Consider the following 65,000-nt stretch of genomic DNA (forward strand, 5'->3'; position numbering starts at 1 on the left):
AAAATTATTTTTTCCTCTAAGGTTATATTTCTCCTCTTTAGTTGAGTAGAATTGTTGTACATTCTTTGGTAGCAGGTTATAGTTTGCTTTGTACATCATTTTAGCAGTTTGCAATTTTACCAAATCACCGAACTTTAATATTTTTGACTCAATAAATAAAGGGTTTGTATGTTCTCTATATCCAACATTATGTATTATTCTAACTGATCTTTTTTGTAACACGGTTAGCGAATGTAGCGCACATTTGTAGTTATTTCCCCATATTTCTACACAATAACTCAGATATGGTAACACTAGCGAGCAGTAGAGAATATCAAGTGATTTTTGACCCAGGACGTATTTTGCTTTATTCATTATTGAAATGTTTTTTGCCACCTTATGTTGTAGGTTTTGTATATGAGATTTCCAGTTCATTTGATCATCTATTAATACGCCCAAAAATCTTGTTTCTTTTACCCTTTCAATGTCTACTCCATCTATTTGTATTTGTATTATTACACGTGAATTTTATACATTCACGTGTATACAATATTATTGTGGTTTTAATGTGCAGTGGTGGAGCGCTATGGAGCGTTATAACGAGAAGTGTTGATTTTTATTGAAACTTGTATTAGTAGATTGCACAGTACAGTACATATTCCGTACAATTGACCACTAAATGGTAACACCCGAATACGTTTTTCCAACTTGTTTAAGTCGGGGTCCACGTTAATCAATTCACGGTAGTGTCTAATGTTTACCATCAGCTCATCAAGAGCTGATAACTGATAAAACACAAACAGTATGTATATTATATGAATCGGTCATAATCAAATAATATACCATTAAATTGCATATTTAAATACAATTATAGGTAACTTAATTCTTCTTACAAAAAAAAAAAGAAAAAAAAAGGAAGGCCAAATGTTTGGACACACCTTCTCATTTTAATGCGTTCTTTATTTTCATGACTATTTACCTTGTAGATTGTCACTGAAGGCATCAAAACTATGACACCTGTAAAGTGAAAACACTTTCAGGTGTCTACCTCTTGAAGCTCATTGAGAGAATGCCACAATTGTGCAAAACAGTAAACAGAGCAAAGGGTGGCTATTTTGAAGAAACTAGAATATGTTTTCAGTTATTTCACCTTTTTTTTATTAAGTACATAACTCCACATGTGTTCATTCATAGCTCTGATGCCTTCAGTGACAATCTACAATGTAAATAGTCATGAAAATAACAAAAACACATTGGATCAGAAGGTGTGTCCAAACTTTTGGCCTGTACTGTGAATATATATATATATATATATATATATATATATATATATATATATATATATATATATATATATATATATATATATATATATATATATATATATATATATATATATATATATATATACATACACACACACTAAGTCGTTATATACACTATATTTTTGCATCACATCTTATTTATTTATGTATTATTTAAGGGTTTTTCCACCGAATTGTTATTTACTTGTTATTTACTTGTTGAGACTAATATATATATATATATATATATATATATATATATATATATATATATATATATATATATATATGTACATATATATATATATATATATATATATATATATATATATATATATATATATATATATATATATATATATATATATATATATATATATATACATATATATATATATATATATATATATATATATATATATATATATATATATATATATATACATATATATATATATATATATATATATATATATATATATATATATATATATATATATATATGTATATATATAGTTGATTGGCAATACTCTAAATTTGCCCTAGTGTGTGAATGTGAGTGTGAATGTTGTCTGTTTATTTGTCTTGGCCCTACCATTAGTTAGTGGCGACTTGTCCAGGGTGTACCCCGGCCTCCGCCCGAATGCAGCTGAGATAGCTCCAGCATTCCCCCGTGACCCCGAACTGGACAAGCGGTAGAAGATGGATGGATATATATAAATATATATATTGTGGAGCATCACAATACCTCCGAACAGGTGAGACTGGGCAGAGGGCCAGCCATCACAGTGAAAGCATGCACGAGGAGGTCAAACTACGCCACTCTTTAGGTGTGGTCATTGAAGGCAAGTACATCCCTAATTTTATCCTCAATCAGGCTGAGGTGTGGCCACCTGCCCCAAGGCAGCTGTGGCAGGTTGGCAATCACTGTGTTTGAGTTAAATAGCACCTCGGTGTTTGACAGAGGTGTGGACTCGAGTCACATGACTTGGACTCGAGTCAGACTCGAGTCATGAATTTGATGACTTTAGACTCGACTTGACAAAATGTAAAGAGACTTGCAACTCGACTTAGACTTTAACATCAATGACTTGTGACTTCACTTGGACTTGAGCCTTTTGACTTGACATGACTTGCTACTTTCCCCAAAACCCAAAGCTTAAAAAGTTATTTGGGAGCGCTCCGTATCTTTCATTTTGTACGTGTCTGTCCATCAGCGTGTGTGCTGCCTGTCAGCTGGTGTGCTCTCAGTATAACAGCCAATCAAATTAGTTATACGTTGTTTTCATCACACAGCATTCATCCAATCAAATTGCAGGACAACCACCGAACAAGAGTTGTCAAACAATGCGGCAGAGAGAAACAATTATGCCAAAGTTGGTTTCGTTCGGGTACAAAAACTACGACTTGGTCAACAAAAAACGAATTGCGTATGCAAATCACGCAGTTTGAATATTACAGATGGGGACGCAACAACTTCCAACTTCGTTCGACATTTGAAGTTGCCCAAAGAAGGGTAAGTTTTGAATGTAAGCTAACGTTTATTGGCTAAGTAACATGACTTTTATTTGCTGTGTAGTTAAATCAGTGAGGCTGTAAACTCACTGCAAACGTTATAACCATAGACATGTTTTAAGGGTGCGCAGCATCGAGCGCTACTGCCTACTGGCGCAGACGAGACGCGGGGCCGCCATCTTGGAGTGGTGATCCGCTCCACTCAGTGCAATTCATTTGGCAGGAGCAATGAACTGTCAGAGCATTTAATTCATTTTACCTCACTGAATACCACTGATTTTCACGCGGTTTTTTGTCATACGTGTAGCTATGATAACGGACACATGTTTTGGCAAGTTTTATTATTCATAGTTTGCTTAACAGTAATATAATATTCTTATACGCTATAAGTGACCAGACGTCCGAGATCAAAACTGGGAATATAAACCCAGAGAAGGGGGAAAAAACGGTAAGCTATTTTTAAATTGAAGAAACAATATGATTATGTTATATATACATGCGTATATCCTACATAAACAATGTATGAATACATTAGATATCTATATATCTTAGGGACCTATAGACTGTATCTCTGTTGCTGCAGCAGCAGAGAGTTTATTCTGTCGTGACACTTTGTATTGATATTTTGTATTACATTCTTCCCTTAAATGATAATGTTTACAGTGATTGTTATGTATGTATTTTTTATGTATGTCGCTTTGGATAAAAGCGTCTGCCAAATACTTAAACATATACAAACACCTGAAAGTCTTTATATCAGCTAAAACCACCAATTTGTTTCACTACATTCAGAATAAAACCAAATGCTGTTTTACCCAACAATGTTAGTATTTGAATATTGTTACTTGAAGACTTATTCCTGGTTACAATTATACTGTTAAGAAAGTATTGTCTTATATTTTGCCTAAAATGAGAATGCATCATAATCAGTGGCGGGTGGTGAATTTGGTTTTAGGCGGGGCTGAAAGTTTGTAAACCAAACCCCTGTAGGGGTGTCATCCTCCCCCAGAAGATTTATTTGTGATTTTCACATACAAATATTGAATATCTTTGCTCCTTCTCAACTCTGTGGTAATATTATTTTCATAAAATACAACCAATAGTATGTTAATGTTTGTTTTTGCAAATGTGTTTATTCTGTAAAGGAATGAGTTAAATGTTTAAAATTGTTTAAACTATTAAAATTACTGTTAATAGTGCTATTATGAATTGCAATGTCAGCACTATTTTTTTTCTTGCAATTTCAAATGCACTTGTTTTAATAAATAAATACAGCGTTTTAAAAGCATACACAATCTGTGTAAAAATATTAGTCTGTGGTTAAAAGGACTTGAAAGGACTCGAAACTCAAAATGCAGGACTTGGGACTCGACTTGAGACTTTCCAGTCTTGACTTTGGACTTGACTCGGGACTTGCCTGTCTTGACTCGGGACTTGACTCGAGACTTGAGGGCAAAGACTTGAGACTTACTTGTGACTTGCAAAGCAATGACTTGGTCCCACCTCTGGTGTTTGACTCATGGTGTGGCTGGCTCCCTGCTGGGAAAGGTCTGCTTCCATCGGGCGGAAATTTAGGAGACATGATCCAGACTTGGAAAAAGTGACAATTTGTTTGTTTCAATGGAAACCCCAATCGGAAAGAACTTTAAGTTATCCTTTATTCAGAAAAACTGACTGAATAAAACAACGCTGCGGCGTTTGAACTTTAAACAGAACTGTCTCTGGGAGGTTGATTTGTGACCGCACATCACAAATATATATATATATATATATATATATATACACACACATATATATATATATATGTATATATATATATATATATATATATATATATACACTGTATGTATATATATACACTGTATGTATATATATACACTGTATGTATATATATACATACATACATGTGTATATACACTACCGTTCAAAAGTTTGGGGTCACCCAAACAATTTTGTGGAATATCCTTCATTTCTAAGAACAAGAATAGACTGTCGAGTTTCAGATGAAAGTTCTCTTTTTCTGGCCATTTTGAGCATTTAATTGACCCCACAAATGTGATGCTCCAGAAACTCAATCTGCTCTAAGGAAGGTCAGTTTTGTAGCTTCTGTAACGAGCTAAACTGTTTTCAGGTGTGTGAACATGATTGCACAAGGGTTTTCTAATCATCAATTAGCCTTCTGAGCCAATGAGCAAACACATTGTACCATTAGAACACTGGAGTGATAGTTGCTGGAAATGGGCCTCTATACACCTATGTAGATATTGCACCAAAAACCAGACATTTGCAGCTAGAATAGTCATTTAGCACATTAGCAATGTATAGAGTGTATTTCTTTAAAGTTAAGACTAGTTTAAAGTTATCTTCATTGAAAAATAAGGACATTTTAATGTGACCCCAAACTTTTGAACGGTAGTATATATATATATATATATATATATATATATATATATATATATATATATATATATATATATATATATATTATTTTTATTTTTTTTGTTGTTGTTTTTTTTTCCCCCCATTTCACATTTTATTCTGAGAAAGTAGAGCAGGTAATTTTCTTTTATTTGGATTCTTTTTCAGTCTCCTTCCTCCTACTTTCTCCTCCATGACAATTTATTTCCACTACTGCACAATCAAAAGAGGCAAGGCATGAACACTTTTGATTTTTTTACTCATTCCATTTGCACATAGGACAAAAAAGACACGAAAGGCACGTCCACAATGATGTTGATGTTCTTTGTTTTGTTTGTGCGCTTCCTGCGTCTTTTCATGTGCTTCTCACGTCTTGTCAAGTACTTTGACAGAGCTTGGTGCTATTATCTGTGCAACAAGAGGATTTGTTTTATGACAAAGAAAGCATTGTATACAGCACAAACATCATCAGCCAGATCCGCAAGATGTCTGTTAGTCTTTGTAAATAGAATTGTCACATTGAATAGGTTGGCTGGTGTGCTTCACATTATTGTGGGTTTTCGCGTTGTCTAAACTGTGACATCAGGCACCACAAATCCTTCTGACATGTAAACTGGAACCCCGAAAGTTAAAACACATTTATTCAACTTCTTTTTACCCTTGTGTGACAGAAACGATTGTCATAATGTGATTTAAACCATTTCCTTTTCAGTTAAATGTTGTATAATCGTCACAGTTTGACCCTGGGACTGATTATTTCCATTTCTAATGACTTTGTATAGGTAAAATGTTTTCATCTAAACGATTACATTCTTTAATCAGGTTAACCAGACTTTTGAATTTGGATTAATCACAATTAAATGCGCTTCTGAATTTGGATTTAACACAATTAGCCAGATTCCTGAATTTGGATTAGTCACAATTAACTGCACTTCTGAGTTAGGTTTAATCACGATTAATCACATTTGTGATATTGGTAAATCACGATTAACCACACTTGTGATTTGTGGATTAATCACGATTAACCACACTTGTGAATGGTGGATTAATCACGATTAACCACACTTGTGAATTTGGATTAATTATGATTATGCACACTTTTGAATTTGGATCAATCTCAATTAACCACCCTTTTGAATTTGGATTAGTCACAAATAATCGCACTTCTGAATTTGGATTTATCACAATTAGCCAGATTCCTGAATTTGGAATAGTCACAATTAACTGCACTTCTGAGTTAGGTTTAATCACGATTAATCACATTTGTGATATTGGTAAATCAGGATTAACCACACTTGTGATTTGTGGATTAATCAGGATTAACCACACTTGTGATTTGTGGATTAATCACGATTAACCACACTTGTGAATTGTGGATTAATCACGATTATACGCACTTGTGAATTTGGATTAATCACGATTATACGCACTTCTGAATTTGAATTAGTCACAAACAACCGCAATTCTGAATTTGTATTAATCACAATTAACTGCACTTCTGAATTTGAATTTATCACAATTAGCCAGATTCCCCAATGTGGATTAGTCACTAATAACCACACTTCTGAGTTTGGTTTAATCACAATTAACCGCACTTTAGAATTTTGTTTAATCACGATTAATCCCATTCGGGATATTGTATTAATCAGGATTAACCACACTTGTTATTTGTGGATTAATCATGATTAACCACACTTGTGAATTTGGATTAATCACGATTATACACACTTTTGAATTTGGATCAATCTCAATTAACCACCCTTCTGAATTTGGATTAGTCACAAATAACTGCACTTCTGAATTTGGATTCATCACAATTAGCCAGATTCCTGAATTTGGATTAATCACAATTAACTGCACTTCTGAGTTAGGTTTAATCACGATTAATTGCATTCGTGATATTGGTAAATCACGATTAACCACACTTGTGATTTGTGGATTAATCACGATTAACCACACTTGTGAATTGTGGATTAATCACGATTAACCACACTTGTGAATTTGGATTAATCACGATTATCAAACTTCTGAATTTGGATTAGTCACAAATAACCGCAATTCTGAATTTGTATTACCGTAATCACAATTAACTGCACTTCTGAATTTGAATTCATCCCAATTAGCCAGATTCCCCAATGTGGATTAGTCACTATTAACCGCACTTCTGAGTTTGGTTTAATCACAATTAACCGCACTTTAGAATTTTGTTTAATCACGATTAATCCCATTCAGGATATTGGATTAATCACAATTAATCACACTTGTGATTTGTGGATTAATCACAATTAACCACACTTGTGAATTGTGGATTAATCACGATTAACCACACTTGTGAATTTGGATTAATCACGATTATACACACTTTTGAATTTGGATCAATCTCAATTAACCACCCTTCTGAATTTGGATTAGTCACAAAGAACACAATTCTGAATTTGGGTTAATCACAATTAACTGCACTTCTGAATTGGGATTTATCACAATTAGCCAGATTCCTGAATGTGGATTAGTCACTATCCGCACTTTTGAATTTGGTTTAATCACAATTAACCGCACTTCTGAATTTGGTTTAATCACAATTAACCACACTTTAGAATGTTGTTTAATCACGATTAATCCCATTCGGGATATTGGATTAATCACGATTAACCACACTTGTGATTTTTGGATTAAACACAATTAACCACACTTCTGAATTTGGATTAATCACAATTAACCACACTTCTGAATTTGGATTAATCACGATCAAACACACTTTTGAAATTGGATACATCTCAATTAACCACACGTCTGAATTTGGATTAGTCACAATTAACCACACTTCTGAATTTGCATTATTCCCAAATAACCAAATTATTTTGGATTAATCATTATTATCCACATTTGTGATTTTGCATTAATTACGATTAACCACACTTGTGATTTTAGATTAATCACGATTAAACACACTTAGTACAAAGAAGAACCATGATAAACATTCTAAATTTATTTCATCCATCCATTCATTTTCAAAATAATCTTACTCATCTCACTATATAAAATGTAACTTTCTTCACTGAGTATTATTTATTTACTTATTTATTTTTATTGTCATTACTTATGGAATATATTGTGACTAAATTGAGAACAGGAAGTGAACAAAAGTTTTAGCAACTGTTATGTAAAAGAAAAGGGGTAGGATTAAGTGAACTCTGCTTCTTCCTACTCCTTTTCGAACATGTTGAAAAGAGAAACTGGAAATTGTGACGTATCAACTCAACTCAGCACACTTGTGATTTTAGATTAATCACGATTAAACACACATGTCTTTTTGAATTAATTACCATTGACCACACCTATTATTTTTGGATTAATTACGATTGACCCCACCTATTATTTTTGGATTAATTACGATTGACCCCACCTATTATTTTTGGATTAATTACGATTAACCACATTTATGATTTTGGATTAATCACGATGAATCACAGGCTATTATTACTCACTTGCATAATTTTAATAATACCTGGGATTTATATAGCGCTTTTCTAAGTACCCAAAGTCGCTTTACATGTAGAACCCATCATTCATTCACACCTGGTGGTGGTAAGCTACTTTCGTAGCCACAGATGCCCTGGGGTAGACTGACGATTTTAACTTTTTTTTAAAAAAAAACTATGATTTGGACACAAATGTAATTTTATTATCAGAATGTCAAAGGAACATTTTAAATGGTTTACTTGAATGTACATCCACACTTTTATCTAAAGTACCATTGGGGCTATTTTGGAGTAAAACATTTGTGTTGGGGAATTTTTAAAATTTATTTAATTGAAACAAATTAGACTTTGGCGCTTCCAGTATTTTGTGCCAGGCAAGTAAAAAGCAGAGTGATAATGGATGAAGGCAGACGAAAAGAATGAGATGAGTCACATGAGTCACACACCAGGTATACAGTACACACGCTTGGCTGTGCTTCCTCAGTATTCCCAGAGGGTGGCGCTGTCCAGGGAGTCGGCGATAGCCTTGAGCCCCCCGGCGTGGTCTCCTTTTAGATACTTCCCGCCCGACACACGCACCGCCATCTTGTTGAGGTCGCAGAACTCAAAGAGAAAGTGTGTGGGAGAGCCCTCGCTGCACGACACCGCCGAGTCATCGCCGACACGCCAGTACTTCCCCTGCCAATCTGCGAAAAACACGTTTGGCGTACTTAGCAGTCGTCCTTCAATAACATCCATTTCCTTCCCGCAAAAACAAAATTAGCAATACTAGCAAATACTATGAAACGTACACAAAATACATCAAATGACGATAAAAAGATAAAGCCAGCCAAAGTATAATAAGGCAAGCAAGATAAACTATGCTATACTAAGCTAAAATATAATAAGATAAACTAAGCAATTATGATATAGAGAACGGTAAGATACGAAAAACTAAACCAAGATAAACTAGGTTACAATAAACTCGGCTAAACTAAGCTACGATAGACTGTATGCTAAGATAAAGTCATTTAGATATGGCTAAACTATGTTAGACTAGCTAAAATACAATGAACTAAGATCAAATATTCTAGGCTAAACTACAATAAGATAAGATGGGGTAAAATAAAGGCTATACGTTAAGGTAAAAATGACTGAAATAAGCTAAGATCAAATAATACAAAGTCGGCTCAAATATGATAAACTAAGCTAAGCCAGGCTATACTAAGCTAAGTAACAATAAATGAAGCTAACCCGAAATACAATAAACTAAGACACGCAAAACTAGGCTAAACTGAAATAAGGTAAGCTAAGATATAATAATATAGGGTACAGTACAATACGAGAAACTAAGCCGGGCCAAGATAGACTAAACTAAGATAAGACAGGCTAAAATAAACTAGGTTAAACCAAGAAATGATGGACCTTGAGTAAGATATGTCAAGATAAAGTAGTAGAGTAGGCTAAACTATGTTAAGCTAAGTTAAAATACAAAAAACTAAACTAGACTACAAAATAAGGAGATATAAACTAAGATAGCTTTAACTTTAACTTAATAAAATAATATAGAGTAGGGTCGATAACAATAAACTAAGCTAAGCCAAGATAGGCTAAATTAGGCTAAGGCAATCCAAAATAAACTAGGCTAAACTAAACTACGATAGAATGAAGTATGCTAAGATAGAGCAAGGTAGACTCGGGTAAACTACGTTAAACTAAAATGCTAGGCTAAAATAAAATAAACTAAACAAAAGCTATCTGGGCTAAACTACAGTAAGATAAGATAGGGTGAGATAAAGACTATGCTAAGGTAAAACTAAAATAAGCTACAATAAGATAAAGTCATTTAGATATGGCTAAACTGTGTTAAATTAAATAAGACTAACTAAAATACAATGAACTAAGATAAAATATTCTAGGCTAAACTACAATAGGATAAGATAGGGTACCAGTAAAATAAAGGCTATACGTTAAGGTAAAAATTGCTGAAATAAGCTAAGAGCAAATAATATAAAGTCGGCTCAAATATGATAAACTAAGCTAAGCCAGGCTATACTAAGCTAAGTAACAATAAATTAAGCTAACCCGAAATAGAATAAACTAAGAGAAGCAAAACTAATCTAAGCTGAAAGAAGGTAAGCTAAGATATAATATAGGGTACAGTACAATACGAGAAACTAAGCTAGGCCAAGATAGACTAAACTAAGAAACCAAAAAATGATGGACCTTGAATAAGGTATGCCAAGATAAAGTAAGAGAGTAGGCTAAACTATGTTAAGCTTAGTTAAAATACAAAAAACTAAGCTAGACTACAAAATAAGGAGATATAAACTAAGATAAAATAATATAGAATACGGTCAATTACAATAAACTAAGCTAAGCCAAGATAGGCTAAATTAGGCTAAGGCAGTCTAAAATAAACTAGGCTAAACTAAACTAGGATAGAATGAAGTATGCTAAAAATAATAGACCACTGTGAGCTTTGCATGTTTTGAAAATGCCAAGAATGCAGCATTTTCGGGAGAAAAGACACAAACAAGGTAAGATGGCATGACTGAGATCAGCCTCGGCATTCCTGGCATGTTTCCAAACCGGAGGAGGACAAACATATTCACATTCTACCTTTGATGGCGTACGCTCCGTTGAGGAACTCCAGCTGGAAAACGTCGTAGGATGCTCGGTTGGAGTCCAGCGTGGCCACGCCGGCCTTACGGGCGCCGATGAAGCCGTGCTCACCGCGGAGGACGATGATTGGGCGGTTGATCAGTTTCATCAGGAAGTGCTCCGCCTCGCCTGAGTGACACCAACTCGTTAGTGTCTTTTGAGCCGACGTACGTTAAAAAATGTTGATTTATATCATAATAGATCCTGGATTGTTCAGCAAGATGAGTGTGTCAGAATAATTGGAGCTAAGTTATCACAAAACTTTGTGTTTCAATTAGTTCCCGGCGAGTGGACAAAAGCTGTCTTTGATCCTACCAAGAAGGCTTGTAAAACTCCACTGTGTGGGATGGGAAGCGACATGAAGGTGTTCTGTTTCTTTGATGTATTGTAATCCACAGAATTGAACAGTTTTACGACCTTTTCTTTGAACTGTTTTGTAATCAAAGGCGATGGCTGTTTACGACCCCCGTCCCTTTGGAAACAGCTGTTGCCATGTAATCAGGGAACGTCCAAATAAAAGAGGAGGCGTACAATCTTTCGTCAGAGCGTGGTGACACTGTGCAAGGGTACAGGTGTACGCGTTTCTCCTCATTGAGCCAAATTCAATTCTGTCTCTGTTTAATTCCTTGCTTCTTGTCTTGTTTAATAGATGTCGTCAGTGTTTGAACCCGACAGAGTGATTTTCAAAGTTAAGCTAACATAAAATACATACAAACTGAAAATCTTATCAGGTCATTATATTAACTTCCACTGTTGTTTGTACAAATATTAGCTAACATGTTATGTTTAACGGCTATAATTATCCAGTTTAGCGGATGATTTAGCATGTTTTTGGTCAAACAAAGATGGATGTGAGATTGTTGCCTATTTGTGCTCACGCAATGCATTGTGGATGTGATCAAGTGACTGGATTAGCTCGTAGCTAACTTGGCAAATTGCGAGAAATACTTCTGTTAGAATAATTGTATCTAAGTTATCACAAAAATGTTGTGTTGAAATGAGTTCCCGGCGAGAAGCAAAAGCTGTCTTTGAACCTACCAAGAAGAAGGCTTGCAAAACTCCACTGTGTAGGATGGAAAGCAACATGAAGGTGTTCTGTTTCTTTCATGTATTGAAATCAACAGAAAGATACTGTCGTGACCCAAGAACTACAAAAAACAGAGGAAGCAGGGCCTGACTCCCCTCCAGGCACCGCTTTTTTGAACTCTTTTACGAACCTCTCTTTGAACTCTTTTACGACCTCTTTTTATTAACTCTTTTACGACCTCTTTTTTGAACCGACCTTTTCTTTTGAACTGTTTTGTAATCAAAGGCGATGGCTGTTTACGACCCCCGTACCTTTGGAAACAGCTGTTGCCATGTAATCAGGGAACGTCCAAATAAAAGAGGAGGCGTACAATCTTTCGTCAGAGCGTGGTGACACTGTACAAGGGTACAGGTGTACGCGTTTCTCCTCATTGAGCCAAATTCAATTCTGTCTCTGTTTAATTCCTTGCTTCTTGTCTTGTTTAATAGATGTCGTCAGTGTTTGAACCTGACAGAGTGATTTTCAAAGTTAAGCTAACATAAAATACATACAAACTGAAAATCTTATCAGGTCATTATATTAACTTCCACTGTTGTTTGTACAAATATTAGCTAACATGTTATGTTTAACGGCTATAAATATCCAGTTTAGCGGATGATTTAGCATGTTTTTGGTCAAACAAAGATGGATGTGAGATTGTTGCCAATTTGTGCTCACGCAATGCATTGTGGATGTGATCAAGTGACTGGATTAGCTCGTAGCTAACTTGGCAAATTGCGAGAAATACTTCTGTTAGAATAATTGTATCTAAGTTATCACAAAAATGTTGTGTTGAAATGAGTTCCCGGCGAGGAGCAAAAGCTGTCTTTGAACCTACCAAGAAGAAGGCTTGCAAAACTCCACTGTGTAGGATGGAAAGCAACATGAAGGTGTTCTGTTTCTTTCATGTATTAAAATCAACAGAAAGATACTGTCGTGACCCAAGAACTACAAAAAACAGAGGAAGCAGGGCCTGACTCCCCTCCAGGCACCGCTTTTTTGAACTCTTTTACGAACCTCTCTTTGAACTCTTTTACGACCTCTTTTTTTTAACTCTTTTACGACCTCTTTTTTGAACCGACCTTTTCTTTTGAACTGTTTTGTAATCAAAGGCGATGGCTGTTTACGACCCCCGTCCCTTTGGAAACAGCTGTTGCCATGTAATCAGGGAACGTCCAAATAAAAGAGGAGGCGTACAATCTTTCGTCAGAGCGTGGTGACACTGTACAAGGGTACAGGTGTACGCGTTTCTCCTCATTGAGCCAAATTCAATTCTGTCTCTGTTTAATTCCTTGCTTCTTGTCTTGTTTAATAGATGTCATCAGTGTTTGAACCTGACAGAGTAATTTTCAAAGTTAAGCTAATATAAAAAACGTACAAACAAAGTGAAAATCTTATCAGGTCAATATATTAACTTCCACTGTTGTTTGTACAAATGTTAGCTAACATGTTGTGTTTAAAGGCTATAAATATCCAGTTTAGCGGATGATTTGGCATGTTTTTGGTCAAACAAAGATGGCTGTCAGATTGTCGCCATCTTGTTGTCACGCAATGCATTGTGGATGTGATCATGTGACTGGATTAGCTCGTAGATAACTTGGCAAATTGCGAGAAATACTTCACTGTGTGCTGCAGAAATTCTTCGGAAGTTGATAAAAACAAAATTTTTGTCCATTTTATCTCCTATAATATTTGTAAAAACCTTGGGCGATGCCTTCAAGGACATGAGCAAACCTTGGTTGTCGACAGTTGCAGCTAGCTGTCCGTTCCTCTTGGCGGTCACGTACTTCCCGTTAGCCGCGCGCACACAAACGCGACCGTCACGCCACTCCAGGTCAAAGTAAGAGTTGGCGGACCTTTCGGACACACATACAAACACTTAGCAACTTAGCATCGGGCTAGCTCTAAGGTTAGTTTGAGATGTGCTGTGTTTGTGTGTACTTAGTGGAGGCGGTGCACTGCAGTCCACCGCTGGGTGTCAGGGTCCAGTATTTGCCAGCGGCGGTCCTGAAGGCGCACTTCCTGTCTTCGGGGCTCATCTCCAGTTGGAAGACCTCCTGGTCACCTTCCTCGTCCTGATTGGCTGACAGGTCCATGCCTGGAGAAGTGGAACAGTCGGGCTGTCAGGTTTGTGTCTTTATTTACTGTAAATTGTTAATTTCATTCTCTTTGTCGGTACTTAAAAATCTTACAAAGACATATGTGTTAGCGCTATTTTGGAGACACTTTTAGCCTAAATATAATCATCTATGTCAGTGTTTTTCAACCTTTTTTGAGCCAAGGCACATTTTTTGTGTTGAAAAAATGCGGAGGCACACCACCAGCAGAAATAATTAAAACACAAAACTCAGTTGACAGTAAAAAGTCGTTGTCGCAATTGTTGGATATGACTTTAAACCATAACCAAGCATGCATCAATATAGCTCTTGTCTCAAAGTAGGTGTACTGTCACCACCTGTCACATCACGCCGTGACTTATTTTTGAGTTTTTTGATTGTCATGTCATGTTCGGACGCCGTTTTTGCTCCACAGTAAGTCTTTGCTGTCGTCCAGCATTCTGTTTTTGTTTACTTTGTAGCCAGTTCAGTTTTAGTTTTGTTCTGCATAGCCTTCCCTAAGCTTCAATGCCTTTTCTTAGGAGCACTCACCTTTTCTTTATTTTTTTGGTTTAAGCATTAGACATCTACAAAGCAATTAGCAACCTGCTGCAACCTACTGATATTTCCCGCATCTACTTTGTTTTAGCAATATTTCCCGCATCTACTTTGTTTTAGCAATCAAGAATATTTCAGTTGTTTTTATCCTTCTTTGTGGGGACATTGTTGATTGTCATGTCATGTTTGGACGCCGTCTTTGCTCCACAGTAAGTCTTTGCTGTCGTCCAGCATTCTGTTTTTGTTTACTTTGTAGCCAGTTCAGTTTTAGTTTCATTCTGCATAGCCTTCCCTAAGCTTCAATGCCTTTTCTTAGGGGCACTCACTTTTTGTTAATTTTTTTGGTTTAAGCATTAGACATCTACAAAGCAATTAGCTACCTGCTGCCACCTACTGATATGGAAGAGTATTACACGGTTACTCTGCCGAGCTCTAGACAGCACCGACACTCAACAACAGCACATCATTTGCAGACTATAATTACTGGTTTGCAAAAAACATTTTTAACCCAAATAGGTGAAATTAGATAATCTCCCACGGCACACCAGACTGTATTTCACAGTGGTTGAAAAACACTGATCTATGTTAGTGGTCTTCAACGTACCCCCAAACTGATAAGAGATGTTGCGGGGCCCCCAACTTATGTCTTAAAATAAACTGCAATAGTAAGATGTTCAAATAATACATTATAGCACCACTATTTGCTATAACTAGCTTGCAACTATCACACTAATTGCTAGCTGGCAACTGGAATGCTACTCGCTAGCTGGCAACTCGCGCCCCTATCGTTAGCTGGCAATTAGAGCGAAAATCGCGAGCTATCTTAATTGCCTACACTAATTTTTTTGCCGGGATCCCCTACTTAAATTTCCTGTGTAAAATTATGTTTTGAATTAAACTGCAATAATAAGATATTCAAATAATACAGTATAGCGGCATTATTCGCTAACTAGCTAGCAACTAACACACTAATTGCGAGCTAGCAACTGGTGCGCTAACCGTTAGCTGGCAACTGGCGCTCTAATCGCTACCTGTCAGCTGGCGCCCTAATCGTTTGCTGGCAATGAGAGCGTTATCACTGGCGATTTTAAATGCTAACATAGATTTATTAATGCAATCATTTATGCAAGTTTTTATTTTAAACCTGCAGGGTACAGTGAGTAGGGTGGCTATGCACATGCATGTGTTAAATCAATGATAATGCATATTTATTTATGTGTAAAAAAAATCTACATTTATAGAAAAATATATTTAAAACATCTAATTAAAAAATTGGGGCCCCTCGAGGGTTGAAGACCACTAATCTATATGTATTCATATATATATATATATATATATATATATATATATATATATATATATATATATATATATATATATATATATATATATATATATATATATATATATATATATATATATATATGTATACATGAATCTTTGTGCGCCACACGATACGACTCGATTCTCAATTCAAAATCTATACTGTTTTAATAACATTGGGTGCCAGTCCTAGGATTAACTACATTCCTCCATAAAATAGATAAACAGCTCTGATAAAATTATATAGTATTTGAAAGAAAACTGGTTTTGTTTAATTAAATGCTACCCACATTTAATCAAGTCAAATACATTTAAAGACTTGTCCAGGGTGTACGCCGCCTTCCTCACGAATGCTGCTGGGATAGGCTCCAGCCCCGCGACCCCAAGAGGAACAAGCGGTAGAAAATATATTTGTGCATAAGTATATGTGTGTATATGTATGTGTGTGTGTATATGCCTGTGTATATATGTATGTGTGTGTGTATATATGTATGTGTGTATATATACTGTATGTGTGTGTGTGTATATGCATGTGTGTGTTTAGGTGTATATACATTTGTGTGCATGAATATATATATATATATATATATATATATATATATATATATATATATATATATATATATATATATATATATATATATATATATATGTGTGTGTGTATATATTTGCATGTGTATGTGTATATATGTATGTGTGTGTATATATACTGTAAATGTGTGTATATGTGAATGTGTGTATATACATTTGCGTGTGTGTGTATATATGTGTGTGTATATATATGTGTGTGTATATATATATGCATGTGTGTGAATGTATACGTATGTGTGTGTATATTTATGTGTGTGTATATGTATGTTTGTGTATATACTGTATATGTATGTGTGTGTGTATATATGGATGTGTAGATGTGTATATGTGTACATATAAAGTATTTGTGTTTGTATATATATATATATGTATATATGTTTGTATATATATGTATGTGTGTTCGTATATCTGTGTACATATATTTGTGTGTGCGGGTGTATATATGTGTATGTGCGTGAAAAATGTGTGTAGGTGTGTGTATATATGTACGTGTGTATATATACTGTGTGTGAATGTGTGTATATACATTTGCGTGTGCACGTGTATATATATATTTGTATATATATATGTGTGTATATATATATATATATATATATATACATACATGTATATATATATATATATATACATACATATATACATGTATATATATATATATATATATATATATATATATATATATATATATATATATATATATATATATATATATATATATATATATATATATATATATATATATATATATATATATATAAAGGCAGCAGACAACCTTCTGTATTTTTTTTTTTAATTAGCTCAACAAGATGGCAATAGCTGCTGCATTTGAGCTAGCTGATGATGAACATAATTATATTTTTAATACGTCAAAGAGACTCCATCCATCACGGTCTACTTTCACTCCTCCGTGTGATCTTGTCGTCTCCACGACAACCAGCCCGTGTCCTGTGATAGACTCCAAATCCAAATACTGCAAGAGTAGCGATGATGCGAGTGTAGAATTACTGCAGCAAATATGTCAAACTCTTCAGCCAGAAGAGGAAGAGGAGGGGCGTGATGATGAATACCACATGGTGCACATACTTTATTACTAGTATGACAATAACTTCATGTACGCTACAAGAAAATACTGTTTTTTTATTTTAATTTTAAATATCATCAATCACTACTGCTACTGCAAACAAATGAAGTAATTAGTCATTCAAAAAAACTTCACAATGCAAATTGTTCTACATAACGCCCTGCTTGTTGCTAGGCAGAATTCATATACTTAACCTTTTGAGCAGATTTCTCAAAAAAACAGAAGAGCTCTCCTATATAGAGGATCTTTGACAAGTGTTTTTTCTCTGGGTTCTAAAAAAAACAGCAAAGCTCGTCTGTAGAAGGTCTTTGACAATAGCCTTTTTCCAGCAGATTACTAAAAACAGCAGTGCTCTCCTGACATATAAAGGATCTTTGACTAGCATTTGTTTTTACAAAGATTTTTAAAAAAGCAGAGCGCTCCTCCCATTTTCCAGTATGGTCCTTAAAACAGGAGCATAAACTATATTGTCATAGAGGATATTTGACTCGTGTTTTTGTCGGATTAGAAGCCTGGTGAAGCCAATAATAAACACAACAGCGCTCTGTCACATGTAGACAATCTTTGATTGGCATTTTTGACAGAGGTTCCAAACAAAAATGCTGGTCAAAGATCCTTTATTTGCCAGTATGGTCCTTAAAACAGGAGTATAAACTATCCTCTTATAGAGGATCTTTGACTGGTATTTTTGTCATATTAGAAGCCTGGTGAAGCCAATAATTAAAACAGCAGCACTCTCCTAACATATAGACAATTTTTGATTAGCAATTTTGACAAAGGTTGTAAAAAACTGCAGAGGTCTTATGCCACACTGTAGAAGGCCTTATTTGACTATAGCATTTTTGCGGTGGTGGATTCCTGAAAACAGCAGCACTCTTCCGTCATATAGACAATCTTTGATTCGCATTTTTGACAAAGGTTCCAAACAAAAATGCTGGTCAAAGATCCTTTATTTGCTGGTATAGGTCGATCTGTCGATCGAGTATAAACTATCCTGTCAAAGAGGATCTTTGACTCGTGTTTTTGTCGGATTAGAAGCCTGGAGAAGCCAATAATTAAAACAGCCACTCTCTCTTGTCAATAGACGATCTTTGATTCACATTTTTGACAAAGGTTCCAAGCAAAAATTCTGGTCAAAGATCTTTTTTTGCCAGTATGGTCCTTAGAACAGGAGTATAAACTATCCTGTTATAGAGGATCTTTGACCGGTGTTTTTGTCGAATTAGAAGCCTGGTGAAGCCAATAATTAAAACAGCAGCACCCTCTTGTCACATAGACAATCTTTGATTCACATTTTTGCGGCGGTGGCTTCCTGAAAACAGCAGCACTCTTCCGTCATATAGACAATCTTTGATTTGCATTTTTGACAAAGGTTCCAAATAAAAATGCTGTTTAAAGATCCTTTATTTGCTAGTATAGGTCGAGTTGTCGATCGAGTATTAACTATCCTGTTACAGAGGATCTTTGACTGGTGTTTTTGTCGAATTAGAAGCCTGGAGAAGCCAATAATGAAAACAGCCACACTCTCTTGTCAACAGACGATCTTTGATTCACATTTTTGACAAGGGTTCCGAGCAAAAATTCTGGTCAAAGATCTTTTTTTGCCAGTATGGTCCTTAAAACAGGAGTATAAACTATCCTGTTATAGAGGATATTTGCCTCGTGTTTTAGTCGGATTAGAGGCCTGGTGAAGCCAATAATTAAAACAGCCACACTCTCTTGTCAAAAGACGATCTTTGATTCACATTTTTTAAAGGGTTCCAATTGCAAAAATCCTGGTCAAAGATCCTTTATTTGCCAGTATAGGTCGAGTTGTCGATCGAGTATTAACTATCCTGTCATAGAAGCCACTAATAATAACAGCAGCACTCTCCTCCCATATAGACGATCTTTGATTAACATTTTTGACAAGGGTTCCAAGCAAAAATTCTGGTCAAAGATCCTTTTTTTGCCTGTATGGTCCTTAGAACAGGAGTATAAACTATCCTGTTATAGAGGATCTTTGACCGGTTTTTGTCGGTGGATTCCTGAAAACAGCAGCACTCTTCCGTCATATAGACAATCTTTGATTTGCATTTTTGACAAAGGTTCCAAACAAAAATGCTGGTCAAAGATCCTTTATTTGCCAGTATGGTCCTTAAAAAAGGAGCATAAACTATCTTGTCATAGAGGATCTTTGACTCATGGTTTTTTTTTTGTATTAGAAGCCTGGTGAAGCCAATAATAAAAACAACAGCACTCTGTCACATTTAGACAATCTTTGATTGGCATTTTTGACAAAGGTTCCAAAAAAATAATGCTGGTCAAAGATCCTTTATTTGCCAGTATGGTCTTTAAAACAGGAGTATAAACTATCCTGTTATAGAGGATCTTTGACTCGTGTTTTTGTCGGATTAGAAGCCTGGTGAAGCCAATAATAAAAACAACAGCACTCTGTCACATATAGACAATCTTTGATTGGCATTTTTAACAAAGGTTCCAAACAAAAATGCTGGTCAAAGATCCTTTATTTGCCAGTATAGTCCTTAAAACAGGAGTATAAACTATCCTGTTATAGAGGATCTTTGACTTGTGTTTTTGTCGGATTAGAAGCTTGGTGAAGCCACTAATAAAAACAGCAGCACCCTCTTGTCACATAGACGATCTTTGATTCGCATTTTTGACAAAGGTTCTAAAATAACTGCAGAGGTCTCATGTCATACTGTAGAAGGCCTTATTTGACTATAGCATTTTTGCGGCGGTGGATTCCTGAAAACAGCAGCACTCTTCCGTCATATAGACAATCTTTGATTTGCATTTTTGACAAAGGTTCCAAAAAAAATGCTGTTTAAAGATCCTTTATTTGCTAGTATAGGTTGATCTGTCGATCGAGTATAGACAATCTTTGATTCGCATTTTTGACAAAGGTTCCAAACAAAAATGCTGGTCAAAGATCCTTTATTTGCCAGTATGGTCCTTAAAAAAGGAGCATAAACTATCTTGTCATAGAGGATCTTTGACTCATGTTTTTTTTTTGTATTAGAAGCCTGGTGAAGCCAATAATAAAAACAACAGCACTCTGTCACATTTAGACAATCTTTGATTGGCATTTTTGACAAAGGTTCCAAAAAAATAATGCTGGTCAAAGATCCTTTATTTGCCAGTATGGTCTTTAAAACAGGAGTATAAACTATCCTGTTATAGAGGATCTTTGACTCGTGTTTTTGTCGGATTAGAAGCCTGGTGAAGCCAATAAAAACAACAGCACTCTGTCACATATAGACAATCTTTGATTGGCATTTTTAACAAAAGGTTCCAAACAAAAATGCTGGTCAAAGATCCTTTATTTGCCAGTATAGTCCTTAAAACAGGAGTATAAACTATCCTGTTATAGAGGATCTTTGACTTGTGTTTTTGTCGGATTAGAAGCTTGGTGAAGCCACTAATAAAAACAGCAGCACCCTCTTGTCACATAGACGATCTTTGATTCGCATTTTTGACAAAGGTTCTAAAATAACTGCAGAGGTCTCATGTCATACTGTAGAAGGCCTTATTTGACTATAGCATTTTTGCGGCGGTGGATTCCTGAAAACAGCAGCACTCTTCCGTCATATAGACAATCTTTGATTTGCATTTTTGACAAAGGTTCCAAAAAAATGCTGTTTAAAGATCCTTTATTTGCCAGTATAGGTCGAGTTGTCGATCGAGTATTAACTATCCTGTTACAGAGGATCTTTGACTGGTGTTTTTGTCGAATTAGAAGCCAGGAGAAGCCAATAATTAAAACAGCCACACTCTCTTGTCAATAGACGATCTTTGATTCACATTTTTGACAAAGGTTCCAAGCGAAAATGCTGGTCAAATAACCTTTTTTTGCCAGTATGGTCCTTAGAACAGGAGTATAAACTATCCTGTCATAGAGGATCTTTGACTGGTTTTTGTCGGATTAGAGGCCTGGTGAAGCCAATAATTAAAACAGCCACCCTCTTGTCAATAGACGATCTTTGATCCACATTTTTGACAAAGGTTCCAAACAAAAATGCTGGTCAAAGATCCTTTTTTTGCCAGTATGGTCCTTAAAACAGGAGTATAAACTATCCTGTTATAGAGGATCTTTGACTCATGTTTTTGTCGGATTAGAAGCCTGGTGAAGCCAATAATAAAAACAACAGCACTCTGTCACATATAGACAATCTTTTATTGGCATTTTTAACAAAGGTTCCAAACAAAAATGCTGGTCAAAGATCCTTTTTTTGCCTGTATGGTTCTTAGAACAGGAGTATAAACTATCCTGTCATAGAGGATCTTTGACTCGTGTTTTTGTCTGATTAGAAGCCTGGTGAAGCCAATAATTAAAACAGCAGCACCCTCTTGTCACATAGACGATCTTTGATTCGCATTTTTGACAAAGGTTCTAAAAAACTGCAGAGGTCTCATGTCATACTGTAGAAGGCCTTATTTGACTATAGCATTTTTGCGGCGGTGGATTCCTGAAAACAGCAGCACTCTTCCGTCATATAGACAATCTTTGATTTGCATTTTTGACAAAGGTTCCAAAAAAATGCTGTTTAAAGATCCTTTATTTGCTAGTATAGGTTGATCTGTCGATCGAGTATAGACGATCTTTGATTCGCATTTTTGACAAAGGTTCCAAACAAAAATGCTGGTCAAAGATCCTTTATTTGCCAATATGGTCCTTAAAAAAGGAGCATAAACTATCTTGTCATAGAGGATCTTTGACTCATGTTTTTTTTTGTATTAGAAGCCTGGTGAAGCCAATAATAAAAACAACAGCACTCTGTCACATTTAGACAATCTTTGATTGGCATTTTTGACAAAGGTTCCAAAAAAATAATGCTGGTCAAAGATCCTTTATTTGCCAGTATGGTCTTTAAAACAGGAGTATAAACTATCCTGTTATAGAGGATCTTTGACTCGTGTTTTTGTCGGATTAGAAGCCTGGTGAAGCCAATAATAAAAACAACAGCACTCTGTCACATATAGACAATCTTTGATTGGCATTTTTAACAAAGGTTCCAAACAAAAATGCTGGTCAAAGATCCTTTATTTGCCAGTATAGTCCTTAAAACAGGAGTATAAACTATCCTGTTATAGAGGATCTTTGACTTGTGTTTTTGTCGGATTAGAAGCTTGGTGAAGCCACTAATAAAAACAGCAGCACCCTCTTGTCACATAGACGATCTTTGATTCGCATTTTTGACAAAGGTTCTAAAATAACTGCAGAGGTCTCATGTCATACTGTAGAAGGCCTTATTTGACTATAGCATTTTTGCGGCGGTGGATTCCTGAAAACAGCAGCACTCTTCCGTCATATAGACAATCTTTGATTTGCATTTTTGACAAAGGTTCCAAAAAAATGCTGTTTAAAGATCCTTTATTTGCCAGTATAGGTCGAGTTGTCGATCGAGTATTAACTATCCTGTTACAGAGGATCTTTGACTGGTGTTTTTGTCGAATTAGAAGCCAGGAGAAGCCAATAATTAAAACAGCCACACTCTCTTGTCAATAGACGATCTTTGATTCACATTTTTGACAAAGGTTCCAAACAAAAATGCTGGTCAAAAAACCTTTTTTTGCCAGTATGGTCCTTAGAACAGGAGTATAAACTATCCTGTCATAGAGGATCTTTGACTGGTTTTTGTCGGATTAGAGGCCTGGTGAAGCCAATAATTAAAACAGCCACCCTCTTGTCAATAGACGATCTTTGATCCACATTTTTGACAAAGGTTCCAAACAAAAATGCTGGTCAAAGATCCTTTTTTTGCCAGTATGGTCCTTAAAACAGGAGTATAAACTATCCTGTTATAGAGGATCTTTGACTCGTGTTTTTGTCGGATTAGAAGCCTGGTGAAGCCAATAATAAAAACAACAGCACTCTGTCACATATAGACAATCTTTGATTGGCATTTTTAACAAAGGTTCCAAACAAAAATGCTGGTCAAAGATCCTTTTTTTGCCTGTATGGTTCTTAGAACAGGAGTATAAACTATCCTGTCATAGAGGATCTTTGACTCGTGTTTTTGTCTGATTAGAAGCCTGGTGAAGCCAATAATTAAAACAGCAGCACCCTCTTGTCACATAGACGATCTTTGATTCGCATTTTTGACAAAGGTTCTAAAAAACTGCAGAGGTCTCATGTCATATATACTGTAGAAGGCCTTATTTGACTATAGCATTTTTGTGGCGGTGGATTCCTGAAAACAGCAGCACTCTTCCGTCATATAGACAATCTTTAATTTGCATTTTTGACAAAGGTTCCAAAAAAAATGCTGTTTAAAGATCCTTTATTTGCTAGTATAGGTCGAGTTGTCGATCGAGTATTAACTATCCTGTTACAGAGGATCTTTGACTGGTGTTTTTGTCGAATTAGAAGCCAGGAGAAGCCAATAATTAAAACAGCCACACTCTCTTGTCAATAGACGATCTTTGATTCACATTTTTGACAAAGGTTCCAAACAAAAATGCTGGTCAAATAACCTTTTTTTGCCAGTATGGTCCTTAGAACAGGAGTATAAACTATCCTGTTATAGAGGATCTTTGACTGGTTTTTGTCGGATTAGAGGCCTGGTGAAGCCAATAATTAAAACAGCCACCCTCTTGTCAATAGACGATCTTTGATCCACATTTTTGACAAAGGTTCCAAACAAAAATGCTGGTCAAAGATCCTTTTTTTCCCAGTATGGTCCTTAAAACAGGAGTATAAACTATCCTGTTATAGAGGATCTTTGACTCATGTTTTTGTCGGATTAGAAGCCTGGTGAAGCCAATAATAAAAACAACAGCACTCTGTCACATATAGACAATCTTTGATTGGCATTTTTAACAAAGGTTCCAAACAAAAATGCTGGTCAAAGATCCTTTTTTTGCCTGTATGGTTCTTAGAACAGGAGTATAAACTATCCTGTCATAGAGGATCTTTGACTCGTGTTTTTGTCGGATTAGAAGCCTGGTGAAGCCAATAATTAAAACAGCAGCACCCTCTTGTCACATAGACGATCTTTGATTAGCATTTTTGACAAAGGTTCTAAAAAACTGCAGAGGTCTCATGTCATACTGTAGAAGGCCTTATTTGACTATAGCATTTTTGCGGCGGTGGATTCCTGAAAACAGCAGCACTCTTCTGTCATATAGACAATCTTTGATTTGCATTTTTGACAAAGGTTCCAAATAAAAATGCTGTTTAAAGATCCTTTATTTGCCAGTATAGGTCGAGTTGTCGATCGAGTATTAACTATCCTGTTACAGAGGATCTTTGACTGGTGTTTTTGTCGAATTAGAAGCCAGGAGAAGCCAATAATTACAACAGCCACACTCTCTTGTCAATAGACGATCTTTGATTCACATTTTTGACAAAGGTTCCAAACAAAAATGCTGGTCAAATAACCTTTTTTTGCCAGTATGCTCCTTAGAACAGGAGTATAAACTATCCTGTCATAGAGGATCTTTGACTGGTTTTTGTCGGATTAGAGGCCTGGTGAAGCCAATAATTAAAACAGCCACCCTCTTGTCAATAGACGATCTTTGATCCACATTTTTGACAAAGGTTCCAAACAAAAATGCTGGTCAAAGATCCTTTTTTTGCCAGTATGGTCCTTAAAACAGGAGTATAAACTATCCTGTTATAGAGGATCTTTGACTCATGTTTTTGTCGGATTAGAAGCCTGGTGAAGCCAATAATAAAAACAACAGCACTCTGTCACATATAGACAATCTTTGATTGGCATTTTTAACAAAGGTTCCAAACAAAAATGCTGGTCAAAGATCCTTTTTTTGCCTGTATGGTTCTTAGAACAGGAGTATAAACTATCCTGTCATAGAGGATCTTTGACTCGTGTTTTTGTCTGATTAGAAGCCTGGTGAAGCCAATAATTAAAACAGCAGCACCCTCTTGTCACATAGACGATCTTTGATTAGCATTTTTGACAAAGGTTCTAAAAAACTGCAGAGGTCTCATGTCATACTGTAGAAGGCCTTATTTGACTATAGCATTTTTGTGGCGGTGGATTCCTGAAAACAGCAGCACTCTTCTGTCATATAGACAATCTTTGATTTGCATTTTTGACAAAGGTTCCAAATAAAAATGCTGTTTAAAGATCCTTTATTTGCCAGTATAGGTCGAGTTGTCGATCGAGTATTAACTATCCTGTTACAGAGGATCTTTGACTGGTGTTTTTGTCGAATTAGAAGCCAGGAGAAGCCAATAATTACAACAGCCACACTCTCTTGTCAATAGACGATCTTTGATTCACATTTTTGACAAAGGTTCCAAACAAAAATGCTGGTCAAATAACCTTTTTTTGCCAGTATGCTCCTTAGAACAGGAGTATAAACTATCCTGTCATAGAGGATCTTTGACTGGTTTTTGTCGGATTAGAGGCCTGGTGAAGCCAATAATTAAAACAGCCACCCTTTTGTCAATAGACGATCTTTGATCCACATTTTTGACAAAGGTTCCAAACAAAAATGCTGGTCAAAGATCCTTTTTTTGCCAGTATACTGTAGAAGGCCTTATTTGACTATAGCATTTTTGTGGCGGTGGATTCTTGAAAACAGCAGCACTCTTCTGTCATATAGACAATCTTTGATTTGCATTTTTGACAAAGGTTCCAAAAAAAATGCTGTTTAAAGATCCTTTATTTGCTAGTATAGGTTGATCGGTCGATCGAGTATAGACGATCTTTGATTCGCATTTTCGACAAGGGTTCCAAATAAAAATGCTTGTAAAAGAACGTTATCTGGCAGCATAACAGGAGTATATACTCTTCTGCCATGGAGGATCTTTGACTAGTGTAACAAAAAGAGCGCCATCTAACGGTCGCGGTGTCTCACCTTGCCTGGTGGACACGTTCCTGTCGTTGGCCGCGGTGAGGACAACCTGCGCGCGGCTCCTCTCCAGGCCGAACAATTCATCCTTCCCCACCCGGGTCACCTTCCCGGACTTGACGGTGCCCGTCGGCCCCACCGGCGCCAGGTAGCGGCCACCGCAGTCTCGGAAGGCCACCTTGCCGGAGCGGAACTCCAGCACGAAGCCGGTGTCCGCCTCGGTGGCCGCGGCCAGGCCGCCGTCCCCGCGCAGGAAGCGGTTGTCCGAGGTCTCCAGGTGGTAGCGCTGGTCGCGGTAGACCAAGGTGATGAGCGAGTCCACCCCCCAGGGCGCGTCCCGGTCCACGGACACCTCCCCTTGCGCGGCGCCCAGGCGCACGAAGCGTTTCCGCGCCACGCTGTAGAGGTTGACCTGCGGGTGCACGGCCAGGTGGACGCCCCACCTCTCCGCCGCCGAGGACGCCTGCGCGAAGCAGGTGATCCGGTCCTGGCCGCCGCCCAGGTAGCGGCCGTGCGGCTCCGACTGCAGCGACCAGCGGCCGTCCTCATGCGCCGCGATGAGGAAGCGGCAGTCCGGGGAGCGCGCCTCCGCGTCCGCCGTCACCTTGCCGTCCTTGTCCGCCGCCAGGTAGCGGCCCAGGTGGGACAGCAGGAAGACCACGCTGCCGTCCTCGCCGGTCTGCTCCAGCGTCCACGTCTGCTTCTTCTTCAGGCTGCCGGCCGACGCGTTGATCTTGAAGCCGAACGTCTCGGCCGTCAAGTACTTGGCCTCGCTGTTGACGAGTCCCAGCGGGACGCGCAGCAGGTCCCCGCCGGCCCAGTTGGCGGACATGATTGACGCGCAGAGGACAAAGACTGCTGCTGAGGATGAAGAAGAGGAGGAGGAGGAGGAGGATGGGTGTCCCCTAACCGAAGACCACCCTTACTGGAGCTGCTAGACACGCCTCTGCAGGGAGACTGAGACCAGCGCATTGGACACAACCGCCCCCAGGCTGCTGGGGAAAACCAGCATTTTGGAACATATCATTAAATATGATGTGTATTTTCCTACAATCTAACTATGTTGCACTTTTATTTACCATAAGTTTAAACTCAGTATCTTATGACGTCATCAATCCTCATCCTAACATTCTTGGAGGATTAAAACATGGAGAATGTTGCATGCACCGAAAAAAACAACAACAACACAAAGCAGAAAAATACTGAAGTTACGTCACACTTTTTCAAGGTATTTGACTAGCGTTTTTTTAGTGGTAGATTATCCAAAATAGCAGAGTGCTCCTGTCATACAGAGGATCTTTCAGTAGCATTTTTGCAGTATTCTAATACCCCCAAAATGTGCTATTTTATGGAAGGTATTTGACTAGGGTTTTTGCAGTAGATTCCCAAAATAGCAGTGTTCCTGTCATCTAGAGCAGTGTTTTTCAACCACTGTGCCGCGGCCCACTAGTGTGCCGTGAGATATAGTCTGGTGTGCCGTGGGAGATTATATAATTTCACCTATTTGGGTTAAAAATATTTTTTTGCAAACCAGTAATTATAATCTGCAAATTATGTGTTGTTGTTGAGTGTCTGTGCTGTCTAGAGCTCAGCAGATTAACCGTGTAATACTCTTCCATATCAGTAGGTGGCAGCCGGTAGCTAATTGCTTTGTAGATGTCAGAAACAGCGGGAGGCAGTGTTTAGGTAAAAAGGTGTCTAATGCTTAAACCAAAAATAAACAAAAGGTGAGTGCCCCTAAGAAAAGGCATTGAAGCTTAGGGAAGGCTATGCAGAACGAAACTAAAACTGAACTGGCTACAAAGTAAACAAAAACAGAATGCTGGACGACAGCAAAGACTTACTGTGAAGCAAAGACGGCGTCCACTATGTACATCCGAACATGACATGACAATCAACAATGTCCCCACAAAGAAGGATAAAAACAACTGAAATATTCTTGATTAGTAACACAAAGTAGATGCGGGAAATATCGCTCAAAGAAAGACATGAAACTGCTACAGGAAAATACCAAAAAAAGAGAAACAGCCACCAAAATAGGAGCGCAAGACAAGAACTAAAACACTACACACAGGAAAACAGCAAAAAACTCCAAATAAGTCAGGGCGTGATCTGACAGGTGGTGACAGTACACCTACTTTGAGACAAGAGCTATATCGATGCATAATTGGTTATGGTTTAAAGTCACATCCAACAATTGCGACAACTACTTTTTATTGTCAACTGAGTTTCATTTTTTAATGATTTCTGCTGGTGGTGTGCCTCCGGATTTTTTCCACGCAAAAAGTGTGCCTGGGCTCAAAAAAGGTTGAAAAACATTGATCTAGAGAAGATCTTTGACTAGCATTTGTGCAGTAGTTTCCCAAAAATAGCAGAGTACTCCTGTCATACAGAGGATCTTTCAGTAGCATTTTTGCAGTATTCTAATTCCCCCAAATAGAAAGGTGCTATTTTATGGAAGGTATTTGACTAGGGTTTTTGCAGGAGATTCCCAAAAATAGCAGAGTGCTCCTGTCATCTAGAAGGTGTTTGACTAGCATTTTTGCAGTAGATTCCCAAAAACAGCAGAGTGTTCCTGTCATCTAGAACAGTGGTCCCCAACCACCGGGTGGCGGCCCGGTACCAGTCCATAGATCGATTGGTACCGGGCCGCACAAGAAATAAAAAAATATATATATATTTTTTAAATTAAATCAACATAAAAAACACAAGATACACTTACAATTAGTGCACCAACCCAAAAAACCTCCCTAGACCTTCTAGATGACAGGAGCATTCTGCTATTTTTGGAGCTCTACTGCAAAAACGCTAGTCAAAAATCTTCTAGAATAGATGACAGGAGCACACTGCTATTTTTAGGAATCTACTGCAAAAAGGCTAGTCAAAGACCTTCTAAATGACAGGAGCACTGTGTTATTTTTGGGAATCTACAAAACACAAGTCAAAGACCTTCTAGATCAGTGGTCCCCAACCTTTTTGTAGCTGCGGACCGGTCAACGCTTGAAAATTTGTCCCACGGACCAATTTATTTGTTTGTTTTTTTGTCATAAAAAAATACAATCATGTGTGTTTACGGACTGTATCCCTGCAGACTGTATTGATATATATTGATATATAATGTAGGAACCAGAAATATTAATAACAGAAAGAAACAACCCTTTTGTGTGAATGAGTGGGGGAGGGAGGTTTTTTGGGTTGGTGCACTAATTGTAAGTGAATCTTGTGTTTTATGTTGATTTAATAAAAAATAAAAAATAAAATAAAAAGTTTGCTTTTTTATATAATTTTTTTAATTTCTTGTGTGGCCCGGTACCAATCGATCCACGGACCGGTAGCGGGCCGCGGTTCAGTGGTTGGGGACCACTGATCTAGAAGGTCTTTGACTAGCATTTGTGCAGTAGATTCCCAAAAATAGCAGTGTTCTCCTGTCATCGAGAAGATCTTTGACTATTGTTTTTGCAGTACAGCTCTAAAAATAGCAGGGTGATCCTGTCATCTAGTAGGTCTTTGACTTGCGTTTTTAGATTCCCAATAATAACAGAGTGCTCCTGTCATTTAGAAGGTCTTTGACTAGCATTTTTGCAGTAGATTCCCAAAAATAGCAGTGTGCTCCTGTCATCAAGACGATGTTTTACTAACATTTTTGCAGTAGAGCTCCGAAAATAGGAGGGTGATCCTGTCATCTAGAAGGTCTGTGGCTAGTGTTTTTGCAGTAGATTCCCAAAAATAGCAGAGTGCTCCTGTCATGCAGAAGGTCTTTGACTATAATTTGTGCAGTAGATTCCCAAAAATAGCAATGTGCTCCTGTCATCAAGAAGATCTTTGACTATCGTTTTTGCAGAAGATCTCCAAAAATAGCAGGGTGATCCTGTCATCTAGTAGGTCTTTGACTTGTGTTTTGTAGATTCCCAAAAATACTAGAGTTCTCCTGTCACTTAGAAGGTATTTGACTAGCATTTTTACAGTAGATTCCCAAAAATAGCAGTGTGCTCCTGTCATCAAGAAGATCTTTGAGTATTGTTTTTGCAGTAGAGCTCCAAAAATAGCAGGGTAATCCTGTCATCTAGAAGGTCTTTGGCTAGCATGTTTGCAGTAGATTCCCAAAAATAGCAGAGTGTTCCTGTCATCTAGAAAGTCTTTGACTAGCATTTGTGCAGTAGATCCCCAAAAATAGCAGTGTGCTCCTGTCATCAAGAAGATCTTTGACTATCGTTTTTGCAGTAGAGCTCCAAAAATAGCAGGGTGATCCTGTCATCTAGTACAATGGTCCCCAACCACCGGGCCGCGGCCCGGTACCGGTCCGTGGATCGATTGGTACAGGGCCGCACAAGAAAAAATAAAAATAAATAAATATATATATATATATATATTTTTTTTTAAATTAAATCAACATAAAAAACACGAGATACACTTACAATTAGTGCACCAACCCAAAAAACCTCCCTCCCCATTTACACTCATTCACACAAAAGGGTTGTTTCTTTCTGTTATTAATATTCTGGTTCCTACATTATATATCAATATAGATCCATACAGTCTGCAGGGATACAGTCCGTAAGCACACATGATTGTATTTTTTTATGACAAAAAAAAAAATCAAAAAAAATCCATGACTGCTGTCTGAACAACCGACCGGTCTGTCATCAAATAGCGAAACGCATCAGAATTCTTCGCCAAAATAGATGGTTGCAAAATAAATAAATACGCAGAAAACAGGCGAAAATTTTGGGAACTCACATCAATTTCCGTCACTTACCTGGCCACCTTGCTTCTTCTTCGTTGTTATTTTTGGCGGACGGCACCATGCACATATAAAAGTCGCTCTGACGACTTAAATTGACACAGCAGCACCACCTGTCGTTGTAGAGTGCGAACTACGGGTGCTCCGAGTGTAAGTTATTTGCGCAAAATAGTTTTTTATACTTTCGTATCGTTTATTTGATTTATTTTTGTTTAACTTGCGAATCATTGGGCGTGAGTAAAAACATGTATGTGTTTTTCACTCCATAATATATGGGTGACTTTAAATTGTTACATTATACTGTAGCGTCCAGGAGAAGTGCACACAAAGTCTGACGCTCTTTTTTAACTTTTATTGAGCAACCTCTCTTTCCCTTTTTCCTTTCTTGTATTGTAACTGGATCTGTGTACTGTTTTTTATTTTTTATTTTAAGAATTTTCTTTTTCTTTTCCTTTCTTTTATTGTAACTGGATTTGCGTATGTTCTCTAACTGGATTTGTGTACTGTTATTTTTATTTTATTTTTAATTTTGAGAATTTTCTTTTTCTTTTCCTTTTTCCTTTCTTTTATTGTAACTGGATCTGCGTATGTTCTCTAACTGGATTTGTGTACTGTTATTTAATTTTATTATTTTGAGAATTTTCTTTTTCTTTTTCCTTTCTTTTATTTGTAATTGGATTTGTGTATGTTTTGTAACTGGGTCTGTGTATTATTATTTTATTTTTAACTTTTTGAAAAGGACCCCAGGAAGACTAGCCTGGCGTTTTGTGCTCCACAACAAACAATAAACCTTACAGGCTTGGTACGTTCATGACAATTGGAACTCTGAAAATCACCCACTCAGGAACACAACATCAACCCCAGCAGGTCGTTACAAAATACTTCCAGAGTGTTCCTTGCAGTTATGCCTCACTCCTTTCTCCCTTAATATTAAAAGAAAACACTCTTTGACCCGCCTTTTTCTGTTTTTTTTTTTAACATAAAAAAGACAGGAAGTAAAGTACAAATAATGTTTAGGGTTTACCGTCACACAAATGCGACGCTTTCCAATTATTTTAACAAAATAAATTACATGTAATTATAACAGCTTACTTACCACGAGGTTTTAACAGAAATAGTCACACTGGTGCATGGTTTATTATTAAATACAAGATACGGCACAAGAGTTTGTATTCGTAGTTCATGTGCGTGCTTTTATTTTGTAGGCACGATTGTAAATTCCGGTGTACTTCTCGAGAAATTTGTGCCGCGGTCTCACTCACAAACAAACGGTTGCTTGGTTGCTAGACGACCCGATATAAACCACCCAGTAATCTCCTCGCTCGGAGGAAAACATGTTGACGTAGCTTTTGGAGACATGTCGCCGACAACCTCGACGAGCGGAACCTCCGTGGAGAACGTGAAGAACTGAGCAGCCAATGCTAATGCTAATGCTAATGCCGCGTTCCATTTAAATTAAAGGCAAGTCGGCAATGCTACTGTTTTGCTAGTCTTCCAACGAATTAAATGGACACCAGGACTAATAAAAAACGCAAAATAAGGTATGGTTGTATTTACTAAAGCATCATTTTTGACAGCATTCTGAAGCCGGACTCAAAAAACACTGTGACGTCATACAGACGTGACGTCATGTTTGCGCTGACGTATCGTCCTTAAATGTCTCTGAATAAGTTATGGCTCTCTTCTTGTTTGACTTTTGGTTAAACTTGACTCCCCCAGGGGTGTATGGGTTAGGCCTCCTGTCGGGGAGGGTGGGCAGGGTGTGAGCCCCCTGTCACCAGTGGATACTGATGCTTCACTGTCATGGTTGTGTGTCCCTGCCAGCCTCCTCATGTCTCCTCTCCACGCCGGCACCACGAGCTGACATGTCCGCCTAACACGCTCACCCGTCGGCCGCCAACATGTCAGTTGGGGTCAGCGATGTCCCCACGGATGAAGACTGCGAGGTGCTGGTGAGTCCCTTCAACGCCACATTGGACTCACAATGTCCGAAAAACTCATGTGTTTGTTGTCTTTGTCCACATGCGACTCAGCCTGAGGACAGCTCCTTATACTCCAGTGATTTTGTGAAAAAGGTATGTAAACATAACCATCTTTCTTAGAGATCTACAATATGTTTTTTAAGGGCCTATACCAGGGGTCGGCAACCCAACATATATTGAAAGAGTCATATTGGACCAAAACTACAAAACACAAATCTGTCTGGAGCCGCAAAAAGTTAAAAGCCTAATGTAAGAGTTATGAGTTATATATGTATGCGTGTGTATACAGTATATATACATATATACATATAGTATAAACACACACATATATATATATATATATATATATATATATATATATATATATATACACTACCGTTCAAAAGTTTGGGGTCACCCAAACAGTTTTGTGGAATATCCTTCATTTCTAAGAACAAGAATAGACTGTCGAGTTTCAGATGAAAGTTGTATTTTTCTGGCCATTTTGAGCGTTTAATTGACCCCACAAATGTGACGCTCCAGAAACTCAATCTGCTCAAAGGAAGGTCAGTTTTGTAGCTTCTGTAACGAGCTAAACTGTTTTCAGATGTGTGAACATGATTGCACAAGGGTTTTCTAATCATCAATTAGCCTTCTGAGCCAATGAGCAAACACATTGTACCATTAGAACACTGGAGTGATAGTTGCTGGAAATGGGCCTCTACACACCTATGTAGATATTGCACCAAAAACCAGACATTTGCAGTAGAATAGTCATTTACCACATTAGCAATGTATAGAGTGTATTTCTTTAAAGTTAAGACTAGTTTAAAGTTATCTTCATTGAAAAGTACAGTGCTTTTCCTTCAAAAATAAGGACATTTCAATGTGACCCCAAACTTTTGAATGGTAGTGTATATATATATATATATATAAAATATATATGTACAAACCCCGTTTCCATGAGTTGGGAAATTGTGTTAGATGTAAATATAAACAGAATACAATGATTTGCAAATCATTTTCAACCCATATTCAGTTGAATATGCTACAAAGACAACATATTTGATGTTCAAACTGATAAACATTTTTTTTTTTTTTTTTGCAAATAATCATTATCTTTAGAATTTGATGCCAGCAACACATGACAAAGAAGTTGGGAAAGGTGGCAATAAATACTGATAAAGTTGAGGAATGCTCATCAAACACTTATTTGAACAGGCTAATTGGGAACAGGTGGGTGCCATGATTGGGTATAAAAGTAGATTCCATGAAATGCTCAGTCATTCACAAACAAGGATGGGGCGAGGGTCACCACTTTGTTAACAAATGCGTGAGAAAATTGTTAAACAGTTTAAGAAAAACCTTTCTCAACCAGCTATTGCAAGGAATTTAGGGATTTCACCATCTACGGTCCGTAATATCATCAAAGGGTTCAGAGAATCTGGAGAAATCACTGCTCGTAAGCAGCTAAGCCCGTGACTTTCGATCCCTCAGGCTGTACTGCATCAACAAGCGACATCAGTGTGTAAAGGATATGACCACATGGGCTCAGGAACACTTCAGAAACCCGCTGTCAGTAACTACAGTTGGTCGCTACATCTGTAAGTGCAAGTTAAAACTCTCCTATGCAAGGCGAAAACCGTTTATCAACAACACCCAGAAACGCCGTCGGCTTCGCTAGGCCTGAGCTCATCTAAGATGGACTGATACAAAGTGGAAAAGTGTTCTGTGGTCTGACGAGTCCACATTTCAAATTGTTTTTGGAAACTGGACGTCGTGTCCTCCGGACCAAAGAGGAAAAGAACCATCCGGATTGTTATAGGCGTAAAGTTGAAAAGCCAGCATCTGTGATGTTATGGGGGTGTATTAGTTCCCAAGACATGGGTAACTTACACATCTGTGAAGGCGCCATTAATGCTGAAAGGTACATACAGGTTTTGGAGCAACATATGTTGCCATCCAAGCAACGTTACCATGCTTATGCTTATGCTTATTTCAGCAAGACAATGCCAAGCCACGTGTTACATCAACGTGGCTTCATAGTAAAAGAGTGCGCGGGTACTAGACTGGCCTGCCTGTAGTCCAGACCTGTCTCTCATTGAAAATGTGTGGCGCATTATGAAGCCTAAAATACCACAACGGAGACCCCCGGACTGTTGAACAACTTAAGCTGTACATCAAGCAAGAAAGGGAAAGAATTCCACCTGAGAAGCTTAAAAAATGTGTCTCCTCAGTTCCTAAACGTTTACTGGGTGTTGTTCAAAGGAAAGGCCATGTAACACAGTGGTGAACATGCCCTTTCCCAACTACTTTGGCATGTGTTGCAGCCATGAAATTCTAAGTTTATTATTATTTGCAAAAAAAAAATAAAGTTGATGAGTTTGAACATCAAATATGTTGTCTTTGTAGTGCATTCAATTGAATATGGGTTGAAAAGGATTTGCAAATCATCGTATTCCGTTTATATTTACATCTAACACAATTTCCCAACTCATATGGAAACGGGGTTTGTAATAGATTTATTACAATCTTTGGCAAGCTAGGTAATAATGTTTCCTGTGGTCTGGAACAACACGGCACACAAACAACTATCTGAAATGCAGCCAATATTACAGACAGATATTGTGTCATGAGACATGCAAAACTAAATGATATACAAAGAGGATAGAAATAAAGGAAATTAAATGAGCTCAAATATACCTACAAACGAGGCATAATGATGCCATATGTACATACAGCTAGCCTAAATAGCATGTTAGCATCGATTAGCTTGCAGACATGCACTAACCAAATATGCTTGATTAGCACTCCAGCAAGTCAATAACATTAACAAAGCTGACCTTTTGTGCATTCATGCACAGTATAAAACTTTTGGTGGACAAAATGAGTTAAAGAAGGAGTGGAAGATTTTACATGTAAACAAACTTTTTCGGTTAGTTTAGTACAAAAAAAAATCAGGAGATTTTACAAACACATTTATTACGTGTGTCTAAGAGGAGCATTAACATTTGCATTTCAAAATATGGGGAATCTCCTGGGAAAATTGGTAACATGGGATTTCTCTACATCACTAACATTTTAGAGCAGTTCATGGATTTAATACACTGTAAGGTTTCCTCGTGAGGAACCCTAAAATATTGCAGACATTTATATAAAATAAATGCTGGGCTCCTTCACGTAGTTTAGAGTTGAGAGATTTTTTCCAGCTGGCTGACATCGTTTCTTCCTGGATGTTACCAAAAGTATGATAATGTGTGAGCTGATGGCTGCTCTTATGTATTAAGTCTCATATTCAGAATCAGAATAATCTTTCTATGGCCAACACACAGGGAAATTGACTTGGTAGACGGTGCTCTCTTTGTCAATGCAAAAAACAAGGACAAGAGAGCACAGTATCTTGGCGGCCATCCGCGGCGTCAATATATTTACACAAAGTTTGGATTTTTGGCAGAAATGTCCTTTTTGTCATCTTCCTGTCCATCCATCTCTGTCCGTCCATCCGTCCATCTTCTACCGCTCTGTTGTGGTATTTGATTGAATCACGGAACAAGAAGCTCTGCATGCTCCTTTAATGAGCCCAAACTGCGAGAAACAAAACAACCGGTAAGACGCCGAAAACGGGATTTTCCGGCCAAAAAATTGAAGTTTTGAAAGTTAAGCAGAAGATGTACTTTGTACAAGCGACCAACATTGCAGAAGGAAGAGAGGGTGAGGAAAAAAAGCAACTCTTTACATGCAGCGCAAATAGGCTGGTGAGCAGGGGTTTTAACTTATCTGCTTCACTAATTACTTTTCATACATTAAATACTGGTATCGTATGTAATATACAATTTTTTCTGTTTCCAAATGGTGCTTGTAACTAAACGGCTGATCAAACAAAACAAGACATCGTCATGGACCCACTAGCTGCGGAAGCTACCTCTCCAGTCAGCTAAACAAACTCAACAACTCCACGGTGACGTTTTGGTGAATTAATGAAACTAAAACGATACAAAAAGAATGCCATTGTAAGTTATTAATACTAAGACAGACACTTGTGTTAGCATATTCGTTAATACTAACAACACTAGCTTGATTACATTACGATAGCGCGTACAAATATGCATGAAAACACTCCTACAGACATCACACATGGGCCGGTTTAGTAAGTAAGAATTTTTGGAGTTAGGATAGGATAGAATAGGACTTTATTGTCATTGCACAAGTACAACAAAACTATGTTTTCAGCACAAACCCGTTCAAGATTAGACAAACAAACAGTGTACAGGGTTACATAACAGGAACGCTGATGGGCCGCCACGAGGCGCCCCCGTAAAAGATAAGAAAAAGGTGAAACGCTGGGGAAGAAGATGAGTAATAAAATACAATCTAGACTGGGCTCCTAAGGGGGCCTAGTCTGTAGTGGGGAAAAAACTCCATGCCATGCACACATAAACATGTTACATTTAATCACGACAACTTGCAACAGAGGGGGGGGGAGTTGGGGCCCTGGAGGGCGACTGCTGCTATGAAGCGCTGCCAGCCGTCCATCACCCCGAGGGGAATCAAGCGGTGGTGAAGGCGTGGGGTGGTGGAGGGGGTGTATGCCCATTGTCTTGGGTGTGTCGATGTAATGTTCATAGGCTGGGGCCGTTCTGCATGCAAGCAAAAGTTCGACTCCAGGTGTCGTTGAGGAGGGAGGGAGGTCAAAAGCGTCCATCATTGAGGTGTCCTCGGGGGTGTTTTCAGAACAGCCTGTTCCTGTTGTTCACAGCGTCAAGGCCATTCGTTGCGAGTTGTATTGTAAAACTTACAAACGTTGCTCGGAGTGATTAATGGTGAATCTTTTGGGCAGAAAAGCTATGGACGGTTGTACTTTCGGTTCAAGGGACAAAACGAACTACATTTTCAACCAGCAGCACCCGAAGTGAGCAAACTGGTCCAAAAGATAGTGCCATAGCACAAACAATAAAACACCTTTTCAGTGTCTTTGTCAGGGTTATATGACAACTGTTTGTTGATTACAAAACATTATGGCCGTTAGGGAAGAAAAATCCATAAAAGTAGCCGCAGGGTTCACTGTGTTGGGAAAATGTAGCGTGCCTTATTGTCCGGAAAATACAATATATTGTATCTGGTGATGTAGTTATGTTGTAGTTGTAAAAAAAATAAGAAAGATAGCAATAAAAAGAGACCGATATACGTCAAATTGACAAATATCGTCACCAATAATCGGTTGATCTCTCGTCCTTATGTCCATCCGTATCTGTCGCGTTATTTAATTGAATAAGGACACATGAAAATCTGCGCGCTCCTTTCAGGAGCCCTCGCTCTGAGTTTTGCGGATGGAGGCTTGTCGATCCCTGCAGTATCGAAAACGGGACCAGTAAGATGCCAGAAAAGGACAAAAACTGGATTTCCTGGCAAAAATGGGAACTTTTTACATGTGAGCAAAGGAGACCTACAGCAGGCGACTAGCACTGCAAGGAGAAAAAGTGGTGCGTGGCTTCAGTGAATGCAGGCCGCAGAAAATTTCTCACAAATGCCCTGTCAGATATCAACATACATATTTGAGAAGGAATGGGAGTAATTTTCGGTTTTTAAATGAATTAAATAAATAAAACATTGGAAGTTGAAGTTTGGGGAAATGTTTATAAAACAAACGTAGACACAATAATTAAACTTCAAAAAAGGGTCATTAGAATAATACATAAAGCGTCCTACTATGAACATACCAATCCATTATTTATAAGTTGTAATGTGTTAAAATTTTCAGATATTGTGTTTTTAAAAACAATGGAAATTATGTTTCGAGTAAAGAACAACAGCCTTCCAGCTTGTATTCTTAGGTTATTTCAATTAAGAGGAGAAAACTATAATTTAGGGGGGATATTGATTTTTGAAATATGTAAAGCAAGAACGAATATAAAATATAGATGTATTTCAGTTTTAGGAGTTAAATGGTGGAACAAGCTCAGTGATGAGCTGAAGACATGTACTTCTTTGTTAAGGTTTAAGAAAACATTGAAAGGTGAAATAATTGAAATTTATAAATTATAGCAACGATTACTTTCATCCCATTGATTTTTTTTTAATTTTCTTATTAACGTTGATGTTCCAGGTAATCTTATTTTCAGTGAAGGTATAGGATAGGCAAATATAAGCCTTGGCTTCAGCCTATTTCTTTTTCGGTCATGCTTTTTCTTTTCTTTTCTTTTTGTGTTTAAATGTGTATGATTGTTATATATGTATCATTTGTACTCTTAAACTGGTCACACAAAATGGTTAATGGTTGATGCTTGATTATATGACCGAAATAAACTTATTTCATTCATTCATTCATTCATTCATTCATTGGGCTCCAGCAAAAAGGGGACTTTTCTCATGCAGGACTGATGTTTGAGCAGTGATTATTTATCTACTTCACTAATTATTTGTATTTTAAAATACTGGTATCATATGTGTGTATATATTGTATCTGCTGATGGAGTTATGTTGTACTTGGGGGGGGGGGAAAGGCTTATACAAATATATGTCAAAATTCAAAATATCGCTACCGATAATCAGTCGACCTCAAATCTCTCTTAGAAAATGTATCACGTCACACCCTTGTTGTTTTCCCTCAGACACCAAAAAGGAGATCAGGAAAGCCTCCACCTTCCTTCAGTGAGTCTTTTCCTACTGAGACGACTTAGCGAGACTTTGGCCCACCCATTCCCTGCCTCGTTCTCCTTTCAGGGTCCCCGTACCTCACCAGCCTTCACGCCAACCCCAAGAGAACGGCATCGGCGGCGGTTGCCGCCTGGAGGCTCCCGAGGCCGTCTCCCTGCGACACTCCCAGGGAGACGGGCTCGGCTCGCCTGACGTCCCACAGCAACCACCGCGGTAGGAGCAACAACGCAGGCGTAGACTCTCAAGAGACCGTTTTAAGTATGTGTGATTAAGACTGTTGCACACAACAATGACGACTCGGGGGAGAAACGCAATAACACTGACATCTAAATGTGTCGTGTAGATCAGCGATCGGAGTGGGACTTGACGCCGGATTTTCCCAGACATACCTTGCCCACCAGGAAATACTTTCACTCTGCTTCCAACGGTAAGTCGAGAAGCGGGGCCCGGCTGTGAGACGACAAACCTCCATTTTCATTTGTCCCCGCTGGCTTGTAGGCGTCAGTGCCCGCAGAGACAAGGAGGACATGCACGACGAACTGACTCTCCTCAAAAAGGTACGTGTCTGGACAGGATGTGCTTGTTAGCACCTTTCCTTTGTGCCACAGCCTGTTGCTAGGCAGAATGTGGGGTGTTAATCAAAGGGAGACAAGAGAAAAGGTTCTAGAATTTAATCCAGTCTAATAATTACAACTCTCCCTTTTCTTGCAAATTTTGATCCAAAATTGGAGGAGGTCGTTAACTTCAAGCTAGAAGGATGTTTTGGGAGCTTTATTAGAGTTTCTAGTAGCAAGCCATCAGTCTTCCTGTTCTGTATTGGAGCTTAGTTTGGGATCTGTTTTTTTTTTGGTCTCAAATAGAGATTGCTGATAATATAGGCCGATAAATGCTTTAAAATGTAATATCGAAAATGATCGGTATCGGTTTCAAAAAGTAAAATGTATGACTTTTTAAAACGCCGCTGTACGCAGTGGTACACGGACGTAGAGAGAAGTACAGAGCGCCAATAAACCTTAAAGGCACTGCCTTTGCGTGCCGGCCCAATCACATATTATCTACGGCTTTTCACACACACAAGTGAATGCAATGCATACTTGATCAACAGCCATACAGGTCACACTGAGGGTAGCCGTATAAACAACTTTAACACTGTTACAAATATGCGCCACACTGTGAACCCACACCAAACAAGAATGACAAACACATTTCGGGAGAACATCCGCACCGTAACACAACATAAACACAACAGAACAAATACCCAGAACCCCTTGCAGCACTAACTCTTCCGGGACGCTACAATATACCCCCCCCCCCCTCAACTCCGCCCACATCAACCTCATGCTCTCTCAGGGAGAGCATGTCCCAAATTGCCAAGCTGCTGTTTTGAGGCATGTTAAAAAAAATAATGCACTTTGTGACTTCAATAATAAATTTGGCAGTGCCATGTTGACATTTTTTTTCCATAACTTGAGTTGATTTATTTTGGAAAACCTTGTTACATTGTTTAATGCATCCAGCGGGGCATCACAACAAAATTAGGCATAATAATGTGTTAATTGCACAACTGTATATATCGGTATCGGTTGATATTGGCAATTAAGAGTTGGACAATATCGGACTATCGGATATCGGCAAAAAAGCCATTATCGGACATCTCTATTAATTTTTTTTACAAAATGCGTTTGTTAAAGCGTTCAATCATTTTTTTTTCTTCGGAAGAACCGGAAGTTGCGCAGTAAGGTTGGTTGCATGAACAAAGGCATGTGTTCTTTAATAACCAAGCAATGTAGGAAGTGATCGCTGATTAGTGGGAGTGACATGCTAACAATCAGGTAACAGTATAAACATTTAAGTCTGGTTGCACCAGCTTGTCTGGCGGTTGATTCTTTGCATGAAATAAGAGAATAAAATAAAAGAGGGCGCCTAATTTCCAAAGTATTTTACACAGTATATCCCGCCTTCTTACGGCTTCTCATACGTAATGACAACACATGCACGCGCATTACCTTTAGATGTTAATTAATAATAGCATTTTGGATAGCTAGCGTTAGCTGTCATTGAATTCTATATTCTATCAAATTGCTTCTCTTTGACTTTTTTTGTATGTGTAATACAAAAAGTACATCAGAAGGTTGCCTACAGCCACAGCGTTAATGCCAGTGTTATTTGGGTGTTTGCTTTTGCTTACTGCAGTAGACCCAGCGGTTGAATAGAGACGTTAATTGGAGCTCTTCCATGTGTTTGTGTGTGTCATTTGTCATCAATGGCTGCTGCTGTCTTGTGCAGAGTCTCCATGAGCAGAAGTCTGACAACCAGAAAATGAAAGCCAAAATTCGCCGCCTGGAGGAAGACAACACCAAAAGAGAGAGGCAGCTGGAAGAGCTCCTGGATCCCACCAAAGTAGGATTGTTCAACTATCAAATATATCTTTTTTTCAAATGTCATTTTTTTCAAAGCGGATCTTGAACGCATCTTTTTGATAGAAGTCAGAATACACTCGCAGCTTGGTGGATCGCAAACACGAAGGAAGTGTGGTTAGTCACTTTTATTTTGAAGGCGCATTGTAAACACATCAAGCTAAGATACGTTTTGTCTGCAAAGGTTCTGAACGGGTTGAAGCAGAGAGTCCTGAAACTGGAGCAGCAGTGTCGAGAGAAGGAGAACACCATTGGGTAAAATGTTACATCATCAGTCACTATAAGGCAAACCTATAATTATTATATATTCATTATCTGCAGTAAACTGCAGAACGAGCTGAGGGCTACCAACTTGGAGGAGATGAGGATGACTTTGAAGAACTACTATGAAGAGGTGAGACAACTCTGCAATGTCAGCGCTTTCGGGACAGAAGTCTTGGGACAGACGTCTGCATCGCTGAATCAATGATCAATTCTTCATCTTTGCAAGACATTTCATGGAAGGACTTATTCTGCTCTTGGTGCACAAAGCAAGCGCTTAAAGACTATTCTCTTTTTGTGGAAGAACAATCCATGACTTCTGGCCTCACAAGAGAATAACTGTTTCCAAGATTCCACATCTAATAGTTTTTTTCAATTTCTGTAGCTCATATAAATGTCATTTTCATGTTTTGTGAATGTGCAGCTTCACTTGTCTGCCATGTTTTCATGTGTGTTGTGTCTTTCAGATCCAAAGACTGAGGATACTTCTTGACGCTTCAGAGAAAAGGTGAGTTTAAACTAGTTCTTACAATGTTCCTTTCAGTGCCTGTTTATCAAATTTTTTGAATGAAGCACCATGTGAAATATTTGCAATAATGTGGAAATTAATTCATTCATTCATTTTCCGCATCAAAATAGCACTTTTCGTTTTTTTTAAATGAAATATCAATATAAATACGATCTAAACCAGGGGTGTCAAACTCATTTTAGATCGGGGGCCACATGGAGAAAAATCTACTCCCAAGTTGGCCGGACTGGTAAAATCACGGCACGATAACTTAAAAATAAAGACAACTTCAGATTGTTTTCTTTGTTTAAAAATAGAACAAGCACATTCTGATAATGTACAAATCATAATGTTTTTTTTTTACTTACGTGTTGCAGTTAATAGTATTCTATCTTTGTCGTTATTTATACTTTCTGAATAAATTATGTGGTAATGTTCATCAAACTCATTGGTGTTAATTTTCAATTTATCAAGATAAAAAATGTATATCAAAATTAAATTACAGGATGTTATTTATGTAGTTTGCTCATTTTCCTCGACTGGTGCACTAACATCATGTGGTCTATCTTTTTTACATATGTAGCATATTCTACAAAGATACAAAGAATTGCTATTGTGACATGAAATTGCATTATTGGATAATATTAAAGTTTAAAAGATATGCATATGCATGCACTACATGTATTTTTTTCTGTCAAAATGGAAAGAATACATCCTTTAACCTCTTAAGGCCCAAGCCGTTTGTTTCCGTGCTTTTTTTAAATTTCTCTTTGCTATTTGGGCTTATTGGACCCTAATTAGAATAAAAACTAAAAATCATCTTTTGATATGATGTACTTATTAGTCCATAAGTACACAAATGTGTACTTCACGTGTAGTGACATGTTAATTTTTCCAAATTCCATTGTATGTTATACTCTTCTGACACCACCAGATAGCAGTATAAGTGTCCATATGTCGGCATAAGACACCAATTCAGTAGTGTACACAATTTTGGAAATAAGAGCTAAAAGGTGCTGTCTACGCATGTGGCCACTAAGGCCTTTATTAAGAAAAGATGAAGTACTCTAATAACGAATATTATTTCAAAGGTTTCGCGGGCCACATTAAAAGATGTGGCTGACCAGATCTGGCCCCCAAGGCCTTGGGTTTGACACCTGCGTTCTAAAGTATTTATTAGAAGCCAGCGGCAAGGTATATACACTACCGTTCAAAAGTTTGGGGTCACATTGAAATGTCCTTATTTTCAATGAAGATAACTTTAATCTAGTCTTAACTTTAAATAAATACACTCTATACATTGCTAATGTGGTAGATGACTATTCTAGCTGCAAATGTCTGGTTTTTGGTGCAATATCTACATAGGTGTATAAAGGCCCATTTCCGGCAACTACCACTCCGGTGTTCTAATGGTACAATGTGTTTGCTCATTGGCTCAGAAGGATAATTGATGATTAGAAAACCCTTGTGCAATCATGTTCACACATCTGAAAACAGTTTAGCTCATTACAGAAGCTACAAAACTGACCTTCCTTTGAGCAGATTGAGTTTCTGGAGCATCATTATGGGGTCAATTAAACGCTCAAAATGGCCAGAAAAAGAGAACTTTCATCTGAAACTCGACAGTCTATTCTTGTTCTTAGAAATGAAGGCTATTCCACAAAACTGTTTGGGTGACCCCAAACTTTTGAACGGTAGTGTACTTGACGTGATGGATTGTAAACAGAGGTCACAACATCGGAAGTGTATTACCTAAGGGGGCAGGATAGAGTTATCAAATGGGAAACATTTTCTGAGTTCTTTGCTTGCATGTTATATAGCTTTACAGTTTATTTTCAATGATAATAATGTTAGTAATTTATCTACTAAAAAAAACTAAACAATCTGTGGTACATTACATGGGACATGTAAGTGTCAAAAAGACAGCCAAAAGAGGTTGGTAGATGAGAATAAATCTTAAGGTAAAATAGTGTAAAAATGCACCCAATTGCAGAAATTGTGGTCTTGATTTGAAAATGTTTCTTTCACATTTTCCTCTTTTTTCACAAAGGGTGCTCACATCCTTGTAAGTTAATGACTGGACAGGTTTTTGATAATGCTTCTAGTTTTCCTCACTACAAAGATGAATTACCGGTACGCTGAATATTAGGAAATGACTTAGGGTCCAGTAGGTTGATGTCGCCGCCTGTCTGTCCTCAGCGGTCTAGCAGACAGTAAAGTCTTCCGGAGGCAGCAGAAGGCTCTGAGTTCCACAGTTCTCCGTCTATCTGAGAACCTCAAGCAGATTCAGCTGGAGAACGCCGCGCTCAGACAGGAGCTCGACACAGAGAGCCCCTCTGTTGGACTCAAAGGTCTTCTTTACTCTCACCAACAGTCGCGGACACAAACACACACAAATCAACATGTGTAGACGGTGTGTGTGTGTCTCCTAGGTTACAAAGAGTGGAGCAAATACCGCCTCTTGAGAAGACTGCTGGAATTGGAGAAAGTGAGTGGAAACTGCACTGACACATTTGAAGGTCTCATACTGCAGTGTGTGTGTTCGGAAAGGACTATCAATCAATCAAAGTTCATTTATATAGGCCTTAATCACAAGTGCCTCAAAGGGCTTCACAAACCACAACAACACCCCATGATCTGAACCCACATCCGGGCAAGGGAAAAACTCAAAAAGCCCGAGATGGGAAGGTAACTACAAATATAACTGATATTGACGTCCGAGACAGGCGTCAGAGCTGATTAACTCTCGGGTGGCACCAGCTATAGGGCATGTTTTGAAGTGAACATACGTTATAAAGACAGCTGGACTCAACGCAGTGTGTTAATACCATACCACACCAAGTTTATTTATAAAGCCTTTTAAAAACAACCACAGTTGAAAAACGAATAGTTGTACACCACAAACAAGTACAACTATAGAAAAGCGAAGGCATAAGACAGACTAAAGCATATTTCATTGATTAAACAGAAAATATTAAAAGCAACAGGTGTTACAGTTAATGGGGCCTGACTTAGTAAAAAGCTGGTTTGCAGCAGGTTCCTCAAAAAGAAAACCCAAAAGAAAAAACACTAGGCAATAAGAGACATGCTTAAATCACATCCACACAGACTTCAGACCAGCTCTATCAGTGCTCTCAAGAGAAGCTGTCCAACAGAAACCGTCTGCGTTCTTTTTTTTAATTTATGAAAAAGTATGTGTTGTCCTAATTTGGGAAGGAATACTGCGCCACACCTTAGTGAACGTATGAACAAATTACTTCTTTCCCATACATGTTTTTAAAAGCCGGGACAAGGAGAACTTCCTGGGAGCGCAATCTTGTGATCCAGGAGTGTCCAGTGCTTAGAGCACTTTGAGCTTGACTGAGTTATTTTTTATCTGAAACATTGATAGCATTATAATTTATGCAATTTGGGAAAGTAAGAGCGTCTGCCTGAGACAGTACAGTACAGTGATGTACCCAACCAAGAAGTCTTTTATCAATCTTCTAGGCTCTGTTATAAAGCTCTATAACATCATTAGTGGTAAGTGCCCAAATGGGGATACAGTATGATATCGTTGACAAGATTATGGTATGTAAATAGGTTGCAGATACGGACAGTGACAGGTATGGTACGATTTTGTTATAAACATAGTTTTTGCTGTGCTCTTTTTAGGGGAGACATGAATCCAAAAGCACAACAACATAGGTATTCTTGTAGAAAATGATGAATTGGCCAGAACTAATTAATTAGATACAGCCCTTTGAGACACTTGTGATTTAGGGCTATATAAATAAACATTGATTGATTGATTGAGATACAGATAAAAGCTTCCTGGCTGAGTAAAAGTATGTGCATTCAGTTTTATGTTGATTGTACGGTGACAGTCTGGAGTTATTTGGATTTAGATCAGAGGAGAAGATGACTGTCATCTGCATACAATAAACAATTTGAACACTTACAGACCAGAGGGAAGAAGAACAAGTAGGGGACTAGGAATACTGCCTTGTGGCACACCCTTTTTGGATTCATGAGGTGGTGGTTTAGCGTGTCCAACTCTTGACAATCTGCAATCTATTGCCGAGATAGGATGAGATTAGTTGAATTACAGATGACGAAACATGAAATGAGCTCAGCTTGTTTAGCAGAGTCTGATGGTTTACTGTGTCAAAAGCTTTCCTAAGCGCTATGAACACCGCTCCTGTAACATGACCTTTGTTTAATGCTGATCTCATGTGTTCTGTGAAGAATAATATCGCAAATTGGGTAGATCGTTTGGAATGGAAGCCATGTTGACAGTTATTTAGCAGCTCATTGTTTTCAAGATGTTTAATTAGTTAATTATAAAGAAGTTTCTGCAATATTTTGGATAAAACTGGAAGAATTGCAACCGACCTGTAGTTTTAGATATAAAGTAAAGTACAGATGATTGTCACACACACACTAGGTGTGGCGAAATTATTCTCTGCATTTGACCCATCACCCTTGATCACCCCCTGGGAGGTGAGGGGAGCAGTGAGCAGCAGCGGTGGCCGTGCCCGGGAATCATCTTTGGTGATTTAACCCCCAATTGCAACCCTTGATGCTGAGTGCAAAGCAGGGATGTAATGGGTCCCATCTTTATAGTCTTTGGTATGACTCGGCCGGGGTTTGAACTCACAACCTACCGATCTCAGGGCGGACACTCTAACCACTAGGTCACGGCTTTAAATATTGGAATGATTTGAGCAGCTTTCCAAAAAGGAGAGAACACTGAGATTATTGCAGAGATTGAACAGATGACAAAAAAGCATGCAACTAACAGCATGAGTCTTTACAAAGGTCATGTTTAGATTATTGATATCATAACAATGTGACTTACTTATATCAATAAGTAATTACTCGCACTTGCAGTGATTACTTATTGCAGGTTTGAGATGTTAGATGACAGTAGTGTATTAGTTTATGGTGTGTTTTTGTTGCAGCCTAAAAAGTGCAATGAAAACTCCCAACTAAGAAGCACGTTACAATCACACAGCTGGTATGTAATTAGTGTAATACTTGCAGGATAAACACTTTTTTGGACTCAATAAAATACAAGACTGGCACATTTAACTTAATGGCAAAGACTACTTCCTGGCCACAGCAACACACAAAGGACAAACTGAAAATAATGCATACTTGCAGAGTAATTTTTTAGTTTTGTTGGTTTTATCTGCCAACATTGTCATGTTCAAACACTGATGACATCTATTAAACAGACAAGAAGCAAAGAATCATGCAGAGACAGAGTTACATTTTGCTCAATTGAGGAGAGACGTGTTTTGGGCCGTACTCTAGTTACAGATCCAAATTACGCTCTATAAAGTCCAGCCCACGTGCTTCCTCTATTTGGGAGGTCCCTGGTTACATCACTGAAACTGTCACTGAGGGAAGGGGGTAATCTCGACAGCTCCAGTTAGACACAATATATGACTATTAATGAAATGCAAATGTGTTGTTGATACTCGTGATATCGCCTTGTCTCTGCTCTGTCTGCGTCACGGTACTCGATGATCGGTCTTGGCAGTCAGCAGGCCGATTCTGGAAACAAACACTGATACGAGACTGGCTTGCAATCTTTTGGATTGCCAGCTTTGCACAGACAAAGACAAATATAACTCCAGCACAATTGATAATAACTATAGCAAAGGCTCTTAAGCATGAGAGATGTGTGATAATATATACATAATTATTCTGACACTTTCAAAGTGTTGGTCTAGCTTCATAGCCTTAGGCACTACCGCCATCTAGTGTCTTGGAATTACAACGGCATACCACATACCATATTCTAAAACACTTGTAAAAGATAAGTGTAAGAAAACAAGATATAACACTTGGATAGCACAGTTATTACTATCAGCTCACTGTTAAATGTTAAATAAAAATGAGATTTTACTATTAAACAAACTAATGTTTATTAACATTAAAATTGGTTCTATACTAGGAATTGGTCCCCGTATCGGTTAATATGTAATAAGGGAATTTAATTTACACAAATGTTTTCATCATCATGTACGGTTTCTCCTTATAGAAGCTGGAAGAGAGCACCAGAAGGGCAAAACACTTGGACCAGGCGTCTCAGACCACACTCCCTGGTATTCTGCACCAGGCCTCTCAGACCATTCCCACCGGTATTCTAAACCACGGGTCTCAGACCACGCCCAAAGGGATCCTTGACTTGGCCGTTCAGACCACACACACGGAGACCATCGATACGGAGACGATGACGGAGGTGGACGAGGTCGCCGATCTAAGAGAGCGTGTGGAGCAACTGGAGGCAGAGAGGGCACAACTTCAGGAGTGGCTGTCAACTGGAGAGTGAGTGAAAATATGAGCAGAAGGTTTACTGTCAAACATGTCCACTTTTGTATGCCATTGTGGAAAAAAAACGAATAAACTGTCTTTCCAGAGAGGAAGTACGGCAACTGAGGAAAGCAAGAGAAGAAGAGTCGGAACGAGTGAAAGCTGAAAAACAGCAGTACATGTATGTTGCATCCATTTAGCACTCCAATACAAGAGCTGTAAACATTGTTTATTAGTATTGTACATTAGGGATGTACAATTTTTTTTACACCGATGCACATCATTTCCTGCTTCTCAATATCTACATCACTAACCGATAACTTAATTATGTGTCATTCTTTAAATTTAGATTTTACTCAAAGTTGTCCAAACCTTTTTTTGCGGCTGGCTCTGGGACATCTACTTTAGCAGCAGGTGTCTCCGTAGGATTTTAACACATCGCCGTAGTGAGACTAGTGTTTCTGGTGGCTGATAAGCTTTGATGTGTTGAAGCATGATGTTTTTTTTCCCGCCATGGTCATTGAATGTTGGTAGAACAACGCTGTAGAAGTCCCACATGATCTCTCCTAATTGGAGCCTTGTGTTGTAGCTATATTTGGTAACACTTTAGTATGGGGAACATATTCACCATTATTTAGTTGCTTATTAACATGCAAATTAGTAACTCATTGGCTCTTAATTAGTCATTATTAAGTACTTATTAATACCTTATTCTGCAAGGCCTTATTATACAACTAACCCTCTAACCCAGACCTGGGCAAACTAAGGCCCGGGGGCCACATGCGGCCCGTCAAGCCTTTCAATCTGGCCTGCCGGACATCTCCAAATAATTTGTTTTGATTTTTAAGATGGAATCTGTGGCTGCCATTATGATGTGCAGTGATATTTTCAAATGACCGTAAGTCTTGAACTATACAAAGTATTTAAATGGTTGGAATCTGCGCTTTTGCATGATATACTAGTTACTATGGTAATCTAATTAGTTACTATGGTAATCTAAGTCATAGCAGCTCAGATGAGGCACCAAGCAGTGTGGGTGGGGAGCATTTCCACAGAGTGTTTCCAGAGCGGCCAGCCTGAAATGCAGGTGTCAGGGACAGACGTGGAAGGAGATTTTTTACAACACAGTTCTTAAGCTTAGTGATATATGAGATTTTAGGTGTTTTTTTGTTCTTTATACCCTTTGCGTTCATATTTCGCTGTTTGTTGCATTTTTGTTACATTTCGCTTGATTGTAAAATATGTCGATCAAGGTGGGGTGTGAAGTTCATATGTTGTCAATATTCAGTGTTTTATTGTTCATAGTTAATATTGTAAATCCCACATTCTTTGTTTTCATGTACATTCTGGGTGTCTCATTCAGTAAAAAAATGTGAAATTCCATTCCGTTTTTTAAGGTGGTCTGTCATAACGTTTTTAGCATTCAATCAGACATTATTGTGAGGTTTTGTATTAGTGTTCCCAAAAATTTGATATACCGGCCCCCAGACACATTTTTTTTCTCTAAATTTGGGCCCCGATTCAAAATAATTGCCCATGCCTGCTTTAACCCTAACCCTAACCCTAACCAAATGACTAAATTAAGTCTTTGTTACTTATAATATGTTCCCCTAGTGTCCAAATAACTAAATTAAGTCTTTGTTACTTAGAATATGTTCCCCATACTCAAGTGTTACCCTACTTTTTTAATCAGAATCAACTGTATTGGCCAGGTAGGTTTAACACACAATACATTTGACTTGGCAGACTGTGCTCTTTTTGTACAATGTAAACGATAAATATTAATAAATACCTAAGATATAAACAAGTACTTATTTTCAAGGCTAATGAAGTAATAGTGCTGTGGTAAATAGAGCAAAAAGATGATGAAATCGACATGAGTTAGCACATTCACAGTGACAGATAAGCACCAGGGTTATCCACTGCAACACTGTCACTGTTTAGCGTTCATCAGAGCCTTAGCTTGTTCTAGGACGGGTTGTTTTGACGTACAGTGATTACGCCAGAACACATCAGATTTTCCTCATACCTGTCTGATAATTATCTGTCCAGTATTTATCGTGCACCCCCTATTATAGATGATGCCCACAATGTAAATCCCCCAGACATTTTCCAGTTGCAGATGCAATTCGGTTCAAAACCCCCAAAATGTAAGAGAACAAAGTGCTGAATGCGTGTTATTGTCTGCACTTTGCAGCGATGAAGTTGAACAGCTAAGGACGGAAAAAGAGGAACTGGAGCAAAGGCTGGAACACTGGAAAGTGGAGCAGACAAGCGAACGGGACATCGACAGACGACAGCACGAGTATGTGGAGTATCTCTCCTCGCCCGTTGCTTCAGGACTTTGTTAGCTGTGTCATCCGTGTTGAGCCGTTTCACGTTTGTGTTTTCCAGAGAGGAACGACAACAGCTGAGGACGGAACGAGAACACCTGGAGAAAGAGTGTGAACGATTGGAACAGGAAGTGAAAGCGGAGCGACAGCAACACGAGTAAGAGTCGCGGAGTTGGTTTGCTAAGCAAACATTACTCGATGTAGTTGTAGCCAGTGATGAGATGAGACGTGTTGATCTGGTTTACAGCACATTCGTTATTATTGGCCATAATGCGGACATCATATGGCCCTACACTTACCATCTCAACTACGTACACACTCTAAAATTATTAGTAACACAAGTAAAAAAACATAATCTAAGGAAATATTGTCTCTAAACTGTCAAGGGAATTTTGAAATTTTTTTTAAAGCCATTCCATCCGTAATACATACTGTACATACTAATACACACATGCATACAAAGTGTTGTGTGTTGATGTTTTTTTTTAGAGAGGAACTGAGGCAGCTGAGGGTCCAGGCTCCGGAGAACAAACGGGAACCATGTGACGCGGGTCAGGCCGCTGCGTCTCGCAAGGAGGATGACGACGAAGAGGAGATCGAAGAGGAAGAAGAGGAGTATGATTGTCTGAGGAAGTACAGGAATGAGGTATGTACAACTGTATAGCTTTTGTATTTAAATACTTTAAATTAGACATTTCCGATAATATTGGACTGCCGATATTATCGGCAGATAAATGCTTTAAAATGTAATATAAGAAATTATCGGTATCGGTTTCAAAAAGTAAAATTTACGACTTTTTAAAACGCCGCTGTGTACACGGACGTAGGGAGAAGTACAGAGCGCCAATAAACCTTAAAGGCACTGCCTTTGCGTGCCGGCCCAGTCACATTATATCTACGGCTTTTCACACACAAGTGAATGCAAAGCATACTTGATCAACAGCCATACAGGTCGCACTGAGGGTGCCGTATAAACAACTTTAACACTGTTACAAATATGAGCCACACTGTGAACCCACACCAAACAAAGAATGACAAACACATTTCGGGAGAACATCCGCACCGTAACACAACATAAACACAACAGAACATATACCCAGAACCCCTTGCAGCACTAACTTTTCCGGGACGCTACAATATACATCCCTCGTCCCCTCTAACCCCGCCCACCTCAACCTCCTCATGCTCTCTCAGGGAGAGCATGTCCCAAATTCCAAGCTGCTGTTTTGAGGTATGTTAATAAAAAATAAAAAAAGCACTTTGTGACTTCAATAATAAATATGGCAGTGCCATGTTGGCATTTATTTCCATCACTTGAGTTGATTTATTTTGGAAAACCTTGTTACATTGTTTAATGCATCCAGTGGGGCATCACAACAAAATTAGGCATAATAATGTGTTAATTCCACGACTGTATATATCGATATCGGTTGATATCGGAATCGGTAATTAAGAGTTGGACAATATCGGAAGCCATTATCGGACATCTCTACTTTAAATGCTCTATTTAATGCCTCTTTGCAATTAACCCCCAAGTCGGTTCTAGTCGATGGGCATGTGAACAAAGCAACTAATCGCTGGGTCGCCTGTCAGAAACATCAACTGGTGGTCATCTCTATCTAGCTCTGTATGCGCTTTAAAATGTTGCTATTCAACATTGATTGTTTTGCTGCCGTGTTGTAGTGTATACTTGATAAAAGAGTTTGGCCGAAAACTATCACGATATAAGTGTTTTATATCAGTTGAAATCGATAATTATTTAAATTTTTTATGACCTAAAGAAAATAAGAACCCTGGGTCTCATGTAACAAGCTTAAAATTCTTTATATGTCTGATGGGCACAGTCAGAGGACCAAAAGTTGGCACTTTTAACGTAAACTGTTACCCAGCATCCCCTCTGTGTGTCGCTAAAGCATCCACAGCCTGTAGAAATGTACGTTCATAGCTGACGTCAACGTCAGCCTTGATACATCTCATCTTTGCTGTGAAAAAGGGCGTACGGCAGGTTTTTGTGCGTACGCAAGCTTGTTACATGAGGCCCCCTGTGAAAAATATATTACATGTAACAAATGTAACCTTCCTCTGATTTTTACCCCTCAGCTATCAAGGCAAAAAGGAAAGGAAATGTCAACACAAGCATGGAAAACATTCAATGTGAACAAAATTGTAAAATCACATTGAACACTTAACAATGACCTCTTCAATATATATAAAAAAAAAAGCTCAATAAATTATAAAAAAATTATGCGAAGTGTGAAAATGTAAACTGAGAGAAACCTGAGAACTATTTTCTGCAGGTTTAGTGCTAGTAAGTTACAGCTGTGCTCTAAACGGTAAGCACCACAAAGGTGGTCAGGAATTGCGGTCTCGAGCACCTTGCATTATTTACAGACCACATGGGGCTTCCGCTTTCTTCCGACGAACAGGAAAAACAAAAAGATTGAGCGCATTGTCTGTTGATATTGATTACGTGTCCATTGTGATATATATTGTCATTTTATCACCCATCCCTAAATGAACATATGGTCAAAGAGCCTAGTTCTCCTTTCCGCTTTCTCATGTGCTCCAAATCATTACTCAAGTGATAAAATGTAGGACATTTCTGACGTGTCCTGTTGTGTTTCAGGCAGGGGACTCAACTAATCCAAGTGACGGACAATTGCTGGACGAGGTTTCCTTGACGACCATACAATCAGCTTTCAGGGCGCATCTTGCTCGCAGCCAACATATCACAGAGAGGTGAGTCGTGTGCACACTCTGTACTCTTAAAAACATAAAATGCGTGGACCATAAAGCTGTGTTTGTGTCAAAGCTCAGGGTCCTTTGACTCATCCGCATCCAAAAACATCTTGCCGTCGCTGGCGTCGAAAGGAGCGCCATCACAAGGTGTGTGTTGAAGTTGAAGTTTCCTGAGTCATTACAACACATCAGAACGCACAAATCGTGTTGAACACTTTATTTTGTCTGTCAACAAGGAGCTGCTTCCAGTAAACATCAAGCACAGGATGAAGACCTGTGGCCCGTCTCCAGGACTCAAACATCGGTGAAGACGACCCCTGAAGGTCTGAGGGAGAGCTTGCCCCCATTTTTCTACCTATAAAGAATTGCACACTTTGACGTCAAACTTGGAATACTTTTAAAAACAATTTTCATAGGAATTAATTAGAGATGTCCGATATTATCGGCCGATAAATGCTTTAAAATGTAATATCGGAAATTATCGGTATCGGTTTCAAAAAGTATAATTTATGACTTTTTAAAACGCCGCTGTACTGAGTGGTACACGGACGTAGGGAGAAGTACAGAGCGCCAATAAACCTTAAAGGCACTGCCTTTGCGTGCCGGCCCAGTCACATAATATCTATGGCTTTTCACACACACAAGTGAATGCAAGGCATACTTGGTCAACGGCCATACAGGTCACACTGAGGGTGACCGTATAAACAACTTTAACACTGTTACAAATATGCGCCACACTGTGAACCCACACCAAACAAGAATGACAAACACATTTTGGGAGAACATAAACACAACAGAACAAATACCCAGAACCCCTTGCAGCACTAACTCTTCCGGGACGCTACAATATACACCCCCCGCTACCCCTGAAGAAACCCCGCCCCCCCCAACTCCGCCCACCTCAACCTCCTCATGCTCTCTCAGGGAGAGCATGTCCCAAATTCCAAGCTGCTGTTTTGAGGCATGTTAAAAAAAAATAATGCACTTTGTGACTTCAATAATAAATATGGCAGTGCCATGTTGGCATTTTTTTTCCATAACTTGAGTTGATTAATTTTGGAAAACCTTGTTACATTGTTTAATGCATCCAGCGGGGCATCACAACAAAATTAGGCCTAATAATGTGTTAATTCCACGACTGTATATATCGGTATCGGTTGATATCGGAATCGGTAATTAAGAGTGGGACAATATTGGCAAAAAATCCATTATCGGACATCTCTAGAATTGATCTGTTCCGTGGTAGAACTGTCACCATCACTATCATTTTAAATGCTGTACATTTGATACTTTGAAGTAATTAGTACAGGAATTTTTGTTTGAAGCGGTTAATTGGTTTTAGGCCTGATCGTAGTAAGAGAATTTCTGCAAAATAGGAATTACTAATCATAAATCAAATAATGTCATAGCTCGAGCATGAAAAAGCTTCTTAATAAGTTTTTTTAGGATGAGAACTCTCCACACATAAAATAACACCCTCATACAGTGGAACCTCAGTTTACGAACTTAAATCAGTTTGTATAGTGAATCAGGGTTCGTACGGGTGCTTAAAAACCTTGAAAATGCTTGATTTTAACGTTGTGTTTTCAAAGTTTGAAAAATGCTTGAATTGTGGGTGAAGTGCTTGTAAAATCTCTATAAATAATTATCACTTTCCTTTTTGGGAATTTTTATTTTGTAGAGTTTGGGTTCCACTTTTAAATTAAGTTAAAGTTAAAGTACCAATGATTGTCACACACACACTAGGTGTGGTGAAATTTGTCCTCTGCATTTGACCCATCCCCTTGTTCCACCCCCTGGGAGGTGAGGGGAGCAGTGAGCAGCAGCGGCGGCCGCGCTCAGGAATAATTTTTGGTGATTTAACCCCCAATTCCAACCCTTGATGCTGAGTGCAAAGCAGGGAGGTAATGGGTCCCATTTTTATAGTCTTTGGTATGACTCGGCCGGGGTTTGAACTCGCAACCTACCCATCTCAGGGCGGACACTCTAACCACAAGGCCACTGAGTAGGTTTTAAGCCTGGTTTGTCTCCCGCAGCACAACAACCACAATCAGCGTGCGCCGCCGAGCCGGACGCTGGAGACGACGCCCCTTTGCACGATTCGGACGACTCGGACGACATCATCATCGCCGAGTCCTACCCTCGGAGGAACAGAGAGACCAGGGTCGCGTGACCAATGCCGGGAACAAGAACTTCAGTCCGTCGTGGACAAAACAAAGGCCGGATTATTCCAGGATGTTACTCGCCCGCTGCTGTCTCTTGTTCCAACTTTGAAGGACTTCCTGTCACGTGAGAACCTGAATTTGCACGTCGGATTCGTTATTTCTCTGGCGTGTTTTTTTTTTGCCAAAGTGCCTACAAGCTGGATATCCAAGTAACTACTACTACTGCTCTAGCAATACATGTACTGAGTGAGCCACACTGACACAATGATGGAGTCACGGTTTTAGTCTTTTTTTGTCAACATAACAAGTCTTAATTACAATAGTCACTTTTCTATTAATGAAATACATTCCTCTAGTGAAAAGCCGCCGTAAAAATCTGACTTGTTTGCACATGAGTTAGTTTTTTTAATGAAATGATGGCAATTTGATGCTCCAGGTATGCTTTTATAGTCATTTCCACCACATAACAGAAAAACTATTTTAATACATTTCAATGTCTTTTTATCAAGAAAAATTGGCCACAATTCCTTTTTTTTTTTTTTTTAAACAATAAAATTATCTTGGCTGAGTAAAACTGCGAGTCGAGACACTACTTTTTAGCTAATGGTGCAGACTTTTGTGTTTACACTTAATTTTTAACTCATCTCCAACCCAACTCCAAAAGTGAAGAAGCAGTTTGAATGGAAAATAAATCGGTTTTGAAGAATGTTTATAACATCCTTGCCAACCCTCCCGTTTTTAGCGGGAGACTCCCGATATTCAGTGCCTCTCCCGATAACCTCCCGGCAGAAATCTTCTCCCGACAAACTCCCGGTATTCAGTCGGAGCTGGAGGCCACGCCCCCTCCAGCTCAATGCGGACCTGAGTGGAGACAGCCTGTTCTCACGTCCGCTTTCCCACAATATAAACAGCTTGCCTGCCCAATGACGTCATAACTGTAGAATGATCGAGGGCGAGTTCTTGGTTTCTTATGTGGGTTTATTGTTAGGCAGTTTCATTAACGTCCTCCCAGCGCGGTAACAACACACAACAACAGCAGTCACGTTTAGTCTACCGTAAAGCAGTTCGTCTGCCGTAAACAGCAATGTTGTGACACTCTTAAACAGGACAATACTGCCATCTACTGGATAGCCTCCAGGACACTGAAATTCAAGTATTTTTTTTATTTATATGTATAGTAAAATAAATAAATAAATATATATATATATATATATATATATATATATATATATATATATATATATATATATATATATATATATATATATACACATATACATAGCTAGAATTCACTGAAAGTCAAGTATTTCATACATATGTATATATATATATATATATATATATATATATATATATATATATATATATATATATATATGAAATACTTGAGTTGGTGAATTGTACCTTAAATATATTCCCCTCTTAACCACGCCCCCCAACGACGCCCCCCGCCCCACCCCCGACAACGCCCATCCGACCCCCCCACCTCCCGGTATCGGAGGTCTCAATGTTGGCAAGTATGAAGTTTATAATAATAATAATAATAGATTTTATTTGTAAAAAGCACTTTACATTGAGCAAATAACCTCAAAGTGCTACAGTGTATTGAAAAAATAAATAAATAATAAAAAGATAATTGAAAAAATAAATAAATAATAAAAATAAAAAAAACTAGAACAGCCTAATAGTTAGAACTAGTATGCATATATCTATAAAATGATTTTTTTTAAAGAAGGCTTTTTAAGGCTTTTTCAAAAGCATCCACAGTCTGTGGTGCCCTCAGGTGGTCAGGGAGAGCATTCCACAGACTGGGAGCGGCGGAGCAGAAAGCCCGGTCTCCCATAGTTCGTAGCTTTGTCCTCGGAGGTTGGAGGAGGTTAGCCTGTCCGGAGCGGAGGTGTCGTGTGGAGGATTTGGGGGTGAGCAGTTCCTTGAGGTAGAGGGGGGCATTTCCATGGAGGCACTGGTGGGTTAGCAGGGAGACTTTGAATTCAATCCTGAGTGGAACAGGAAGCCAGTGAAGGGATTGGAGAATTGGTGTGATGTGGTTGTATTTCCGCACTCTCATCAGGATCCTAGCAGCACTATTTTGTATGTATTGCAGCTTCTGGATGTTCTTGCTGGGGATCCCGACAAGAAGTGCGTTGCAGTAGTCTAGCCTGGAGGAGACAAACTTGTTCCCCTGTAGTAGGCGCCACCACTTCCAGAACGACAATACATTTTTCAATATTGTTGTTAATCTATAAGTAGACGTCCATCACCAGTGAATAACAAAAGAAAGTGCATCCAGAAAGTACTCACAGCCCTTCCCTTTTTCTACAGTTTGTTATAGCCTTATTCCAAAATGGAATACATTCATTTTTTCTCAAAATTCTACACACAATGCCCCATAATACCATACCATACCATACCAACTTTATTTATAAAGCCCATTAAAAACAACCACAGTTGAAGAACAAAGGGCTGTACACCACAAAGAAATAGAGGAAAAGTACAGACTAAAAAATAGAACACTTTGTTAGATATGATAATACATAATGACACTGGGATTTTTTTTTTTCCATTTTGCAAATGTATTCAAACTAAAAAAAAACAAAAAACCCCACATGTACATAAGTATTTGCAGCCTTTGCTCAATACTTTGTTGATGCACCTTTGGCAGCAATTACAGCCTCAAGTCTTTGTGAATACGATGCTACAAGCTTGGCACACCTATCTTTGGCCAGTTTCACCAATTCCTCAGAAGCGTTGATTTTCATCCAGGGTGTCTCTGTACATTGCTGCATTCATCTTTCCCTCTATCCTGACTAGTCTCCCAGTTCCTGCCGCTGAAAACCATCCCCACAGCATGACGCTGCCACCACCATGCTTCACTGTAGGGATGGTATTGGCCTGGTTCCCTCCAAACATGACGCCTGGCGTTCACGCCAAAGACTTCAATCTTTGTCTCATCAGACCAGAGAATTTTGTTTCTCACGGTCTGAGAGTCCAAACTTTTTTTTTTTTTAAGAAACGGCTTCTGTGTGGCCACTCTACCATCCAGGCCTGATTGGTGGATTGCTGCAGATATGGTCCTTCTGGAATGCTGTAGATCTGACAAAAGTGACCATGGGGTTCTTGGTCCCCTCCCTGACTTAGACTAAGATGAATGCAGCAATGTACAGAGACATCCTGGATGAAAACCAACACTTCCCATCCAACCTGATGGAGCTGGAGAGGTGCTGCAAAGAGGACTGCCCAAAGACTTGTGGCATCGTATTCAAAAAGACTTTATAGTTGCCGAGGGTGCATCAACAAAGTATTGAGCAGAGGCTGTGAATACTTATGTACATCTTTTTTAGTTTCGATTTGCAAAATTTTCTAAAACATTTTCACATCGTCATTATGAGGTATTGTGTGAAGAATTTTGAGGACAAAAATGACTATTCCATTTTGGACAAAGGCTGTAACATAAAATGTGGAAAAAGTGAAGTGCTGTGTACTATTACTACTATTTATGTACTATTTATTTATTTATTTATGTATTATGTACTATTTATTTACTATTTATGTATATTTATTACTACATAATACTATATTTTCTTCCACCTCTAGTTATTAAATACATAGTTATTACACATAACTTTAATATAAAACAGGTAATTAACCATTTATCCTGATCTCTCTTCATTTTCATAATATGACCAAACATCAGGATCATTTTTCCCCCCGTATGCTTTGAATGGGACAATATAGCGCCCTCTGGTTGACAAATATGAAAATACATTTTGAAAGCGTTCACTGTAGTCACGAATTGAAATCGTACATTGATTATTGCATTATTTTTACATTAAGATAAAGGTGAGACCCAAAATGGCACAAAGTGTCATCTTTTTTTGGGGGTTCATTTCAGGTCAGTTTTTAAAGAGGCTTCAGTGCCTCTTTTCAAGTCTAGTTTCCAAAGATGATTATACATATTTATATGTGTTTAGCTTCAAAATGACGGATGTGGTTTGTTTGGTGTGGTCTGCGCTTCAAACGTGCAGTAGCAGGACTTGAACGACAGAGGGCGCCATATTTCAGGGTTTACGCTCTGCCTGCTCCTCACACACAAACTAGAAGGGTGGACGATACTGCAAGTGTTGGTATTGACACAAGAAAATACAGTGTTGCAGATACCGTTCGGTCGGATCAGCAAACGTTTTTATAATTTTGCCTTAAAATAAATAAAGCACAGGCAAATATAAGCAAAACAACAAATGATTATAAATACGTGTACAATATATGTGTGTATTACTTTTTAATAGGGATGTCCGATAATAGCTTTTTGCCAATATCCGATATTCTGATATATTGTCCAACTCTTAATTACCGATACCAATATATACAGTCGTGAAATTAACACATTATTATGCCTAATTTGGACAACCAGGTATGGTGAAGATAAGGTCCTTTTTTTATAAAAAAAAACAATAAAATAAAATAAGATAAATTAAAAACATTTTCTTGAATAAAAAAGAAAGTCAATCTATATAAAAACAGTTACATAGAAACTAGTAATGAATGAAAATGAGTCAAATTAACTGTTAAAGGTTAGTACTATTAGTGGACCAGCAGCACGCACAATCATGTGTGCTTACGGCCCAAGCCTCTATGGGGCCCTAAGCAAAATTTGACTTTGGGGCCCTCTATTTCTGCCAATAATATTGATTGTTGATCATTCACACACCTACTAGAAACTCATTGCGGCTCTGGCAGTGTTGTTTACATTATCCTATTGTCAGCCTGGCATGTCTTTACAAATGACATGTCATTTATAAAGATATGGGGGTGGCCCAGTTAAGAACATAAATAATACCAATGAATGAACGAATGATGTCCAGAGTGCCACATATGGTTCCTAATCTTAAAATGTAGAAAACATTCAGCTACAAGAGTGGCCTGGGGTTGAACAGTCCAAGTGATAAAGCTTTGTATTTACAGTAAAAGTGTCATCTTGTCTCATCAGTCTTGTACATATTAGTCTTTAATTACTAGTTTATATTTTTAGGTAATTGTTCATATTTAATGTTTACTTTGTACAAAGAGAGCGCAGTCTACTGAAGTTAAATTCCATGTGTGTTAAACATAACTGGACAATAAAGCTGATTCTGATTCACTTTATTATTTTTGGTAACAAAAACCTGAAACAGCAATGTGCAAAAATAATTCGTAGTGCAAGAAAAACAATAAAGTGCATCAATAAAATCACTTAAATATATATAAAAAGGAACAAATTCAATTGTACAAAAAACAACATAATTAAATTAAATATCAAGCAAATACTTAAATAATATTAATGAACAGAGTTATCAGAAACAAGGTAACATAAAAGTTTATAAACAAATATAAAGTTACTACATATTAAAACTATGTAAATGTACATAATCCATCCATCCATCCATCTTCCTCCGCTTATCCGATGTCGGGTCGCGGGGGCAGCAGCCTAAGCAGGGAAGCCCAGACTTCCCTCTCCCCAGCCACTTCTCCAGCTCTTCCCGGGGGATCCCGAGGCGTTCCCAGGCCAGCCGGGAGACATAGTCTTCCCAACGTGTCCTGGGTCTTCCCCGTGGCCTCTTACCGGTCGGACGTGCCCTAAACACCTCCCTAGGGAGGCGTTCGGGTGGCATCCTGACCAGATGCCCGAACCACCTCATCTGGCTCCTCTCGATGTGGAGGAGCAGCGGCTTTACTTTGAGCTCCCCCCGGATGGCAGAGCTTCTCACCCTATCTCTAAGGGAGAGCCCCGCCACCCGGTGGAGGAAACTCATTTCGGCCGCTTGTACCCGTGATCTTGTCCTTTCGGTCATAACCCAAAGCTCATGACCATAGGTGAGGATGGGAACGTAGATCGACCGGTAGATTGAGAGCTTTGCCTTGCGGCTCAGCTCCTTCTTCACCACAACAGACCGATACAGCGTCCGCATTACTGAAGATGCCGCACCGATCCGCCTGTCGATCTCACGATCCACTCTTCCCTCACTCGTGAACAAGACTCCGAGGTACTTGAACTCCTCCACTTGGGGCAAGATCTCCTCCCCAACCCGGAGATGGCACTCCACCCTTTTCCGGGCGAGAACCATGGACTCGGACTTGGAGGTGCTGATTCTCATCCCAGTCGCTTCACACTCGGCTGCGAACCGATCCAGTGAGAGCTGAAGATCCTGGCCAGTTGAAGCCATCAGGACCACATCATCTGCAAAAAGCAGAGACCTAATCCTTCAGCCACCAAACCGGATCCCCTCAACGCCCTGACTGCGCCTAGAAATTCTGTCCATAAAAGTTATGAACAGAATCGGTGACAAAGGGCAGTCTTGGCGGAGTCCAACTCTCACTGGAAACGTGTCCGACTTACTGCCGGCAATGCGGACCAAACTCTGGCACTGATCATACAGGGAGCGGACCGCCACAATCAGACAGTCCGATACCCCATACTCTCTGAGCACTCCCCACAGGACTTCCCGAGGGACACGGTCGAATGCCTTCTCCAAGTCCACAAAACACATGTAGACTGGTTGGGCAAACTCCCATGCACCCTCAAGGACCCTGCCGAGAGTATAGAGCTGGTCCACAGTTCCACGACCAGGACGAAAACCACACTGTTCCTCCTGAATCCGAGGTTCGACTATCCGGCGTAGCCTCCTCTCCAGCACACCTGAATAGACCTTACCGGGAAGGCTGAGGAGTGTGATCCCACGATAGTTAGAACACACCCTCCGGTTCCCCTTCTTAAAGAGAGGAACCACCACCCCGGTCTGCCAATCCAGAGGTACCGCCCCCGATGTCCACGCGATGCTGCAGAGTCTTGTCAACCAAGACAGCCCCACAGCATCCAGAGCCTTAAGGAACTCCGGGCGGATCTCATCCACCCCCGGGGCCTTGCCACCGAGGAGATTTTTAACTACCTCAGCAACTTCAGCCCCAGAAATAGGAGAGCCCACCACAGATTCCCCAGGCACTGCTTCCTCATAGGAAGACGTGTTGGTGGGATTGAGGAGGTCTTCGAAGTATTCCCTCCACCGATCCACAACATCCGCAGTCGAGGTCAGCAGAACACCATCCTCACCATACACGGTGTTGCTAGTGCACTGCTTCCCCTTCTTGAGGCGGCGGATGGTGGTCCAGAATCGCTTCGAAGCCGTCCGGAAGTCGTTTTCCATGGCTTCCCCGAACTCCTCCCATGTCCGAGTTTTTGCCTCCGCGACCGCTGAAGCCGCATACCGCTTGGCCTGTCGGTACCTGTCCGCTGCCTCAGGAGTCCTATGAGCCAAAAGAACCCGATAGGACTCCTTCTTCAGCTTGACGGCATCCCTCACCGCCGGTGTCCACCAACGGGTTCTAGGATTTCCGCCACGACAGGCACCAACTACCTTGCGGCCACAGCTCCAATCAGCCGCCTCGACAATAGAGGTGCGGAACATGGTCCACTCGGACTCAATGTCCAGCACCTTCCTCGTGACATGTTCAAAGTTCTTCCGGAGGTGGGAATTGAAACTCTCTCTGACAGGAGACTCTGCCAGACGTTCCCAGCAAACCCTCACAATGCGTTTGGGCCTGCCAGGTCTGTCCGGCATCCTCCCCCACCATCGCAGCCAACTCACCACCAGGTGGTGATCGGTAGAAAGCTCCGCCCCTCTCTTTACCCGAGTGTCCAAAACATGAGGCCGCAAATCCGATGACACAACTACAAAGTCGATCATGGAACTGCGGCCCAGGGTGTCCTGGTGCCAAGTGCACATATGGACACCCTTATGCTTGAACATGGTGTTCGTTATGGACAATCCGTGACGGGCACAAAAGTCCAATAACAAAACACCACTCGGGTTCAGATCCGGGCGGCCATTCTTACCAATCACCCCTCTCCAGGTTTCACTGTCGTTGCCAAAATGAGCGTTGAAGTCCCCCAGTAGAACAAGGGAATCACAGAGCACCCTCAAGTACTCCCTCGAGTGAATCCAAAAAGGGTGGGTACTCTGAGCTGCTGTTTGGCACGTAAGCGCAAACAACAGTCAGGACCCGTCCCC

General features: G+C 38.9%; 2 protein-coding genes across 5 annotated transcripts; one reads left to right on the top strand and one right to left on the bottom strand.

Annotated features, from left to right (window-relative positions):
• Nucleotides 1–7,457: 7,457 nt before the first annotated feature.
• On the bottom strand, nt 7,458–27,792 carry LOC133633836 (fascin-like). Of its 2 annotated transcripts, XR_009821839.1 has the most exons (6): nt 26,883–27,792; nt 14,346–14,502; nt 14,139–14,260; nt 11,297–11,467; nt 8,586–9,381; nt 7,458–8,551 (listed from the first exon to the last, which is right to left on the bottom strand). XR_009821839.1 is itself a non-coding variant. In XM_062026570.1 (5 exons), exons 1-5 carry the CDS (start codon nt 27,706–27,708, stop codon nt 9,176–9,178), a joined length of 1,482 nt encoding a protein of 493 aa, XP_061882554.1. In that variant the 5' UTR covers nt 27,709–27,792; the 3' UTR covers nt 7,458–9,175. The 2 variants fall into 2 exon arrangements, 1 of the variants encoding a protein (XP_061882554.1); XM_062026570.1 differs by having other exon boundaries at nt 7,458–9,381.
• A 5,018-nt stretch (nt 27,793–32,810) lies between these two features.
• On the top strand, nt 32,811–57,526 carry iqce (IQ motif containing E). Of its 3 annotated transcripts, none has more exons than XM_062026061.1 (23): nt 32,811–33,158; nt 33,442–33,569; nt 33,651–33,692; nt 40,187–40,226; nt 40,299–40,490; nt 40,576–40,659; nt 40,731–40,789; nt 42,519–42,632; nt 42,716–42,766; nt 42,834–42,904; nt 42,971–43,043; nt 43,378–43,418; nt 45,618–45,769; nt 45,851–45,906; nt 49,450–49,736; nt 49,828–49,902; nt 51,919–52,026; nt 52,116–52,211; nt 52,544–52,700; nt 54,681–54,793; nt 54,867–54,940; nt 55,030–55,116; nt 56,839–57,526. In XM_062026061.1, the coding sequence occupies exons 2-23, from the start codon at nt 33,519–33,521 to the stop codon at nt 56,964–56,966; spliced, it is 2,151 nt and encodes a 716-aa protein (XP_061882045.1). In that variant the 5' UTR covers nt 32,811–33,158; nt 33,442–33,518; the 3' UTR covers nt 56,967–57,526. The 3 variants fall into 3 exon arrangements, 2 of the variants coding, with proteins under 2 accessions (XP_061882045.1, XP_061882044.1); XM_062026060.1 differs by having other exon boundaries at nt 32,812–33,158; nt 56,830–57,526; XR_009821766.1 differs by lacking the exon at nt 56,839–57,526 and having other exon boundaries at nt 54,872–54,940.
• Nucleotides 57,527–65,000: the final 7,474 nt, after the last annotated feature.

The sequence above is a fragment of the Entelurus aequoreus genome, linkage group LG18, assembly GCF_033978785.1.
Source record: "Entelurus aequoreus isolate RoL-2023_Sb linkage group LG18, RoL_Eaeq_v1.1, whole genome shotgun sequence".
In the NCBI taxonomy this organism is placed as follows: Eukaryota; Metazoa; Chordata; class Actinopteri; order Syngnathiformes; family Syngnathidae; genus Entelurus; species Entelurus aequoreus.

Bases quoted from the DNA above. Each gene is read 5' to 3' on its own strand.
- LOC133633836 (XM_062026570.1), bottom strand. From the start codon at position 27,708: ATGTCCGCCAACTGGGCCGGCGGGGACCTGCTGCGCGTCCCGCTGGGA. The intron at 14,503-26,882 runs GTGAGACACCGC...CCACTTCTCCAG, and splicing joins GAACGTGTCCACCAGGCAAG to GCATGGACCTGTCAGCCAAT. The intron at 14,261-14,345 runs GTACACACAAAC...TGTGTCCGAAAG, and splicing joins CAGTGCACCGCCTCCACTAA to GTCCGCCAACTCTTACTTTG.
- iqce (XM_062026060.1), top strand. From the start codon at position 33,519: ATGTCAGTTGGGGTCAGCGATGTCCCCACGGATGAAGACTGCGAGGTG. The intron at 42,767-42,833 runs GTTAGTCACTTT...TTGTCTGCAAAG, and splicing joins GCAAACACGAAGGAAGTGTG to GTTCTGAACGGGTTGAAGCA. The intron at 45,907-49,449 runs GTGAGTGGAAAC...TTCTCCTTATAG, and splicing joins GACTGCTGGAATTGGAGAAA to AAGCTGGAAGAGAGCACCAG.